The 72,089-nt window shown below is 42.3% G+C and overlaps 2 protein-coding genes across 2 annotated transcripts; one reads left to right on the forward strand and one right to left on the reverse strand.

The window, feature by feature from the left end:
- Window positions 1-21,879: 21,879 nt before the first annotated feature.
- On the reverse strand, window positions 21,880-23,830 carry LOC127001021 (uncharacterized). Its single transcript, XM_050865198.1, has 2 exons — window positions 23,370-23,830; window positions 21,880-23,286 (listed from the first exon to the last, which is right to left on the reverse strand). The coding sequence occupies exons 1-2, from the start codon at window positions 23,483-23,485 to the stop codon at window positions 22,053-22,055; spliced, it is 1,350 nt and encodes a 449-aa protein (XP_050721155.1). The 5' UTR covers window positions 23,486-23,830; the 3' UTR covers window positions 21,880-22,052.
- An 11,144-nt stretch (window positions 23,831-34,974) lies between these two features.
- Window positions 34,975-48,553, forward strand: LOC127000671 (gamma-butyrobetaine dioxygenase-like). Its single transcript, XM_050864653.1, has 7 exons — window positions 34,975-35,122; window positions 36,559-36,686; window positions 37,236-37,448; window positions 40,874-40,979; window positions 41,090-41,292; window positions 44,903-45,069; window positions 46,704-48,553. The coding sequence occupies exons 1-7, from the start codon at window positions 35,018-35,020 to the stop codon at window positions 46,856-46,858; spliced, it is 1,077 nt and encodes a 358-aa protein (XP_050720610.1). The 5' UTR covers window positions 34,975-35,017; the 3' UTR covers window positions 46,859-48,553.
- Window positions 48,554-72,089: the final 23,536 nt, after the last annotated feature.

Consider the following 72,089-nt stretch of genomic DNA (forward strand, 5'->3'; position numbering starts at 1 on the left):
ATTGGAACGGTGCGTTTTGCTTTGTATTGGAACGGTGCGTTTTGCTTTGTATTAGATCGGTGCGTTTTGCTTTGTATTAGATCGGTGCGTTTTGCTTTGTATTAGATCGGTGCGTTTTGCTTTGTATTAGAACGGTGCGTTTTGCTTTGTATTGATCGGTGCGTTTTGCTTTGTATTGGAGCGGTGCGTTTTGCTTTGTATTGGAACGGTGCGTTTTGCATTGTATTGGAGCGGTGCGTTTTGCTTTGTATTAACGGTGCTTTTGCTTTGTATTAGAAAGGTGTTTTGCTTTGTATTAGAAAGGTGCGTTTTTGGAATTAGAACTGGTGCGTTTTGCTTTGTATTCAAACTGTGCTTTTTCCGTGCTTTCACCCTGTGGTTGGAACTCTTTGCCTCTGCTTTGTCAACATCTGCGTTCCTTTTGTATTAGAACGGTGCCTTTTGCTTTGTATTAAGAAGGTGCGTCTCAAACTACCATCCTATGTTTTTGCTTTCTTGTATTAGAACGGTGCGTTTTGAATCAATCTCAACGGAAGATTTGCTTTGTATTAGACCTTCCACTTCTGACCTTCTATCTGATCGCCAGTATTAGAAGGTGCGTTTACTGGTGATTAGAACGGTGTTAACTGACTCTTGGTCATCGGTGCGTTTTGCTTTGTATTAGAAAGGTGCGTTTGCTATTGCGCTGTACATATCAAAAGCGTTTTGTTTTGATATTAGAAAGGTCTTAGCTTTCCAAACTACCCTCCTACGGTTTCTATCCTTTGTATTGAACTGTGCGTTATCTCCAGTTGCCTTTCTGACGGTGTTCTATTTCTTGCCGTGGTAGACGGTCACTGTTCTTCCCTAAATCTATTAACGGTGTGGTGTATTGACAGGGTTCTGTCCTTTCTCCCACTCTTTTTGTTGTTCATTGATGATCTTCTTCCAAACGAACTGTCCTATCCATTGGAACGCCGATGACTCCACTCTGCATTACTCAACTTCTTTTAATAGAAGACCCACCTTTCAACAGGAACTTAACGGTGCAAGGCTGGAGGCTGCAGAACGCTTAGCCTCAGACCTTACTATTATTTCCGATTGGGGCAAGAAGAACCTGGTTTCCTTCAACGCCTCAAAAACAGTTTCTCCACCTATCCACTCGACACAATCGTTTGCTTTGTATTAGAACGGTGCCCCTTTTCTTAGACAACACCCAGCTATCACCTTTCTCAACACTAAACATTCGGAACGGTGCGTCATTGTATCTCAACTGGAAACTTTATATCTCATCTCTTACTAAATCAGCTTCCTCGAACGGCTGGGCGTTCTGTACCGGTGCGTCTCCGCCAGTTCTTCTCGGTGCACAGTTGCTTTGTCCATTAGATCAGGCGTTTTGCTTGTATTAGATCGTATGATGCATGTATTGGGGGCTCCACTCACACAGCTCTTCTGGACAGAGTGGAGCGTTTTGGCTCTTCGTCTCATTTTGCCTCTTCATACTGATAGTCTTCTACCTTTGCTTTGTAAATTCCGCCGCAATGTTGCCTCTGCTTCTATCTTCCATCGATATTTCCACGCTGACTGCTCTTCTGAACTTGCTAACTGCATGATTAGAGCGGTGCGTTGTGACTTTCTACTCATGCTCATCCCTATTGTTTTGTTATTAGAGCGGAGTTAACCAGCATCTTCACTCTTTCATCCCTCACGCTGGTAAACTTGGAACAATCTTTTCATCTGTATTAGCCTACGACTTGAACTTTCAAGAGGATATTAGAGCGGTGTATTTGATCTTGCTTTAGAACGGTTTGTTTCTTTTTTAGCAGCGAGTGCGTTGTGCTTTTATTATTGTTTTTTTTTGTGTGCCCTTGAGCTGCCTCCTTTGTTGTAAAAAAAAAATGAGATTCATTAATAATGACAGGGAAGGAAAAATATAGGCCCTGTCATCGACAAAATTGAGCCTGCAGGAATTGCAGCCTGGTGCATCTATATGTTTTGTATTTCTGCATTTTGTATATTGTATTAAGACCGTGCGTTTTGTTGACATGTATGGGTATTAACGCTTTCTGTATCTACATGTAGAAGGAAAACGCAAAATTTGTTTCCTAGTAAATCAGAAATTACATACAGTTCGGCAACTTTTCCTCGTATTAGAGCGGTGCAGGCAGAGGAGGAGGTCTGGTATTCCGGCCGGTGCGTTTATATACCCACACTTATCATATACCTCTCAAAGGGTGCATATCTCATCATTTTATAAAGAAATGGGCCTCTACGAGCTCGCAAAGTTATATTTCAAGTTGAAAACGCGATTTATAAGCATTTATACGTCTGATAATATTGTTAGCGTTACTTGTATTAGCTCCGAGGCATTTTAGTTATTTAACAACAAATTTAACGTCACATTAAAGCGCAGTAAACGTTTGTAGATCCGCGCGGTAACCCGTTTGGTCATTGATTAAAGTTATGCAGCGCGAGCTTTTGAATCTCGATGTTCTCAAAACTACGAACTAAGGGCCCAAAACTACGCACTAAGCCTTTGTGGATCGGTGCCAGGTCTTTGTGTTCAGTATAGCCTGACTTACCTTGACACAGACTGCGAAATCACCTGGGTCCAGTTACAAACCTTCAAATCTCTTCTTATTGCTGCTTTTTACAGACCGCCTCTACTAATACAGACTATTTACAACCTTCAAATTTATCTTCACGTATACAGGCAAACAAACACATCTGGATCACGGGTGATTTAAAGCGGTGCGTTTTGACTGAACTGCAATATCCCGGTGCATTTGCTTTGATGCTGACGCCCCAACCCCATTATTTCCCCACACAAACACACGCCAACTACACGACACATTCATTGACATCATAAATACATTTTCACGTTTCACAAACAGTACCCAGCCAACACGAACACAAACTGTAACATTAGTTTGAAGGGTCCACGGTACCTTTGACCACAGCACACACTTGACCTTTTTCTCACCAACAACATTCTTAACATAACAAAAACTCAGGTTGTTCCAGGACTTAGTGACCACGACGTCATCGTTGACGAGACCTCCGACCGATTAGACATAAACAAAGACCCAGACAGATTTTCCTTTTTCAAGGGGCTTTAGACATGATCAAACAAGACCTAACTGGTTCGCTACTCGTCCCTCGCCATCAGCTGACAGACGGTACTATTCATCATTCACCAGTATACCAACTGGAACACCATGTCGGACGCTGAAACACACCATACACGGTTCTCCAATGGCGATGACACATACCGCAACAAAATCACTTTCTAGCAGGACCCAGCCAATTATCGACCCATCTCACTAACATCGATTCCATGTAATTTTTTCGAACACATAATACACAAACACATAATGAATCACCTTGACGCAAACAACATCCTTACTGACTCACAACACGGCTTTCGACCTAAACGCTCATATGAATCGTAACTCATTACTACATATCACGACATTACGAGGCTACTTGGCCGACGTGACATTAAACAAGTTGATACTATTGTTTTACATTTTGCCAAAGCCTTCGACAAAGTCCCGCACAAGAGACTGACGTTAAAATTGAAATACTACGGTATTTCAGGACCTAATCTTCACTGGATCACTGCATTTCTTACTAACAGAACTCAACGTGTTCTTCTTGACGGATCTTCATCTGACACTGTCCCTGTTTCTTCAGGCGTCGCACAAGGCACCGTTCTAGGCCCCCTTCTTTTCCTTCTGTACATTAACGATCTTCCACTGTCAACGCCTAACTCTTCCACTAGACTATTTGCCGATGATGGTTTACTGTTTAGAGCAGTAAAGACTACTGACGACTGCAGCCTACTACAAAACGACTTGGACGCCCTCGAGCGGTGGGAGCGCACCTGGCAGATACACTTCCGACCAGACAAATGCAAACTATTAAGATTCACCAGAGCGCACAACCCCATCCATCACACTTACACTCCCCACAATTCAGATTTAGAATCAGTTCACACACACAAGTACCTTGCTATCCATCTCTCAACTAACTTGAAATTCAACACCCACATAGACCATATCAGTGCCACAGCCAACAGAACACTGGGGTTCCTGAGGAGGAATTTACATAACTGCACACCTGACATTAAACACATAGCTTATGACACACTTGTGAGACCAACACTGGAATACTGCTCCACGATATGGGATCCTTACACACACAGAAACATTGATAGGTTAGAACAAATCAACACCAAGGCGGCTAGGTTCATTACAAACAATTCCACTCGAACGCCTGGAATCACAACACTGATCAAACAACAGATAAACATGGAACCTCTTCACATACGCAGACAAGCACACAGACTCACTTATGTACAAGATCACAAACACTCACATTGACATTGACCCACAAACATATTACACTAACACTGACGCATACAAGCACTCATACTTTCCACGCACCACACGTGACTGGAACAGCCTCCCTCAACATATTTTAGACTGCGGTACAATATACTCATTCAGAAAACAACACACTCACTTGTCACCACAACACACTAACACTAACAACTACACTTGATTCACTTCCCTCCCCTGCACACTCGGCTCCCCCGTCCCCCCAACAGCCAACACAAATATGCGTGTTATGCATCTGTACGGGTGCCCTGCGCATTATTGTCCAGATCCAGATCCAGACCTCACTATCCATGACTTTATCTAACCTCTTCTTGAATGTATCTATGGTTTGGCACCCACAACATCACTCTTCCTTATGGCTGTTTAATAGTTTATTATCCACAAATATTAGAGACATATTTCAGGAATATTGATAGGACGATGAAAGAAATGAGAAGGTTCTTGCCTAGGCCAATGTTTCCGTTAGGACTCCGTAGCATATATACATTATGACTAAGCCAGGACTAAAATATACCAAGAAATCTTACAATAAATGACTTAATTAGACTGAAGCCTAGCACTTTGTGGTAGTAAAAAGTAGTAAAAAAAGTCTAGCTTCAATTGTCGCTTAAGTCGCTGGACATTGTCCGTTCACGTGCAGTTCTGACTTAGTTTTGTTATGAATGTCGTTTCAGATTAATTTATAATAGTACAAAAGGCACATACTTATCAAAAAAGATATTATTGCATTAGTTTTTTATCGGTGCAACCTGTTACCTTACAACTCACAAAGGGTTTTGGTAGGAATGCGCATCAGAACAAGTTAAGAATTGGCCAATGAGCGCGCAGTACCATCAACCATGCAATGATACCACGTTCGTGAATCCACTCCTGAAGGAAAATCTCCGCCAGCTCTCGTGAAACCGACTATAGTTGGTGCTAGAGTCCTACCTCACCCCCACGTACTTTGTAAGTTTTTTTTATTGTTAGTAGAAGTAAACGAAACGCGTTTTTCTCAAAAAACAAAACTCTAACTTCAAATGAGTTGATGTCAAAAACTTGTCAACCAATTTTCCAGGTTTTTTTTTTTCAATAGAGAAAAGAAAGGAGAAAACAATTGGAGCCAGATTATTGTTCTTACTCAAAATCCGTTTTTTTAATTATAATCATCAAACAAAAACATAGTGCGCGAAAATAAATACCTAAAATCTAATTTCTGTCCAATCTATAAACTTTGACTCAGAAATGTAGTACAATACTTTAACTACTGTGTCAAGCAAAACGACGGTAGTTCATTTTCTTCATAGAACGGCTCATTTATAAACAGTAAGAAAAAAAAGCCAGAATGGCTTATAATAAAAAAAAACACTGACTTTTGGAGAAACAACACTTCGATCGAAAATAATGTATGTTCTAAACTCTATTGTCAAAATTTCAGCTTGATTTGGTAAGAAATAACCGAGATCTCTATTTTTCGCTAGTTGTTCGCTAGGTGGGTACCTTAAGAGGAAACGGAAAAGCATTACGAGGTTTGGAAGATATTTAAGAGGAAATGGAAGAGGATTACGAGTTCTAGAAGAGGCTTAAGAGGTTTACAAGAGGTTTATGAGGAGGATGAAGAGAATTAAGAGGTTTAGAAGAAGACTAACCTTTTAAAACGGGCAATAGAGTCTGGCACCAGTCTTTGCTTTCTAAACTGCCCTCTTTCGGATTCTATCCCTCTCTCTGTTCCTTTATCTCCAGTTTCCTTTCCGGCCGTTCTATCTCTGCGGTGGTGGACGGTCACTGCTCTTCCCCTAAAACTATCAACAGTGGCGTTCCACAGGGTTCTGTCCTATCACCAACTCTCTTCCTGTTATTCATCAATGATCTTCTTCCCATAACAAATTGTTCTGTCCACTCATACGCTGAAGACTCCACTCTGCATTATTCAACCTCTTTCAATAAAAGACCATCAACACAGGAAGTACACGACTCCAGACTAGTGGCTGCAGAACGCTTAACCTCAGACCTTGCTATCATTTCCGATTGGGGCAGAAGGAACCTGTGTCCTTCAATGCCTCAAAAACTCAATTTCTCCACCTATCAACTCGACACAATCTTCCAAACACCTATCCCCTATTTTTCGACAGCACTCAGTTGTCACCTTCTTCAACACTAAACATCCTCGGTCTATCCTTAACTCAAAATCTCAACTGGAAACTTCATATCTCCTGTCTTGCTAAATCAGCTTCCTCTAGGTTGGGCGTTCTGTATCGTCTCCGCCAGTTCTTCTCCCCCGCCCAGTTGCTATCCATATACAGGGGCCTTGTCCGCCCTCGTTTGGAGTATGCATCTCACGTGTGGGGGGGCTCCACTCACACAGCTCTTCTGGATAGAGTGGAGTCTAAGGCTCTTCGTCTCATCAGCTCTCCTCCTCCTACTGATAGCCTTCCACCTCTTAAATTCCGCCGCGATGTTGCCTCTCTTTCTATCTTCTATCCCTATTTTCACGCTGACTGCTCTTTTGAACTTGCTAACTGCATGCCTCCCCCCCTCCCGCGGCCCCGCTGCACATGACTTTCTACTCATACTCATCCCTACACTGTCCAAACCCATTATGCAAGAGTTAACCAACATCTTCACTCTTTCATCCCTCACCCTGGTAAACTCTGGAACAACCTTCCTTCATCTGTATTTCCTCCTGCCTACGACTTGAACTCTTTCATGAGGAGGGTATCAGGACACCTCTCCTCTCGAAATTGATCTTTCTTTCGGCCACCTCTTTTAATTCTTTTTTTGGGAGCAGCGAGTAGCGGGCTTTTTTTTATTATTTACTTTTTTTGTGTGCCCTTGAGCTGCCTTCTTTGTTGTAAAAAAAAAAAAAATCATAGAAATAATGATGATACGAAAAAAACTCTTAATATGTTAAAATTGAGGCCTTTCTAAGACACTTTTAGTTAAGTATTTTTTTTTTCATTTCGTGAACTCATCTGTTGCAAAGTATCATCGCTACCCGCCCGGCCTCCCTGTGACTACGCTATACCCGTCTGGACTTTACTGCCCTCTATGAGTATGGAAGTTTGCACTTTTTTTTTTTGCCCTCCGATATAATGTACTAAACACACTGATGATCTTCATTTGCCTGATTATGTCATGCATCTCAGATATATGAAAAACTTTTTTAATCCAATTTTTCCTTACAACATAAGAGGAAAATTTTAATGAAATATTAAGAAACATTGCTCTTTTTTTTTATGTTTAAAGCATGAAAACATATTATGTTTTCATGCTTTAAACATAAAAAAAAGAGCAATGAAAAGGAAATTACATATTCACATATTTCCTGTTCAATGAAATCCGAGACACTGTCGTTGTGAGGTGTACTGAAGAACCATTCTGATTTACTTGGCACTACTGCCACTGGACTTAGGAGGAGAAGGGTGTAGGACTTGCTGAACAACTTGTTGAGTGACTTGCTGATGGACTGTGTGCTCAGTAGTAACAAATGTACGGAAGTGGGGGTTGCCTCAGCGGGGGGGGGGTGTCGGAAGTGGGGGTTGGGGGGTCAGCGGGAGGGGTACGGAGAGGGTATCTGCCCCCTACCCCTTCCCCTCCCATCTCTTTCACCTTTTCACCCCCCCCCTCACCCCCCCCTACCCACCCACCCTCTCGGGCTAGCGTGCGGAGACATCTTGCGACAACAGGATGCGACAGGATTGCGCGGGCTCGGGGCGGGGCCAATGTAGTTTGGATGATTCACCTATGAATATTTCTTATGGCGAGCTACAACTACATGGCCATCATTGAGGGGTACAACACGTTTAAAGTAAGGACTTCGGACCAGCTTCAAAAACTTTTCGCGGTTGGTGACAAATATATTCACTATATTTGGCCGCGTTCATCAGGAATCGACCAAAAAATGCTGTTTGAAATACACTTGATTGCAGTTTTCTTGATAGGGCAAGTAGCACTTTTGAGGGCTTCTATGTTATCCTGAATGAAGTCCGCAAGAACGTGCTTTTGCTTAAACGTATAAATAGCATGCACTTTTTAACAACCCGGCCTAGTTGAATAAGTAGTTTAAGGAGGGGACAGAGCAAACAGCATTTTCTCCTGAGCAGCATGTGTTCCAATACCATTCGTGTGTGGCTGACGATATATCCCTATTGATGATATTGTGTCTTCTGATGATCAGCGGGAGGTCATCCGTTTTCTCAATGACTTCACGTGAGACAGCCTCAGTATCGCACAGAATGAGGTATCCAAAATCGCCATCGGTTGCTTAATTGACAATATCCAACCTCCCCTGGGTTTTCAAAATACCTCGCCAGTCTAGGAAGGAAAGTGCTTCTATCATGTTTTGAATTAAACAGAGGGTTCGTGTAGATGTTATTGGCGCGTACAAAACAACGCACAGCACTTGTGTAGCCCCCACGCACATTTGTTTGAATGCAATGATATATGTCTGGACTACTAAGCACCTCTAATTCCTGCTGTGTTTTTAACAGAAAAGAGTCATAGGCAAATCCTGGCAAGCCAACATAATTTACAATATCCAACCTCCACTGGGTTTTCAAAATACCTCTCCACTCTAGGAAGACATCACATAGAAGGCAACATCCTTTTTTACATAAAGCAACAAATAGTCCTTCAGGCTCCGACACCCAGCTACTTTCCAAACATTATGAGCATGTTTATAATCACTTTCGGAAAGTTCTGCTTCTTGAAGCGAGTTGAAAAGAATCTTCGCGGGATGGAAGACGTGTTTCAGAAAGTCGTTCCATCGAATCCATATAATCATAACAAAAAACCTGCTTTCCCTTGATCAATAATGGTAACGCAGGTGCTGGCACATCTTTCAACATATGTTATGTGTATATGGGTTCGCTCCCATTACTGATGAATTGGTTCGCTAAAGCCGAGAGTGAACCAGACATAAAAACAACGAGTCAATAAATATCAAGTCATTTATGATGACTTCATGGTATTTGTGAACTGAATGTTTTGGTCTTAGTTTGATTTTCAAGTCAGGTAGCGTTAATTCACGCAGGATTAACGACGTCGTAATCCGCATTATGTGCAATGAGAGTGAGCTGCAATTTGTGATTTTCATTTGAAGGTTGCATCTATTACAATAAGCTCCAATGTAATTGTTTCCTGATTTTTCATGGTCATGATGTTTTACTCCTTTACCTTTTAAAAAACCCGTATTTACAGAGAAGACAGTGAGTTTGTTCATTGTGACGTACCGTATCTTCATCGGTCATATTGATTTTATAGTAGCCTTTAGAAAATTTTAACTTCTTCCAGGAACGCTGCAACGTATGAATAAAATAGTTTACAGCATTACTTCCACAATAGGATCCGCTTTCTATTGTTTCTCCGTTTCTATTCACTATAATGTAAGCATACGCTATGGCAAAGTGATGTCTCTTTACACCCATTCGAAGAAGGCTTTACGAGAATACTCTCAAAGTCATAGAATGCTAAATAAGATGGCTCATATGCTTTAGCATGATTAATAAATTTCACAGTATATCCCGCGGGTGGGAATCTTAGTCTTGTGATCATCATTGGATGCTCAGCAAGCGTTGTCTTGTTCTCACAGGCACACAAATTTCCATGCAATTTTTCCATGCTGCATGGTTCTTTTTCGTTTCCCGCCGCAGGATAGTTTCCTTAAGCAGTTAATTAGAACACCAATGAGGGAAGAAAATACTTTGGATTTGTTGTTAACTAATAGAGAGGACATTGAGGTTGGGGGTTCATTAGGTAACAGTGATCATAAGGAAATTAGATTTAATATTAAATGGGAGGATAGAGTCAGCAGAAACAACACTTAATACCTGACTTTAGGAAGGCGGACTTCGAGGGTTTAAGAAAGCAGCTGCAAAGGCTTAAGAGAGTAAGATCAGAAGTAGCTGAGAGCTTAAACCATAGGGTTCGTTATGTTGGGAGTATAGAACGTGTAAGAGCTCCTTTTTCCTGGAGTTCACCATTGGAATACGCGTTCACCTGGGAGGCTCTCCAACAATGTTTGAGCGAAACTGTAGGGATTCAGGAGTATTTATACCCAAATCAAGAAGAAGATATCCATAAGGACGTGAATATACAGTATATATTTATATATATATATATATATATATATATATATATATATATATATATATATATATATATATATATATATATATATATATATATATATATATACAAACTGGTTTGCCTTCTCTTTTCCGAATATTTGTCTGCCCAGACAGTGAATTTGAGATAAATCTGACTTATTTAATAACACGAGGGAAGGAAAGGGAAGGGGAGAGAGGGAGGGAGGGGGGGAGGAGAGAGAAGAGGGAGGGAGAAAGGTATGATGGAAGGGAGAGTTGAGCGAAACTGTAGGGATTCAGGAGTATTTATACCCAAATCAACAAGAAGATATCCATAAGGACGTGAATATACAGCATATTTATATATATCTACAAACTGGTTTGCCTTCTCTTTTCCGAATATTTGTCTGCCCAGACAGTAAATTTGAGATAAATCTGACTTATTTAACCCTCTCGCGCACGATGACGCATTTCGTGTCATCAAGGGTAAAAGGTTCTGGGGGACGATGACGCGAAAGGCGCCATAAAAGTAAATAAAAAATGATTAGTGATTAAAAATTAAGTTTTCGATGAAAGTGCGATAAATTTGAAAGCATCAGTTGTTGGGATAAGTTTCTTAATAGTAACATATGGGAATATTTCTAAGGAACGTAGATGAGGAGCTTTGAGCGATTTTTATTTGTTAGGCTACTCTGACGAGAGAAAAAAAAAGAAGTTTTCTCGGTGTAACTCGGGAACTAATAGACGTATGAGGAATTTGAAGATACCATAAGAGTCCTCACTAAATTCCGCTTCGGAACATATATTCGGCTAAAAAAGTTGGCCCACAAAATTTCGAGCTAGCCGCGGATTTCTCAAGAATCAGAGGGGAATGGAACACACACACACACACACACACACACACACACTCACACACACACACACACACTCACACACACACACACACAGACACGCATGATCCTTTTTCACTTTATGCCTTTTCCCCCGTCTCTTCCGTACCACTTTCTCTCTCACATCGCTCTCTCTCCCTTCCCTTCGCTGACTCACTGAGGTATTTCTGGGTTGTCTTCGTTTTGAGCGCTATCTTGACCTAGGGAAAAAGGTAAACTCGATGCGGCAACGTCTAAGGTCATATGACACCGAAGAGCAGGCAGAAAATATAAAGAAATGTAAGTTGAGAAAAGAAATAAGAAGAAAGAAGTTAAGAAATGAGATATAAGACATTAATTAATGCAAAATCAGAAAAAAAAGACTTGGTGCTGCAGTGTTTAGGGTTAGATGGCACCAAATAACCGGATTAAAAAATATAAAAAAAAAAAAAAAAATATATATATATATATATATATATATATATATATATATATATATATATATATATATATATATCTATATATATATACATATATATAAGTTGAGGAAAGAAATGAGAAGAAACAAGTTAAGAAAAGAGGAATAAGAAGATAATGATACAATACACCTAGCAAAAACTTAAATAATTTATAGAGTCTTACGTTCAATGGCGATTTTTTATTTATTTTTCGGACTTGCATTAGAGAGTGCATTCATATTCCAGCCTGGTCATTAACCTAATGTCTTTAACGTTTTCCGTGATTATAATCTTGTGGTCATTCGAGCCCACGATCTTATCTTAACCCTTCAAGTACCCCATCTCCCGTCACCCCCCCTATCTGCTGGGCACCCCCACTCCCGTCACCCTTCCGCTTCCGTACGCTAGCCCGAGAGGGGGTGTGGGGTGGGGGGTAGGGGGGGGGGTGAGGGGGGGAAGGTGAAAGAGATGGGAGGGGGGGGTCCAGATACCCCCTCTTCCGTAACCCCCCCGCTGAATTCCCAACCCCCACTTCCGACACCCCCCCGCTGAGGCAACCCCCTCTTCCGTACATTTGTTACTACTTTTTCCCTTAAATGCATGTAAGGCCTCAAAGCAGTTCCTTGCGTTCGACAAACAGACCCACCTTACAGATGATGCACATCCAGCGGGTTCAGTGAACATCCTTCTTCCTGAAGCAGTGTTTGCAGGTCACAAAGATGTGCATGTGCCATTCCCTGGTGTCATACCGCTGGTTATTATGTGGCAGCAGGGTCTTCTGGACTCCCTTTGGAACTTGCCGATTCATGCTGCTGGGAGAGACGTGTCAGTTTTAGGGTTTTTATCTGATGCCAATCAGCTCCATGTACTAACGTCTTTCCCTCATAGGAAACTTATACAGATGGGTCAACATATCAGACTTGTCAATCTCCTCCATCTTCACATAGTACTCCTTGATGACACTGGGACAGGAGACCTCCACATTCTTCTGTTGCCTGTCATATCACAAGACGGGTTTCAGTGGCTCCACCCCAGCATCTGAAGAAAGGACAGTGACAATATTGTTGTCCTTCCATCTCATGGCAAAAATCCCATCTGTTGAGCAAAATTCATGTTTTCCCTCGTGATACAGCCTTCTCCATATTCTTGACAAACAGCAGTGGTGTATCCCCAATCCTCTTTGTTTTTGCAGTGCCCACGTATCTGTTGCCGTACTGTTCTCAGAGGTACTCCAAACCGATACATGTGAACCAGTTGTCTGTATAGAGGGTTGACACCTTTGGTTTCTTTTAGAGTCTTGGCAAGGGCGATGATAGTTTTGCCTGCTGACTTTGAAGTCAGTCTCCTCCTAGCTGAGTTCTATTGGATGGCTTGAGAAAGCTGTTTCCCCCAGTCCCTTTAAATCAGCCCTTTTAACCACTTCCGCTGTACTCACCAGACCCCGTAGTTGTGTGTTTTGTTGGAAATCAGTATAAATTTACCGCAACTCCAACGGTTTGTAACCCGAAAGGACACACACAGTCACACACCCAATGAGAAACATCCAGAGAGGAAACTCACCAGCTATGAGTGGAATAACCGGGCTAAACACACGACCTAATAGTGCTCCAACGGCCAATAAATGATAATCCTAGCAGCTGCTTAGTAATATCTTATTGTGATAAAAACTGCCGAAATACTTAGCTGGCATGCAGTTTAATATCCTCTTTCTATGGACTATTGTTGTCCCAAAATATCTTGAAGGGTGAGTGTATCCCTCGAGGTGATATAATTACACAGCGACCGATTAATGGTTGGAGCCGCGTGTGCTGAGGTGTTGAGTGGCGTGAGCTGGACGGCAAGAGAGCTCCCTGGGAGCCGCCCACGTCTGAAGGGATGTTTAGTTTTTCTCCCGACAGATGGCGCGGCTTCCGCCTCTGTTTCCAGCAGTTAATTTGTCCTTGCATATTTATTTAATTTAGTAAGGTAAACTACTTATTATTTTATGTGAGGAAACACTTCAAGATAGTAATTCCTTTCATTATTCGTTTAGTTACTCATTTAGGCAGTGATTAATAGGCGCACCTAACATCACCAAATGTGTGATACAAACTTGGCGGAGGGACTGTTTTTTGGGCGCCATTAAAGATAAGGGCTAAATAATAGCTTAGCCGGATATTTTATTTTTATTTATTAATGATCCACGAGACATCCTAGAGTTAAATCAAAGTATGTGCTTATCTTTGTATTCATTTATACACACACTGGTAATATTTCTGTGGAGTCTGATTCACTTATTAGAGTGAAATTCTAGTGTGATAAAAAGTCACAAATTCGTGTCACTAGTAAAAATGAAACTAGTAATTTAAGTTTTGCCACCATGAAATATACACAAATAGATAAATATGAAAGCTCACGAAGTCACAATAAGTGACATCACCTGCTTTGCGCAGTAAAAGTATACTATTTTAGGTATCTGATACCCGCAATATGACAGGCTGCTGCTGCCTTGGCCACAGATTATTGCCAGATTGTCATACTCAGCTGCTTATATATCCTGACTTCCTGCTCCTAAACTGTCTTCTGGGATCCAATAACGAAACTCATTTATAGTTGTTCGTTGAAAGAGTAAGATCCTGATGTTTCTTGGCAATAGCTAGGCGTCAAAAACAGGTAAATATTATGCTCTGAGTACGACAATCTGGCAACGGTAACTATACGTATTTTCATATTGAATTATTGAATGTTGTGTTGAAGAAAAATAATACTCATAATTCTAGTTAGTTTTTGGTTATAAGGATTCTTTATGAAATGCAAGTATAACATGACCTTCTTATACTAAGGAAACGTCCTGAATCCTGGATCGGCTATGGTGATGTTAGGTGCGCCTATTAAATTCGTCTCGATATAGGTTTCGAAGATCGAGGTTGGTAACCGCCTTCCTAGGTTTATTTTAACTCAGACGATGGACTCATAGCTGGTTCGAGCTTCGGCCCAATACTTGTGCCAGTAAGGAAATAGTTAATTGCCAATCTCCCTGCTATCATCACCTGATTCCTAACATTCCAATAATAATGGCACCACTATAAACAATTGCCTGCGCCATGACGGGCTCGGGCTGACCTTCAGGCCCCAATATAATAGCCCTCCGGCGCTATAGGACAGATGTAAAAAAAAAAAAAAAAAAAAAAATCCCCAGGGGAGATTGCGATTCCCCAAATCGCAATTAACTGACTCCAGGGTAATTATTTAATTTTATATATATTTTTATTTAAAGATAAGAAATGGGGACTAATTTAGTATGAGAAAAAGAGTGAAATGTAACTCGGGGGGTTGAGATCGTAGCACATCTCATCCAAATAGACCAGCCCTTACCCCATTTTCACCTTCTAGGAAGGTATAGCATTTTTTTTCTAATCATCCTCACCTTCTGGGAAGGTGTAGCTTATTTTTCCTATACATCCTCACCTTTTGGGAAGGTGTAGCATATTTTTCCTAAACATCCTCACCTTCTGGGAAGGTGTAGCATTTTACCTGATATTAAGTAACAACCCAAACTTAAGCCTAAGGCCCTCACCATAGTAAGTGAAGTACTGAAACAAACAAAACACAAGACATTTATTTTACAAGTTATCTAAATTATCCCTGAGCATCCTGTTGAACTTTTCTGTAGCCTTCCACTTGGGACTTGGCGCCCCGACGTCATCACCGCCGCTTTGGGTAGGGCCGGCATTATTGTGGGAGGCCCCTTCATTATTTACCAAATCTCTACCCGGATGAGTTAAAGTAAGCTCAAGCGGATAAAGATTACATATTGAATGAAATTCCACAGCACCATTACCTTGTTTGATTTTGACTGTTCTTACTTTATTATCCGACCCCTTTACTATTTGCAAGACAATGTCCATTAACCAGAAGGGTCTGGGTTTGTTCAATGCTATAATCAGTACGATATCTCCAACTTTAATTTAGTTGTCCTAGGTAGATTGATATAGGTTTCTACTATGTTCTCTTAAGCTAAGGAGATAACTCTCGTACCACAATTTTTTGAAGCTTTCTAAGACTTCTTCTCGCACTTCAAAGTTTTTTCTAAAAAGGGCTGGCTCTGGTCGTCGACCCACACTTCCTCATCACCCCTCAATATGAGAGATGAGTTCCCATGCAGTTTCAAGGAGTTAGGTGTTATAAACTCCAAGCTTTCAGAACTGGATCGGTAGGTCAAGGGTCTAGAATTTATGGCCAATTGGATGCCAGATAAGGATGTTAGCATCTTAAAATAGGACAACTTGGCCCTTCCAACTACTTTATACAAACAATTCTTGAGCATCCTTATTAACCTTTCCCAGGCAGAGCCTACCCATGCTGAATATAAGGGAATTTCTACATGCTTGATGTTAATTTTCTCCAGTTCTTCCTGAACTTCTTTAGACTGAAGAGAGTTTTCTAAGATGTTGCCACCTTTTAAGAAGGGGTTGGCATTATCACTATACAGGTAATGGGGAATAGAATAGAGGTTACAAAATCTATGGAAGGCTAACAGGAAATTCTTTGTAGACATGTCAGGTAATAATTCAAAGTGAACAGCTGCAATATTAAGACAAGTGAATACCAAAACATAGACCTTGACTGAATGATCACTAAGTTCATCCTTTACCCAGAAGTGGCCAGTATAATCTACCCCATGTTGAAAGGGTTCAATCAGGTTCATGTGATGCTTAGGCATATCTGTAAATTTTGGGTATTTAAATGCCAAGGCATTGTACTTCTTACATACATTGCAAGAGCTCAGTGTGCTCTTGACTGCCATCCTACCTTTAGTGATCCAGTACCCTTGCATCTTGTTATGACAGTCATTTATCATTAATGTAGTTAACCTGTGCTCTCTAGGGAGTAACACATGATGATGTATGTCATACTTGAAGTATTGACACTTACTTATCCTACCTCTGAATCTTATAATGCCTCTTTCATCTAGAAATAAGTTGAGGTTAGATACCAGAGGAGGGAGTTTCTTTCATTTTCATTATTTGGATTATTCAGAAAATTCAGTTCGTTCGGGAAATTCTCTGATTGGGCCACCTTTACCCAGTAGTCTAAGGCTTTCTTCTTTGGATCACAATCCTTGATTTTGCCTAGAAATTTATATAGGTAAGCAGTGCACTCTAGCATGCCCTCAAAAGAAGAATATTTATTTATATTTATTACTCCTGTATTTACCTTAGGAGGTTGTGAGGTACAAGCAGTGCATATTTTGTCTTTTTGGGCGGGTGCTATGCTCAACAAAGGATATTGAGGCCACAGTTGGAAATCATTTGTAAGACACTTCGGTCCCTTACCAGAACTTCATTTTATCTAAATAGTTACTGTAAGATAACCCTTTGGTTACTAAATCTGCTGGGTTGTCTTCATTATGTACACAGCGATATGCTACAGGTACCTTGAGCTTCTTTTTTATTTCAGACTTCAGGCCATCAGCTTCTAACACTATTTTTCTAGAATTTGGACTTTACTTTAGTGTCCTTAGTCAGAAGCCAATTCAGCACTATCTGAGCATCCACACAGATATTTATAAATTGAATTTGGATGTGTTGATAAGCCTCTAAAATGGTGGGTAAGCATTTGAAGGTTAATATCACACCTATAAGCTCTAGAGTGGGAATGCTGTGCTCATTTATTTTATTAAGTGGAGCTACTTTTGATTTAGAGTGTAGGTATGTACTTCTACCCTCTCCATCCAAAGCGTAGGCCACAAAGCCGTATGCTTCAGCAGAACTGTCACAAAAAAATATGTAGCCCGTATGAGGTTTGCTTATTTAGAGCTTGTCTAGGAAATGAGACTTCCGACAGCATCTCCAAGTCTCTACTTATTTGTTTTCATTTCACTACAGATCTCTTCAGGAAGGGGTTCGTCCCAACCTCCTTCTAATTTCCATATTTTTCTCATTAATAATTTTTCTCTTATTGTCACAGGAAGAGCAAAATTTAAAGGATCAAATAATTTTGATGTTTGAGAAAGGACTTGTCTTTTGGTGTTTTCTTGTGGATTTATTTTGCATTGAGCTATGTTTAGGGCATCCTGCTGAACATTATATCTGTACCCTAGCACTTTTTCTTCTTCGCTAGTATGTTCGACTAGTCTTCCATCATTTTCCATCTGATCTCTCAATTTAATTGAATTGGAGTTCCAAGAAGCCAGATGATATAATTCCTGCATTTATTTAGTTTAATTTCCCGTTACCAATAGATTATCCACATAGAAATTATTAGCCAATATTTTACTTAATTTATCAGGAAATGAACTCGCATGATGTTTCATTACATAATGCAGTCTTAAACCTGTAGGTGACTAATTTGTTTCCTCTTTTCCAAAAGAAACAAAACCTATTTTGGCCTTTTTTTAATCTGATCATCAAAAAGGCTTGTTTTACATCACAAAGCATGTCCAATTAATTAATTAAGTAATTGAAGAATGTTATTCATTAAAACAATTCCTGGGTAAGCAGCCTCATTAAGAGGTTTCTCTTTCTTGGTTTTTAAAGAACAATTGAACACAGTTCTTATTTTAGTTGTAACTTATTCTTTCATTTTGATAACATGTCTATGAGGGATCCAAATCTTTCGATTATACTAGGCAGGTTTTACCTCAATTTCCTCAATTATGCCATCAGCTAACTGTTGGTCAAATACAGCTTGATACTTTTCTAGAAAGCCCTTTCTCTTCAAGTAGTCCACAGTTATGTCCAGCACGTTAAGTGCAACAGAATGATTAGATGGAACAGAATCTATTTCGTCTGGATACCATGGCAACTCAACATTATAATGATCATCATTGAAAGAAATCCCATCTTGAATTTTTTTCATTTGTTCGCTTTCAAGGGACACTAAATCTAGATCAGGTTTTGATTCCAATGGACTCAAAGCTAAAGAGATGTTCAAGTCCATTGTCCACTTCTGTGTCCTATAGAAGGTGTTTTAATGGGTTGAAGTAAGATTTTATTGGGTCCAAAACTGCATTGAACATGGTTTTAGTTTTGTTGCACGAGTTCTTCTCATCCTTTATTGTCAGGAGACGCATAACAAACTGCTATTCTTCTGGACTCAAAAAGTTAAATACATTACTTATGGGTGCTACTTTATTGTGCATAACTAGACATCTACCTCCCAATTTTTCTTGCCAGGACACTGGTGACATAGACTGCAGTATATCAATGGCTAACAACATATCTACTTGGATAGTCTCATGGTTCTTGGCCTCATAGAAGTGTTCATCTAACAATCTTATATTATTTTGCTTGAATTTACATATGACTGCGTTCATCCCTGGAACGTAAAAAAATAATGTCCAAGGTCTTGTTCACCAATAAGGGAGCAAAGGTGGCACGATCTTCTAACTTGATCCCTGTAGACATTTGTTTAGAGATTTTAGTTTCTGCACCAATATAGGTGCCTACATCACAATCAAGAAAAAACAATTTATTCACATCTGGACAAGGGTCTTTGGCAGCGGTTTCCGAAATATAAGATCTTTGGCTTCCAGTATCAATGAGGCACCTCACTTTCCTACTCTTTTTGCCATTCTTTAAAGTTAAAGTCATTGTAGGTAGCAATTGGCAAGAGTCAAAACTTCTTTGTGCCGAGCACAAGCTTATATTTGTCTTAAGTTGAGGTTGGGACTTATCTTTCTTATCAGCCGAGGGACATAAACGAGTGATATGTTCCTTTACATGACAGACTCTGCATTGATATCTAAGTTTACCTTGTTTACCATTACAGTTATTTTCATCGTGCCCAGAACCAGCACACCTGGTGCACATAGAAAGTTCTCTTTGCCGGGCAATTTTAGCTTCATAATTGGTCAAATTTGAAAATTGGCCCAAAGAATGCCTGCCAGCCCCACATACCTTAGTAGTTAAGTTTGTGGAGATGGATTTGTAGTTCAGGAGTGTGCCTTTAGGTTCTTTATTCTCTCTGGATTTCATTTCTGGTTTAATGTCAGCAGATGAAGGTTTACTGTTTACTTTATTAAAGGTCTTAGGCTTGACATAACAAGTTTTAATCAAAGTAGTAATTATTTCTTGGGGAACAGCGTCCTTACTTATTTCTTGGGTAACATAATCCTTAATTTTTTCTTGGGGAACTGGATCCTCACCATTACTGTTAGTAGGTTTTGAAGCCATGATTATTAAAGTAGAGGTAAGCTCTAGATAAAAACAAACGATCTAAAGGGGTTTGATTAATATGGGTGAGTTTATTAAAAAGGCCAGAAATCCCATTGACAGTACAAGAAGGCGGTCCTGAACCAGCTAGTTGATCCACAATTACCACTGGCTATTCAACTGAATAATGCCCCGGGATGTTTGGGGTCAACTCCTTTAGTGCTGGTGTTCCAAGGCATATTTTAGGCCGCCCAAGACTGCATCCTTGTACTTGTCCAATTCAGTTCCTCGCAGGTGTACATCATCCTCGTAGTACTGAGGGTGGTTGAGGAAGTCTACCGATCCTAATTGGATGACTCTGTCTACTAGCCCCTGTCTTGTTAAGGCTTTTGTTGGTGAAGTTGCTCAGCACCTGCCTTCACCGGTTATATTCGGCAGCCTCAGTCACACCATGGTGGTTTCCAGCAGGTACGAAACGCGCCTCTATCTGTACTGAGAGCTTAAGGCAATCAGGTTTCACTGCAGCCCTGCGTAAGATATAAAAGGCTGCAGCGTGCTCCTTGATCTGGTTGTTAGACAGGGCGGAAGTGACAGTTTCCTCCCAAAACTACTATGATGACATCGGGGTCTACCTCTTGGATTCGGCTTACTTCAGTTGGATGTTCTAGGAAGAAACCGTAACCCTTGCCAGGATGGGCTATAAAGTGAAATTCTGCTGCTACCTTTTTTCCGTTAGCTAGGTCTAAAACCCGATCCCAACTCCCATATCGAGATAAATCCCGCACGTAGGAATGTCCAAACAGTAAGACTTTCATATTACTAATCACACTGCCTCTGAGGAGATGAGTGTACAAGCCTGTACTCCCTGCTAATCAAGCTGAATTTAGCAACGAGCAGTTGTCATGGTTATTGTGTATACTCTAGTCACCAGTAAGGGAATATTCCTTGGAATATATGTTGGACATCAGTATAAATTTACCGCAAATCCCCAAAGGACACAGACACCCTATGAGAAACATCCAGTGAGGAAACTCACCAGCTATTTGTGGAGTAACTGGGCTGAACACACGACCTAATAGTGCTCCAACGGTCAATAAATGATAAACCTAGCAGCTGCTTAGTAATATCTTATTGTGATAAAAACCGCCTACTATGAAATCCAGAGGCTGTGTTATATCGTTTTTCTGGAATATCTCGGTAACTATCTGTTGGATCACTATGATGCTTTGCCACAGTATGTTTCACACCCTCCGCTAATATTTGGCAGCATAGTTCATTATCAGAGGGGTGTGAGTAAGGCACATACTCTTGACACTTGAAGGGAACTCGCGAAATGACACGAAAGTAATCGGACAGGGCCACCGTGACGTCATTAGCACGTCATATCCCCAGGCCCCGCCCACCTCTCTCTCTCTCTCTCTCTCTCTCTCTCTCTCTCTCTCTCTCTCTCTCTCTCTCTCTCTCTCATGGAAATACCTACCACTGGTGCATGCTGTATTCCTGAAGTTGTTGTATAGATATGCGTTATATCGTACTGTATTGGTCATTTTATATTTGATAGTGATTTTACGTGGAAATAAAGGCGAGAGTAGGGTAAAGTGGAGGGTGATAACGAGCGTGAATGATGGCAGTCAGGTAGTTTGGTGATGTTGGGCATTTGGAACAGACCCGAGATCTCTCTCTCTCTCTCTCTCTCTCTCTCTCTCTCTCTCTCTCTCTCTCTCTCTCTCTCTCTTTTATGAAAACACCTACCACTGGGCCATTTATTATCCATAACAGAACTGACGTATGCGTAATGTGTTAATGTATTTGTCCTCTTGTTCGTTAAATGCTCATAACATAATTCATTGGCTGAAATCTTAGCCTAGAGTTGGAAATGGGTGCCCAAGCAGTAGGCTGATGGAGTTGTTTTATTATTATTATTATTATTGTTATTATTATTATTGTTATTATTATTGTTATTATTATTATTATTATTATTATTATTATTATTATTACTGTTATAACAATTTATAAATATTTCATAGGAAAGGGAAGTGGAGGTTGTAGCGAGGTTTACTTAATAGTTCATAGTAGACCATGGCAGGAAGCGAATATATGATGAGGTGGCAAGTCATGCAAACATGAGTAAATACATTTTATTTTACTCTCCGTCGCTTTCCAAAAATAAGTCATCCTCGTCATCACTGTCGAGGTTTATGATGACAGGATCTACGCTTTGGTGTATGTTGTCCGTGGACCAGTACTCCTCCTCAAAGCTCTGGGATCGCCGCACCGCACCCGCCCACACCTCTGGCGTGACAGAAAGCCTTGCCTCCTCCAGCCTGGCCTGCAGGTCCGCCCGGGTGAAACGGTGTAAGGACGAGCGCACGTGTCTTTTCATGTGCCCCCACACCTGCTCTATGGCGTTAAGCTCTGGATGAGCTGGTGGCAAGCGGACGACTTCGTGGCCCCACATGCGGATGGTGTTGTCGACGATGTATTGTGGCTGTGGTCGGTGTTGTTTGCATATGAGGAGGAGCTCAGGCCGTGTCGCGTGTGGTGGGAAGGGCACCCTGTATTGCTCCAGCCATTTAATAAGATCCCCTTTCTTGGTGGCGGTAGTGGGGCAGCGACTCTCCTCTGTCAGCTTGCTGTGATATGGTGCATTGTCCAGCACCAGTACTGACGGCTCAGCCAGCGATGGCAGGAGCTGTGATGTGAGCCAGCGAAGGAAGAGATCCCCGTTCACCTCGCCGTGGTAGTCACCGCTGGTTGTATTGGTGTGGAAGCAAAGGAACGTATTTTCCACAAAACCATCGGCTGTCCCAGCTGCGACCACCACAAAGCGCTCCCCTTCTCCGGGTGGCACCTGACGGCTGTACATGTCGCTAGTGGCAGGCTGGGTGCTGTCCACCCACTCCATGCTGTGGTGCATCCTGGTGGTGAACCACGTCTCATCCAGATACACCACCTGCCTCCCATCCTCCCGGTGCCGTCTGAGTGCCCGGAGAGCACTAAACCGTCGGCACACGACATACAGGGACTCCTTCCTCACATACATCTTCCGCTGTGATGTCCTATAGCGGAATCCCATGTTATGAAGGAGTCGCCACATCGACGTGAGCGAGGTTCCCTCCGGGATGATGCACGCCGTCTTCAGGTCCTCCGTCAGGGAAGCTATTGTTATAGCTTGTTTAGCGGCGAACTTTCCGTACACTTTGCGACGAATGGCACCGACAGTGAAACTGTCGAAGACTGGCGGTGTTGTGGGAGGTGTCGCAGTTGGCGTTGGTGGTGGTGTCCCAGGCTGACATTTCGTGCTGTGCTGCCGGTGCACCATCATCCGTACCGCCATTACGCTCATCCCGACTGCATCAGCGACCCTGTCATACACCCTGTTTGGCGATAAGTCAGTATTATAACACCTCTAGTGATGGCAATGAATGGGTTCAGTAATGTTGCCATAAACGATACATACCTATCCAAACGGACCCTCAGCCGGTTGTCTGCTTTCTCCATAGCATACAGGGAGAAAAGCCTCATTACAAATCCGTTCCTGCACCCACGGGGACAATGACGTATAACGTATGCCATATTGTGCAGCCATGGAGCCACCGTCGTGTACGCCAGAGTTTATTGGACTGTAACTGTAAGCCCGGGTCACAAAAAAGATATCTCGGGTCTGTTCCAAATGCTCGACATCATCAAACTACCTGACTGCCATCATTCACGCTCGTTATCACCCTCCACTTTACCCTACTCTCGCCTTTATTTCCACGTAAAATCACTATCAAATATAAAATGACAAATACAGTACGATATAACGCATATCTATGTAACTACTTCAGGAATACAGCATGCACCAGTAGTAGGTATTTCCATGTGTGTGTGTGTGTGTGTGTGTGTGTGTGTGTGTGTGTGTGTGTGTGTGTGTGTGTGTGTGTGTGTGTGTGTGTGTGTGTGTGTGTGTGTGTGTGAGTGTGTGTGTGTGTGAGTGAGTGAGTGAGTGAGTGAGTGAGTGAGTGTGTGAGTGGTGGTGGTGGAGGTGGTGAGTGGTGGTGGTGGTGGTGGAGTGAGGTGGTGGTGAGTGGAGGAGGTGGTGGAGTGAGGTGGTGGTGGTGAGTGGTGGTGGTGGTGGTGGTGGTGAGTGGTGGTGAGTGAGTGAGTGAGAGAGAGAGAGAGAGAGAGAGAGAGAGAGAGAGAGAGAGAGAGGTGGGCGGGGCCTGGGGATATGACGTGCTATTGACGTCACGGTGGCCCTGTCCGATTACTTTCGTGTCATATCGCGATTTCCCTTCATGTGTCAAGAGTATGTGCCTTACTCACACCCCTCTGATAATGAACTATGCTGCCAAATATTAGCGGAGGGTGTGAAACATACTGTGGCAAAGCATCATAGTGATCCAACAGAAAGTTACCGAGATATTCCAGAAAAACGATATAACACAGCCTCTGAAATCCATAGTAAGTACTTAGCTGGCGTGTAGTTTAATGTCCTCTTTCTAAGGAATATTGTTGTCCCAGAATATCTTGAAGGGTGAGTGTATCCCTCGAGGTGATATAATTACACAGCGACCGATTAATGGTTGGAGCCACGTGTGCTGAGGTGTTGAGTGGTCGTGAGCTGGACGGCAAGAGAGCTCCCTGGGAGCCGCCCGCGTCTGAAGGGATGTTTAGTTTTTCTTCCTACAGGTGGCGCAGCTTCCGCCTCTATTTCCAGCAGTTAATTTGTCCTTGCATATTTATTTAATTTAATAAGGTAAACTACTCATTATTTTATGTGAGGAAACACTTCAAGATAGTAATTCCTTTCATTATTTGTTTAGTTAGTCATTAGGCAGTGATTAATTAAATTCGTCTCGATATGGGTTTCGAAGATCGAGGTGGGTAACCACCATCCGAGGCTTATTTTAGCTCAGCCGATAGACCCATCGCTGGTTCGAGCTTCAGCCCGAGACTTGTGGCAGTAAGGGAATAGTTAATTGCCAATCCCCTTGCTATCATCTCCTAATTCCTAACAGTTTATCATTGTAAAGATTGATGAAGTAGCCTGGGTCGATGGTGTCATCATCTTCTATGATGTCTAGGTCATCATCATCCAGCTCGATGTCACTATCATATGGAGTAACCAAATTTGACCGAGTAGTATCAAATGTTGGGATTCGGTGAATTTACCGTAACCAACGTTTTAGTGTTTCTCGCAAGACACTGAACACCCCCAGGACAAACTCAACAAAACCACAACAAACTTCCCCGCAAGCGCCTCCCAGAGTTACAACGATAATTCTAACAGGCCTGATAGTAAAACCTAATTGTAATGACAGTAGGAGGGCACTTATCTTAGAAGGGTTTCAAAAGAGGTTGTCTCTCGAAGGCTCGTCCCAGAGGGTCTTGTGTTCCTCGAGTCAAAGTATAAAAAAGCACTGCCGCGAGTTAACGAAGGAGCTGCAAGCGCTGATTTGTTGACTGCTGTAGAGTAGATGATGGAGTGGACGAAAGCCAACCACGTGGGTCTGAAGAGGTATTTTGAATTACCCTCGCCAGATGCCGTGGCTTTCGATATTCTCTGTTTTCATCGTTTAAATTATCCTTGCTTCTTTAATTATAATTTCACAAGGGCAATTATTTATTATTTCATGAAAGGAAACACTGAACTATTGTTATTCCTTTCATGGTATATGTGGTTAGTCTTCAGGCAGTGGATAAGGTGATTCTGTTTCGGTCTGGGAGCCGGTGAGCGAAATATTTAAGTACCATCCAAGGCTTATTTGAGCTCAGACGATACTCATAGTTGGCTTAAACTCTCGGTCCGAGACTAGTTCCATAAGAGAAATAGTTAATTTGTCAAATCCCCTGGTTAACTGACCAAATTCCTAACACAAAACGATATAAGTTTGTTGGAAAGAAGACTAGAACTAAAGAAAATGGAGTTATTTATGGTCATCACCATCACATTTCACCATCATATTTGCACCATCATCATCTGAACTGTCTTATAAATACCAGATTCTTGATGAAAGTTGCGCAAAAATTATTATGTATAAGTAGGCTACGACAACAGCACATAAAGTATACTTAAATATCATTATCACCATCAGGAATACACTAAAAATCTTCACCATTCAGGACAAAATGGCACAGGGAGACATATCGTGCTCACAGGGAAAACTGGCCAGAGGCCAGCGCATGCAACCCACCTGGTGACCAACGATTTTCACCTATTTCCTCTAATTTTACACTAATTTCACACATATCAACATGAAACACAATCATTTAATTATGTTATGTTCAGTTTTCAAAAACTTACGCGGACATTACTGAAGATACAGGGTGGCGAAGCTGAGAGCATCTGACGCAAAATTTGACCACTTTGAATGCTGAGGTGATACTATTTCACTTAAAGGCTGGTCCCGACGCCATTGTATGAAGGAAAGTATTTTCCTTGGCTGAGTGGAGAGTAGAGGTATGCTCCTATATGCTTCTATAGGATTAAGAGGAAATGGAAGAGGATTACGAATTTTAAAAGTGAATTAAGAAGTTTACAAGAGGTTTCCGAAGAATAGGATGAGGATTAAGAGTAAAAGAAAGAGGAATAAGAAGTTTCGAAGAGTATTAAAAGGATTAAGCGAAAGAGGATTAGGAGGTATAAAAGAGAATTAAAAGGAAACAATTCCAACCATGAATCGTTAATCCTTTGTTTATATCAATTTTGCAATAGCTTTTCAAACATAGTAATAGTTAAATTATCATACCGTGGTATATCCATGGGTCCCGCTTGTTTTTACTATTATTATAATTACTATTATTATTTTCATTATTACTATTATTATTAACATTATCATTATTATTATCATTATTATTACTTTTATTATTATTATTATTATTATTATTATTATTATTATTATTATTATTATTATTATTATTATTACTATTATCATTATTATTGTTATTATTATTGTTATTATTATTAGTATTACTATTATTATTATTATTATTATTATTATTATTATTATTATTATTATTATTATTATGTAGCCTACTGAGGAGTAGGGTAGGAACATACCTACCGAAACAGGCGAAAGCTACTCCCAGTGAGGTATATATGGGAAGTGAGGAGGGTGCTGCAGCCCTCCAGAGAACTTTCCCATGTCCTTGTTATCCGTTTCTCCATTGTCTCATCAACACCAGATAGTAGTTCAGCATGCTCTCTAAAGGCAGATTCTCTCTCTTTCCAAACCACACTACATTCACACAACATACACATCTTTTCCCAAAATATAAAATTCAAAATGACGCACCAAAACACTGCCTCCAAGTCTCCGCCTGGGGGGACATCAAATTCCTCCAGTGAGGACTCCCCTTCTGGCTGCCGACTTAAGAGGTGTCTTGGTAACTCCTCAAACCTCTTTCTTGTCAATTTCTGCAACATTTGCGGTCTTCGTTCTAATTTTCATTCTGTGAAACACCATCTCTCCTCCTCTAAACCACACCTTCTCTTCCTCACCGAAACACAGGTTTCTGAGGCTACTGACAGCAATCTCTACTCTGTTCCCTCCTACTATCTCAATCCTAAATATCAATACAAAGCTCTTGCTCTTGCTCTCGTGCCCACGACCTTGACTCTTCAGAATTTTCCAACATCTGGCTAAGACTTCATTGTCATTCTATTACTAAATAAATATGTGCTGTATATCTCTCACCTAACTCTACTAACTATGCAAAATTCTTTGACTACTTGAACTCTAAAGTGGAGCGCATCTTGACCCACTCTCCCTTCGCTGAAATCTCCATCCTAGGAGATTTTAATGTTCACCACCGGCTTTGGCTTTCATCCTCTTTCACTGACCAGCCTGGTGAACAAGCCTACAACTTTGCTATCCTCAACGATCTAAAGCAGTTAGTTCAGCACCCCTACATGTATTTCCGACCGTCTTGGAGACAGACCCAGCATACTAGACATCTTCCTTACCTCTAACCCTTCTGCATACTCTGTCAAACTGTTCTCTCCGTTGGGCTCCTCCGATCACAACCTTATTTATGCATCCTGTCCTACAGAGGTGAGCGTGGTACTGAAAAATCAGTAGTGCGGTTGCGGTAGTGCAGTACTTTTTTCCGGAGTAATGCGGTTGCGGTAGTGCGGTCCCATTTTCTTCTTCCAGTGTGGTACGCGGTGTGCGGTACTGCGGTAGCGGTAGTAAAAAAAAAAAAAATACTCCAGTGCCTATCCTGGCTATCCAAACAAATGAAACATGCTTAAAATAGTACAATTGCCTTAATTTACAATAGATTTTCCCAAAATAAAAGCAATAATAAGTCAAACAGCTACAAATGCACTTTGGGATCAATTTATTTAATATTTATCATATTATATATATATATATATATATATATATATATATATATATATATATATATATATATATATATATATATATATATATATATATATATATATATATATATATATATATATATATATATATAATAGAAAAATATTCTCCAGTTTCCTAAGACCTCAGCACTCCTCCTCCTCTTCCTCCTTCTTGGGGAAGGGAAGGAGGGACTGGGGAGGAGGGGCTGGGGCAGAAAAGGATAGGGAGGGGGAGGGAAAGATATCTGTGTGGGACATGTCATTTTTTTTGTTGTCAGTACTGCAACTTTCCGTGGTAGGAGGGAGGGGACAGGGAAGGGGGAAGAGGAGAGATCAGCGTCATGTGAGAGAAGAGGAAGTGGGGGGTGGGAAGGAAGGAAGGAAGGAAGGAAGGAAGGGTGGTATGATCTTGAATAACAGCTGCAGTAGCCAGGGAGGAAAGGTAGGGAGGATATGGGGGAGTGAAGGGGAAGGGGAGGAGGTTAGGAAGGGGAGGAATTCTCCGGCGATTGAGCGAAAACGAAAGATAACTAATATAGGAAAGTCATGACGGAAACAGTGTGAAACATTATTCAAACTGTCAAACATATTAAAACAAAACACATCAACTGGTAATAGCGAGACATCGACCGTGGGAAAGCTCTAACCACTAGCATCTCAGGCCTCAGCGAAGCAACCACGTGGAAATTTGAATCGAGGAGAAAATAATAATAATAATAATAATAATAATAATAATAATAATAATAATAATAATAATAATAATAATAGTAATAATAACAATAATAATAAACTATTATTAATATTATTATTATTATTAGTGTGTAGACATTATGACAAGTGATGAAAGGTGGTGAAGGAAACACGGGCTAGGGAACGAGTGTTTACTCCTGACTAGTTTCGCCTTAATGGGCTTCTTCAGAGGAATAAGGATTATACATGGGTAAGCTGTCTTGTATACAAAAATGAGGGCTCCCCTGGAATGCTTGGAGGGTGTTGTCTGACTCGGACCTCACTATCCGCCACTCCCTCTCTGGTCCTTGACGGCCACATGTGCTGCTGCTTCCGCCCACACTACGTCGCCTGTTCGTTTTTTAAATTTTTTATTGAGAGTGATGAAAACAGATTCATAGGCCTTCTTGTGTTGTCTTAAGATGTTTTCTTTTAGAATTTTGGCCTCGTTCCACTTCGCCAGGTGACCTTTTTCGTCTACATGGTTTACTAAAGCACTTTTTTCCCGGTGGTGTTTAAGGTCAGCTTTGTGCTCTTTCAGTCTTGTTGCGAGACCCCTGCTGGTTTCCCCGTAATATTTGTTGTCGCAACCGCTGCAGGGGATCTCGTATACAATGCTCTTATTATTCCTGGTGACCTCGGCCTTCTTAATCACTAAGTCTTTTACCTTTTTGCCCGCGGTTGTCACAACTTGTATGGTTGTACCGAATAGAGTTCTCCTGAGGTTGTCTGTCAGGTCCGAGTGCGACACCACCAGGTATCTGGTGTTGTCATTTTGTTGTTTGCGGCGGATGATCTTGCGAGCTTTCTCTTCTGCGATGTAAAGAAGATCTTTGAGGTAGCCTAGCTTAGTGAAAGTTTTTCTTATATATTCTAATTCCTCCGAAAGGAATTCGGGGCTGCAGATTCGTAGCGCTCTCATAAGAACATAAGAACGCAGGAGTCTACAAAAGGCCGGTAGGCCTGTACGAGGCAGCTATTTTGGCCCTAAGCTCCCGTGTATCTAACCCCACCTAATATCGCTGTCCATGAATTTATCTAGTCTATTTTTGAATGTGACAATTGTATTGGCAGTCACCACATGACTGCTAAGCCTATTCCACTCATCCACCACCCTGTTAGTAAACCAATTTTTGCCTATGTCCCTGTTGAATCTGAATTTATTCAGTTTAAACCCATTACTTCGTGTCCTACCTGGTTCTCTTACCAACAAAACCTTATGAATGTCTCCCTTATTAAAGCCCTTCATCCATTTATAAACCTCGATCATGTCTCCACGCACCCTTCGCCTTTCTAGAGAATGCAAGTTTAACTGTTTGAGTCTTCCTTCGTATGGCAAGTTTCTCAACACCTGAATCATCTTAGTCATCCTCCTCTGCACCGATTCTAACATTTTGATATCCATTCTATAGTAAGGTGACCAGAACTGAACCGCATAGTCAAGATGAGGTCTAACTAATGCTAAATATAGTTTGAGGAAGACTTCGGGGCTTCTGTTGCTTACGCTCCTTGAAACAAATCCCAGTACCCTATTAGCTCGATTTCTAGCTTGAATGCATTGTGCCCTTGGACGGAGATCAGAGCTCACTAGGACCCCTAAATCCCTCTCGCACCCAGACCTACTTATGAGAGTGTCATTTAAGCAATAGTTATGTGAGGGGTTGTTCCTACCTACACTCAGAATACTGCACTTCCCTACATTGAACTCCATCTGCCATTTATCCGCCAAGTCATACAATCTGTTGAGTTCACCTTGGAGAATACTAGCGTCCTGATCCGACTCAATTACTCTACCGATCTTGGTATCATCTGCAAATTTACTAACATCACTACTAATTCCTGTATCTAAGTCATTGATATAAATAATAAACAAAAGTGGACCTAATACCGAACCTTGTGGGACCCCACTCGTAACACATCCCCAGTCAGATCTTTTACCATTGATTTGCACTCTTTGCTTCCTATTGCTAAGCCACGCCCTGATCCAGTTCAAAACTTTACCCTCTACTCCGTGAGCCTGTAATTTAAGCAACAGTCGTTGGTGAGGAACTTTGTCAAACGCTTTACTAAAATCAAGATAGATTACATCATAATTTTCATCTCTGTCAACCGCCTCAAATACTTTATTGTAGAAGGACAAGAGATTGGTGAGGCATGACCTACCTTTTGTGAACCCATGCTGCGAGTCGTGAATTAAGCTATGTTTCTCTAAATGCTCCCGAATGTTCCTGGCTATTATGGACTCCAGCATCTTCCCTATAACCGATGTTAAGCTAATTGGGCGATAGTTTGAAGCAACTGACCTGTCCCCCTTTTTGAAAATCGGCGTCACATTAGCTACTTTCCATAGGCTTGGCACATAGCCAGTATTTACCGACATCTTAAAGATGTCGGTTAGTGGGTCACTGAGTACATCACCTAATTCCTTTAATACCCTCAGAAATACCCCGTCAGGACCTGGCGACTTGTTCTTCTTAAGCTTATCTATCTCATCCTGAACTACTTGCTTGGTAATGATTATGTCCCTCAATTTATCGCCATCCCCGCCCTCGTACACCTGAACTCTTTCCGGTATAGTCGTTCGATCCTCCTGTGTGAATACTGAAAGGAAAGCCTATGATTACACCCCTTTTTGTTCTCTTGCTATGAGCGCTGAGGTAGTGTATGAAGTCGTTTTTATTGGTGGGTTTCCTGTACACTTTGAATTTTACGGTGCTTCCCGATCTTATTATCAGAGTGTCCGAGTGTGCTAACCACTGCACCACGAAGCCCCCTGCACAAACGAGAGGCAACACCAACATTAATAAGGTGGGTTTTAAAGAAAAATCACTTTGCTAAGCCACTTTTTGCATGTTTTTCCATTATTAAGTTCATAAAAAAATGAAAAAAATGGCCGGAAGCACGCGGGTTAAAGAAGAATGATTGAATCACTGATTCTGATGCCTGATACCGATTGACTGATTGACTCCGATTCCCTGTAAAAAAAAGAAATACATTCTGTGAACATGCCGCGCTGCAAATGTCGTCTTCGATAGTTTTCAAAGTACCGCAAAAAAGTACCGCAGGATTTTTTTTATTGCGGTCCGCGGTAGTGCGGTATTTTTAGAAATTTTGCGGTAGTGCGGTACTTTTTATATTATGTTGTACTACCGCGCTACCGCACTAAGTACCGCACTTGCCCACCTCTGTTGTCCTATCGCTCCTGTACAGCCTCTGGACCCACCGAAGAGGCGATGCTTCTGGCATTTTGCTTCCGCTCGGTGGGACGACCTGAGGATGTACTTCTATTTCCCGTGGAATGATTGCTGCTTCCTGGAGAAAGACCCCTCTGTTTGTGCCCAGCGCATCACAAAGGTGATTGTCTGTAGAATGGAGGCACACATTCCACGTACTTTCTCTACTCCTCATGCTAAAAAGCCTTGGCTTAATCATGCTTATTCTCGTGCTAACCAAGGTAGGGAGGCAGCTCACAAAAGGTACCAGAGCCTTCGCACTCCTGCTAACCATGATCTTATATTTCTGCCCGGAGTCGTTCCTAATCTATTCTTCGACTTACCAGAAACTCCATCATTAATAGAAAAAGCCAAAACCTTGGTTTTTCTAATTCTTCCCGGGACTTCTGGCGTCTAGGGAAAAACATCTCCTCCGACTTCACTTCATCTTTCCCTCCTCTCCTTATTCCTGACGGCAGCACCGCAGTCTCATCTATCTCTAAGGCTGAACTCTTCTCTCAAACTTCCTCTAAAAATTCCACTCAGGACAATTCTGGGCATATTCCTCCTACGCAACCCCCCTCTGACTCCTTTATGCCTGTTATTAAGATTCTTAAGAATGATGTTTTCTATGCCCTCTCTGGCCTCAATCCTCAAAAGGGATATGGACCTGATGGAATGCCTCCTGTTGTCCTTAAAAACTGTGCTTCCGTGCTGACACCCTACCTGGTCAAACTCTTTCGTCCTTCCTGCTGGAATTACGCCTTCTTACAGCCTGTGCCTAAGAAGGGTGACCGTTCCAATCCCTCAAACTATCGTCCTATAGCTTTAATTTCTTATCTATCGAAAGCTTTTGAATCAATCCTTAACCGGAAGATTCAAAAGCACCTTTCCACTTCTGATCTTCTATCTGATCGCCAGTATGGGTTCCGCAAGGGGCGTTCTACTGGTGATCTCTTTGCCTTCCTAACTTCCTAACATCCTCTCCTAGGTGTTTCGATGAAACATTTGCTATTGCGCTGGACATATCAAAAACCTTTGATAGGGTCTGGCACAAAGCATTGCTTTCCAAACTACCCTCCTATGGTTTCTATCCTTCTCTCTGTACCTTTATCTGCAGTTTCCTTTCTGACCGTTCTATTTTTACTGTGGTAGACGGTCACTGTTCTTCCCCTAAACCTATTAACAGTGGTGTCCCACAGGGTTCTGTCCTATCTCCCACTCTCTGTTGTTCATTAATGATATTCTTTACAAAACGAACTGTCCTGTCCATTCTTACGCCAATGCCTCCACTCTGCTTTACTCAACTTCTTTTAATAAAAGACCCACCCTACAGGAACTAAACTATTCCAGGCTGTAGGCTGCAGAACGCTTAGCCTCAGACCTTTCTATTATTTCCGACTGGGGTAAGAAGAACCTGGTTTCCTTCAACGCCTCAAAAACACAGTTTCTCCACCTATACACTCGGCACCAAACACCTATTCCCTATTCTTCAACAACACTCAGCTATCACCTTCTTCAACACTATACATTCTTAGTCTATTCTTAACTCAAAATCTCAACTGGAAACTTCATATCTCTTCTCCTACTAAATCAGCTTCCTCGAGGCTGGGCGTTCTGTACCGTCTCCGCCAGTTCTTCTCCCCCGCACAGATGTTTTCCATTTATTGGGGCCTTGTCCGCCCTCGTATGGAGTATGCACTCACGTGTGGGGGGGCTCCACTCACACAGCTCTCCTGGACAGAGTGAAGTCTAAGGCTCTTCATCTCATCAGCTCTCCTCCTCTTACTGATAGTCTTCTACCTCTTAAATTCCGCCGCCATGTTGCCTCTCTTTCAATACCTATCGATATTTCCACGCTGACTGCTTTTCTGAACTTGCTAACTGCATGCCCACCCCCTCCCGCGACCCCGCTGCACACGACTTTTTACTCATGCTCATCCCTATACTGTCCAAATCCCTTAAGCAAGAGCTAACCAGCACTTCTATTCTTTCATCCCCTTCACTGGTAAACTCTGGAACAGCCTTCATTCATCTGTATTTCCTCCTACCTATGATTTGACTCCTTTCAAGAAAAGTGTATCAAGACACCTCTCCAATCGAAATTGACCTCTCTTTTTGCCACTCTTTACTTTTATCTTTTATGGGAGCGGCGAGTATCGTTTCTTTTTGTACTCTTTGTATTGCCCTTGAGCCATGTCCTCTGATGTAAAAAAAATAATAATATTATTATTATTTTTATTATTATATTTATTATTATTATTATGGTTATTATTATTGTTATTATTACCATTATTATTACTGTTATTATTATTATTATTATTATTATTATTATTATTATTATTATTGTTATTGTTATTGTTATTGTTATTATTTTTATTATTACTACTACTACTCCTACTACTACTACTTCTCCTACTACTACTACTTCTCCTACTACTACTACTTCTACTACTATTATTATTATTATTATTATTATTATTATTATTATTATTATTATTATTATTATTATGTTATTGTTGTTGTTGTCATTATTATTATTATTATTATTATTATTATTATTATTATTATTATTATTATTATTATTATTATTATTTTGTTGTTGTTGTTGTCTTTGTTATTATTATTATTATTATTATTATTATTATTATTATTATTATTATTAGAGTTATCATTATTGATATTATGTGGTAGTAAATATTTGTCATAATTGTAGTTACTAACGGTTTCGCCACTGTCTCCATTCTCGGCACTCCCTTGGGTGCACAGATATCCTGGGCAACGGGAGGCGAGGAGGGGTACCCCTTAATATGGATGCGAGACAACTGCCAGTGCCCTGCTTGCTTTCATCCCACCGCCAAAAACCGCCTGCTGTCCATGGGGGCTCTGGCCATCGACGTCAGGCCCACCGCCGTACAGGTGTTCCTTGTCACTGTGCCGTGCTTTCGTTCTGACACACTTTTTTACAAGAAAATATGGGGACTAGTTTTGAGAGCCTCATCCAGTACAAATTTTCATATCCAATAAACTTCTTCGATAGTTAACCATATGGAGCTCAAAATCGTCATTAAGGCTGCACATTTCTAGAAACTAGTCAGTTAAATAATATAAGATAATGATGAATGAGTTATCTATGCCTTGTTCAAAGTCAGCAACAAAACGAAGGGGGATATTATGAGATACTTAAGAGATTTGGATTTTCTTTTGGGGAAAAAAGATCGGAAAATTTCTTGAAAGCTTCTTAAAAACAACCTACCTTAAAATGGCATCCCTGGATTCTCTTTATAAGACGGAATCAGAAAAAAAAACTTTGTCGGTGGACTCAACAGTCTGAGATGAGGTTAGTTTCCCGGTAGATTTGCGTCTAAGACGAATTGCTTATTGCTATCATTATTATTATCATTATCATTATTATCTGGTGGTACACGTATGGCCTTTCTATGGTCGCATGCGATATGAACAGACAGACATTTACTATGAAAACAAACTTGGGTTCATACTTCACAGTTCGTCAATGAACATCTAACACTCCGATACTCATACATTCCTCTGTGAGTTAACACCATGGGGTAATAAAAAATACAATATACTCTGACAATATGTATTCTTCATATTAGGTTTTACAAGTTTTTAAATTTATTATTGTACCAGAGCAATGCTCAACCTCTAAATCGTGATCGAAATTGAATTCAAACAGTGAGAGACATGCATGATTTATTCGTTTTTCATTATCTATTGTGCTAGTAGTGTTTTTTGTCAAAGTAGATAAAATTATTACAACTTTCTCTATGTCACAAGCATATTGATCTTTTCCAACAAAACCACGAATACCCATTCCACTAAAAGACTGATGTGCGGTTCACCTAGCTTTTTCCTCCCCTCGGTGAAGGTAAATACTGTACTGTTTATGAATAGACGTCATGGTCAGCCCTGTACACCTAAGTGAGATATTTACATCCTCTACATGCCCAAAAAACGAAAAGACTGAAGTTACTCTGAGACAACTTAGAGCATTGCTTACACCACTGGATATACCTTTAATTCAAAGGACTCCTGATTTATATTCGCCATACGTACGTTATCTTTCATAATAGAATGTATATAAAAAAAATTACAAATTATATCCTCAGTAAAATTTATCACTGGGTTCACACTTCTCCTTTTAATCGTATCTTTGGCATAACTTGTATATTAATATTATCAACCCAATTATTTTTTAATCGAAACGCCTGGCCTATGTATCTCTTGTCCCACTGAAAACTTTAACCATTAGGGATATGTTCCTAAATTATGCCATAAATTGTCAATTTATACTAGGCTTTACAAGCTTATGTTTTGATGATCTTTACGTTTAGGTGAGTAATGACGGACAGGAGGTGGAGGTGCGCTGGTCAGACGATCACGTAAGCTGCTTCACGGGAGCGTGGCTGCATGATCGAACCCTCGGCACATTCCAGAGGGAAAAGCAGTCAGAGAATTTCAGGTGACCATCGACTTCTGTCGTCTTTGTAATGCAATTTGTTTTGCTAAACTTCCCGTTTGATTAAAACACTATATTCACACGTCGACAACCAATTGTTTTGACATAATACTGGGTGAATTTTCAATCAAGGAAAATCAACTATTATTTCTAACTTAATTATTATTATTTTTCTTCGAAATTATAACTGTTTATCTCTATGTTTCATTTTATTTTAACGTTCACCTGTGCACTATAGATAATCTAGCCACGGCTACCATTTGGTTCTTTTCAATACCAAATCAAGCAAGATTCAGAAATTAGAAATCCGCTTAGAAATTTACTAGCGTGGTTTGGTATTTAACTTGACTTAGCTGATATTAGGCTGAAATTAAAGTAATCGGTATATTTAAGTATGAGCATATGATATTTGAGAGGAAAATATGTGGCAGTAAATCAACTTTCTTAAAATGAATATGTATTGAACTTTGTAAAGAAAAAACAAAAAGCAGAGATAAGTATCAAGGAATTTAGTTAGAAGAAAATACACATAATTGGCGATCGTGTTTCCAGACTCAAGATGAAGTTCTGGGGCAGCGAGAAGCAGGGGCAGTTGCGTCGGTTTTCCTTCCCTCTCCTCCGTAGTGACGACAAGAGCCTGTTGAACTTTCTGGAGGTGCTGGAGATGGAGGGCGTGGCAGTAATTAACGACATGCCATGCGAAACAGACCTCTTCAAGATGTTTACAAAAGAGAAAATTGGATACACGAGGCCAACCCAGTACGGGTGAGTTTCACCCATCATTTTTCGGTTATGTTTTGAAGACTGTCTTCACATCCTCATGAACAAAGCAAACCATTTGATAAAATACATTACAAACACACACACACACACACACACACACACACACACACACACACTGACGTTCGACCCCCGCTCAGGCCCAGATATTTCCGCTGACAAGAAGCGGTTACGGTCCTCCTTTCAGCATTTTTTTTTTTGCAGCAGAGGAAGCAGCTCAAGCGCAAAAAAACAAAAAGAGAAAAAAAGCCCGCTTATCACAAAACGCTTGAAACAGTTGGAGTCATTGGCAGGAAGAAATACAGACGAAGGAAGATTGTTCCAGAGTTTACCAGTGAAAGAGATGAAAGAATGAAGATGCTGGTTAACTCCTGCAGTATAGGGATGAGGTAGAGTAGAAAGTCCAGTGCAGCGGGGTCGCGGGAGGGAGGGAGGCATGCAATTAGCAAGCTCGGAAGAGCAGTCTTTATGAACATATCGATAGCAGATAGAAAGAGAAGCAATATGGCGGGGGAATTTAGGATATAAAAGACTGTTAGTAAGAGGAGGGGAGGTGATGAGACGGAGGACCATAGACTCCACTCTGGAGAACTGTGTGTTAATTCCCCCCACACATGAGATGCATGCTCCATGCGATGGCGGAAAAGGCCATTGTATTTGTTTAGCATCAAGGAGAGAAAAAAAAAAAAAAAAACTGGCGGAGACGTTACAGAACGCCTAACCCCAAGGAAGCTGATTTAGTGAGAGAGGAGATATGAGGTTTCCAGTTGAGATTTTGAGTTAAGGATAGACCGATGATGTTTATTGTAGAAGGTGACAGCTGAGCGTTTTCGAAGAAAGGATTTGTGTGTGGAAGATTGAGTCGAGGTGACAGGTAGAGCAATTAAGTTTTTTAAGGCGTTGAAGGACACCAATTTTTTTTTGCCCCAATGGAAAATTATAGTAAGGCCTGAGGTTAAGCGTTTTACGGGCTCCAGACTAGAATAATCTAGTCCCTGTTGGGAGGGTCTTCTGTCTAAAGATGTTGAGTAATGCAGTGTAGAGTCATCGGCTTAAAGAGTGGATATGACAGTTTATTTTTAAGCCCCTTCACCAGTTGACTCACTCAATGATGCTCTGACTGACATCTTTCAGAGGAGAGTACCTCATAAAATTCTTAAAACAAGACTTAGGGACAAAGCCTGGTTTAATGATTAATGCAGAAGAGCCCTTCGGGACAAGCAATCTGCTTATAATATGTGGTCTAGGTATAGGACTCGATTTTGCTGGAATAACTGTGTCCGAGGACATGTTAATGCTCAGAGATTGTATGAAAGTACTGAGGCTGATTATAATACGCATCGTAAAGATGTACTTACTGGCACAACTCAGCCTCATTCCTGGTGGTCTGCTTTGAAATCCTCTTTTTGGGGTTGACTCCTCAATTCCGCTTTTATGTAAATGTGATGGCTCAGTCACTTATGATTCTTCTACTAAAGCCAGTCTTCTTGCTTCTGTTTTTGATGCTAAGCAGAGTGATATTGTGGTTAACTTACCAGATTTCTGTTTTCCATCTCCTTGACTTAATTCTTTTGCATTTAGGTCCTCTGAAGTCAAGGGACTCCTTGATGAATTAGATCCTTATGGTGGTTCTGATCCATGTGGGTTCTTCCCTCTTTTCTTCAAAAACACTAGTCATTTATTAGCCCCTAAACTTACTGTCTTTTTAAGAAAACTTATTCGCCAGGGCTGCTTCCCAGTTTGCTGGCGTACAACCAATATCATTCCAATTCCTAAGGGCATAATTCCCTCAGCGTTTGCTGGCCAAACGTCTTATGATATTTTTTGAGGGTAATAAGATACTTCCTATATGTTAGTTTGGTTTTCGTAAGGGTTTTGGCACATGTGACGCTCCTATGACTATTACTCATGATATTCAGTGTTATTTAGATGATGGACAAGAGTCTAGAGTGATTTCCTTGGACTTCAGTTCTGCCTTTGATACTGTTAATCATAAAGCACTTCTATTTAAATTACAATCCGTGGGTGTAGGCAGTTCGTTTTTAAGCATTTTAACTGACTTTTTGACTGATCGTAGTCAAAGAGTTGCAATTGATTGTGCTTTGAGCTCGTTTAGCCCTGTTAGGTCAGGCGTTCCCCAAAGCAGTGTATTGGTTCCCCTGCTTTTTATCTTTTTTATTAGTGATATGTGGAATGGTATTTCATAAAAAAATAACTGCTTATGCCGATGATACTAGCCTCTATGTACCTCTATCTTCCCCCCAACATAGAATAATTGTTGCCGAGGCTCTCCAAGAGGACAATAATAAAATCATGTCCTGGTTCAATCAATGGGGGATGAAATTAAACCCGTCTAAAACCCAGAGTCTAATTATTGGTAGATCTAGGACCCGCCAGCCTGCTCATCCTCCTATTATTATTAATGTTACACCTATTAGAGATTGCACTTCCTTAAAATTGCTTTGTGTTACTTTTGACTCTAAATTAACTTCTGAGAAACACTTACGGCAGTTGGTGGCATCAATTTCCCCCCAAAACAGGGTTGCTTCGTAAATGCAAAAAGATATATCAGGATGATTCAATTATTTTACGGAGTTTTCACTCATTCATCCTCCCTTCCTTTGAATATTGCTCCCCTGTATGGCTTTCAGCTGCCAAATCCTATCTTTATCTTTTGGAGGGGGATTTCAACACTATTAGATTCCTACTACCCAATCTTAATATTACTTTAGAGCATCGACGGTTGGCAGAAAGTTTGACATATCTATATAAAACTATTAGTACTAGTGTCTGTGAAGGAAACGAAACTGCAGGGGCCCAAGGCTGTTCCGGGCTAAAGCCGTGTCCACACTATCGAGCATGCTCGACGGGCAAACAGTAATACCAGATCACAATAGGTAGTGAGAATGAGGGTTGATGACGTCAGAAGCGGGAAAACCACAGGCAGGGATCTGGCAACAAACAGTGCTACCAGATGTAGTTTTACCCAGAAGCTGATCCTGCTCATTGGACTGCCTCTGTAAGACAATCCTGAGTGGAGAGTAGGCCAATTGAATACCCACAGAGTTCGTGACTGGAACAAGTCGATAGTTCCTGCAGGAGGGTGACACACAAGGCGATTACTACTCCTCTGTGTCCTCTCGGCACCACAAACACACTGCACTCACTGTATGTCATCATGATTGAACTTAATGTCACAAAAAAGTTCCTTTCGATGTTGGGTTTCTGCTAAAAAGGAGGGGAAGGGGTAGGTCAGCTGATTGGCCCCGGGACTGCTCTTCGGAGCGCCGTGACCCATGTCTGATCTTGTTTGGTTTGTGTGCGTGTGTGTGTGTGTGTGTGTGTGTGTGTGTGTGTGTTTAGATGTTTTGTCACACAAGTAAGTGCTTTTTTTCCTTACCTTTCTTCAGAATAACGTTTAGTGTCCGCTCCAAGAAGACCGCGAGTAATGTAGCCTACACGAGCAGTGCTCTGGACATGCACAACGACATGGTCTACCTAGAGGAGAAGCCGGGGGTGGGTATGCTGCTTTAATCGTTGATATAAGAGTATCACCTTCATGAATATATTTTCTTATTTGAAAACACTTCCCTTTCTTCATTATCTCAGTCACTGCAATCCAACAGATTCAGATAATGCACTGCATCTCACAAACAAAAGGACGAGGCGGTGATCATCTACTTGTAGATTCCTTCCACGCGGCCAACCAGATGCGAGAGAAGCACCCGGAGTTGTTTCGTGTCTTAACCAACACAGTCGTCACTTTTACAGATGTGGGATTCGATTTCGTTGGCCATTTCCACGCAACAGCCCGACGTACAATAATCCAGTTAGTAAAGCATGCTCTGTTACTCGCTTTCCATTATATATAGAAATTCAAAATTAAGTATTCATTTATATGAAAGATTGAGAAGCAGTTCAAAAACAGTAACAAAGCTGTCCATCTACTAACAATCACACTTCAATTTTCATGCTATCTGTTTTTCTGAAATTAATTTTAGTCCAAACCTGGATGCTGCATATATCTATGCAACAATATCTCCCGTCCAAATATTCTATATTCTTCAGTTTTCCAAAATCTAGCTAATACTCTTTGTCTTTCTACTACGAAAAACTTATGCAACGTTTATTTATCAGCTACGTATATCTACGAACTACATTTTTTTTTTTGTATATTTGAACTTCAAAGTGGTGCTTATCTTAACTTGCTGTCCCTTCTTAGGAGATTTCAATGTGCATCACTACATTTAGTTTTCATTCTTATTTACTGACCAGCCTGCTTCTTTACACTCCTTAAATGGTCTAGAGCAGTGGTTGAGCACCCTCCACGTATCCTTGACGATATTGGAGACACAACACTTGAAATCACTTTCTAACTTATACACCTTTAGCATATTTTGTCAACTATACCCTCGTTTAGGCTAACTGATCAAAATCAATCAAAAAGGGCATGTACCGGAGAGCGTGTATCCTCACCCACCCTACGGTACCAAAGAGGCTTCTGTAATAGACATGAATCAGAACGTTCCTAATTCACTCGATCTAATCACACACGTGATAATCGGAGTGATGGGTGATTTAGGAAGGAGATGGAGATGAGATAATAGTCGCTGCCATTCAAATTATATAACCCCAACTAGGAATCCACCTAAGCATCAAAAGAACGTAATGAAAGTTCTATGATCATGCGTCAGGTTGCATTGTGTTGTGTATGGAAAGAGCGCTGTTAAGTATGCAACCTCGATTACAGAACTAACTATGGTTCTTGGGTTGATAGATAAATCTTTCCCCAATGTGTGGCAACCATTAAATTCTCTTAAAATCAGAGAGAGCGAGGGAAGCTGGTGCATCGGTGACAGAAGGTCTTGCTTATTATTAGGCCTGCTGGGTGGGAGATACAAGGTGTATATAGTAAATACACGGGTTTTGTATATTTGAACCGCAACAACTTGTAATGTGATCTTTTTTTTTTTTTAAGAGCAAGGGAGGCAGTTCTAGGTGGAAATAAAAAGCACGCTTAACGCAGTTCCAGCAAATAAAAAAATAACAAGAGACCAAAATAGAGGTTAACTTCGGGTGAAGAAGTGTCTTGATACTCTCCACTTGAAAGAGTTAAAGTCGTAGGCAGGAGAAAACACAGTTGAAAGAAGGCTGTTTCAGAATTTACAAGCGAAACGGATAGATAATGAAGATGCTTGTTAATTCTTGCATATGGGACTGGAATAGATTAGAGATGAGCAAGAGTGGAAAATCATATGCAACGGAGCCGCGGGAAAGGGGGACGCATGCAGTTTGCAAGTTCTGAACAGAAGTCAGAATTAAATTATCGATAGAAAATAGAGATGCAACACTCGACATAAATTAGTAGGTGAGCAGACACACCAACCTCTGATTAGGACTGGTTTGGAGGGGGGGTTTCACCCTCTTCCCCACACAAAAAAGCGTTTAAAAAAAAAATAATAAAATCAGTGTAGCGGCATAAGCCTCGATCACGATGCAGTCTTGTTGAAGGTCCCGACCGTGCGGCAGGCTTCGCGATGCATCCGCATCGGGCGAGCCTGCCATCAGTGGCAAGTATTGGGAAAAGTATCTGGGATCCCTGCATCTCGAAGGAGGAAGGTCCCCATATCCCCTCTTTTGTTTTTTGGGGTGGCCGAGGAGGTGCAGAAGCGGCGCCTGCCAAGAACCAAGCCCGGAGTTAACCTTCAAAGGGCAATTTCAGGTAGGACTAAAGCTCTTCTTAAGAGAGAAATGGAGAGGTATGTCAGGGGTCTTGCTGAGAAACTCGAGGGCCATTTCGATGCGAATGAGCTCCGACCTTGCTTACCGAGTACTGTAGAAACTCTGCTTCGAATCTCCCTCTCTAGTGTGCGCTATTCGAACAGCTGATGAGTACTTCGTGTCGGATATGGATGGGCAGAGGGATCATTTGTCTGAGTACTTTGAGCAGTTGTACACGGCCGACCCTTCAAATGCTTAAACTCCAGTTGCTGGGTTGCAGGTGGTGAGTGCTAATCCATCCATCAACAAACGTCCGCCCTTGCTTGGCGAGGTCAAAGAAGCTGTGATAAAGCTGAGAGGTGGAAAGACACATGGTATCTGTAACATCAGGACGGATATGCTCAAAAGCTGGAGGTGAGGTCATTATCAGCGGGTTGCATGTAGTCTTGAGGCCTCCCGGCGTATGCCTCTATTAATTGATTGAGTGATAAAAAATAGAGGGTGTAGGGAGAAAGAGACAAATTAGATAGCGGCAAAACTACGTTAAATATAATCCTGAAGCACCGAGGCAAAGGTCGTGCCAGGACTAGAATACATGAGAAGTGCAGAAGTCACTCTCATAAACCAGTTCAATATATTTCACTTCCCCATCCTCCTTCCACCCACCGCCGGACCCAACCTTGGGAGGCAGAATGTTGGAGCTGAATATCACCCAACAGCCCCAGGTGTATTGGGGGAGCATTCGAGGCCACTTCCACCGTCCATTGTTACGTAAGTGGGACCATTGAGGTTGCCCACAGTGACAGTTCCTTCCTAGGTAAAGCATAGCCAGCTGATTGATCCGGCGAGACCACACTGGATCACCATTCCTACCCCAACCCTCTAGTATAGGAGCGTGTGACTCACCAAGGGGAACCAGACCCTGCTCAGCGGTGGCCTCAACTCCCAAATGAGAGGGCACGAGGAACATAAGGGACGCCAAAAATGGCAAACACATAGGGAGGCAGTAGCCCTTCCTTCCCTTGGAGGTAAACCGATTGGCTCATACGGCTTCACTGGCAGGTCTCTTCCACAGATGATAATGACGAATCTCTTGTTCTACGAAGCAAATCTGTAGGTTTGTTTACCAGGCTGGCCAGTGAAACAGGTTGAAAACTAAAGCTAGTAATGATATTGAAACCTCCTAAGTCAGATATTTCATTAAAGGGAGAGTCAGTCAAGATGTCCTCCACCTTAGAACTCTAATAGATAAATAAATTCCCACATTTGGTAGAATTAGACAAGAGATAAACAGCACAAATCCATGTTGCAAAACAAATATCAGTTATATCCCAATAAGGTAATGGAAAATCTGAAAAATCTAGACAGGAACTGTCTGTCATATGACTCTGCAGTGATATTTATTCTACCGATTATTTTCCATAGAGCATATCGCTGATGAAGTATATTGGCTTAATCACTCATCTTGCAATAAAAACTAAGCTTGACTAAGTAATGTAAAGAAAACACTTAACTCATGGCAATGGACAACCTGCTACGTGAGCTGTCTGGCTGACGTCTCGTATTTGTTTGAGTGTGTGTGTGTGTGTGTGTGTGTGTGTGTGTGTGTGTGTGAGGACAGTAAGAATCTAATACCATAGTTATTATAGATATCTTCAACGTATAAGAGGATCTGTTGCCTATCCTAATACGTGGATGCGTGGGTGTTCCCATTACAGGTGTGACGACAATGGTAATGTCATAGGTACGAACATAAGCAACCACTCCCGAGACTCACACTTCGCCGTGACCCCAGAGGAGACAGTGACTTGGTACAAGGCCTATCTTATCTTCTGGGACTTGCTGAATGATCCCAAGAATTACATCACGAACAAACTGCAAGACGGTGAGATATTTGGCTATTGAAGATTTAATCTATGATGATATGACAGGTTGCATAACGAGGCGGAGTTAGTGAGGTACAGAATATAATTAAACAGGGTTGTTTGATTTAAATCAAGTTGAGTAAAATCATTGATTTAAATCAAGATTTAAATCAAATTATTTTTTAAATCATTGATTTAAATCAGTATTTAAATCAAATTATTTTTTTTAATCATTGATTTAAATTCAGATTTACATTATTTGATTTTTTTAATGTCATTGATTTAAATCTTGATTTTATTGCAGGGCAACAACATAGAATGGAAAAATAAACAAAGAAAACACTCTCTAATTTTTATAATATATTTTCCCCGTCAATTTTTTTCTGAGCTGCAATATATATATCTTCAATCAGCCACACATTGTCCGACTAGTGCCCTGGGGCAGAACAAGACATTTTCCTGAGCTGGTTGGTTTATTATATATATCTTCCATCAGCCACACATGGTCCGTCCAGTGTCCTGGAGCAGAACAAGACATAGGCCGCCTTTCTAACCTTATTTTACTGAGGCAGAGTGATGGTTTCAAAAGTATTTTACATCATGAACCACATGTTCTTTTATGTTGCCAATTTCCAAATCATGAGCTAATACATTTAGAATGTGTGCAGTGCAATCATGGGTTAGCAACTTAGGTTCATTTGTTGTAATTGTTTTCTCATCATTTTGACATTGGCTGCACTAGATGCTTAAACTTGTCCTCATACAGCAAGTTGCTCACCCCTTGGATATTTATTTTATGCCTCCATGGTCTAGTGGTCAGCATGCCCAGCTACGAATCCACGGTCCCGGGTTCAAATCCCGACCTGGGCAGTCAGCGTGCCGCTCATCCAGCTGTTCATTCTCCCTTTCGGGCTTACCGATAAATGGGTATCTGGGAACACCTGGGGAAAGTAAACTGTAGTAACCAGGATGTCACGCTGACCCTATCCCGGTAATGGGTTCTCCCACCACAGTCTCAAGGGCCAATGCACTTCGGCCACGCTCAGCAATAGCGTATGTCCCTATCTTTACACTTTTTGTTGGTCCTAGTCAATTAGTGGCGCAGGCAACTGTTTTATAGTGCCACCATCTTGCTTGACTAAGCCTTCCCCCTTCGAGCTTCACTTGATCCACTTTAGAGTTTCGCTAGAGTGCGGGTTGATAGGCGATCATCAGGACACCACGTGGGTAGTCTTCGACCCCTCCAAATACTCAAATGAACTAAAGGAAAGCTATTAAAAGGGACAATAAATACCACATACAGGAAGTACCAGTAAAGGAAATATTGTATATACGAGTATATACCTCTAATTTTCAAAGAATCAGCACACATACATACATGGATCATCCACAACCGTTTCTTATACTTTCATTTGAAGTTGCTGTCTTTTTTCTTTGTGTAATTTTAGTCAGGACATGTTAAGAGGCTAGACAGAATCGTGGTGTGGTGCTGTCCAGTGACTGGCTGCAATAAAACAAGATGGCGGTTAAATAGCTCTAGTTACTGAAAATAAGTGATGTCAAACATCGAAACACTGAACAGTGTACATGAATATATTAAATGTTTCCATTGAAATTTAAGTATGATTTAAGCAAGTTTTGTCTACTTTGGCAGGTGAAATGATTGTACTAGACAACTACCGGGTGCTGCATGGACGAACTGCCTACCAGGAGAGCGAGGGCGAGCGGCACATTGTCTCCGGTTACTGGGACTGGGATACGGTCAAGTCCAGGAGAAGGGTCCTGCGGGCAGCACTTTCCAACTCATGAAGGAGTAATAGAACTTGCAAGGCACCCGAAGGGGGAGGTCTGCACAACCCGTGCTGGAGTAGGATTTGTGATTTTGCCATCGGAAATGAGTCCTGGAACGGGTGTGCTTCACAATGACCCTTAGTGAAGTAAACACCACCGTGGCTTCGGGTACAAGTGATAAATCAAAACTGAACTACGTATGTGTGTCATCCGATGCTCCTTTATATCTTACATCGTCTTAAATTTGTTAAGGAATCAATACTGAAATTTAGCTCATTAAAAGAAGATGCGATGTACCAAGCAAAATTTTATGTTTTCTTGCCTATTTACTTTTTGACTGAAACTTGAATACTATGTACGTCCCCTTTTCCGAGTTACTCCTTCATTCCATATTGACTTCATCTCAGACAGGATCTAACTCCATCACGAACGATTTTTACGAAAGAAAATTAAATATTGCACACACACACACACACACACACACACACACACACACACACACACACACACACACGGGGAGTAAGACACTTCTGGTGGTGTATATTTGGTGTTTGCTACAAGCCTGCCACGGACCCTCCCGTGTCCTCACTTTCCATTTTCAGTTTGTCTAATTAACATCAGAGAGTAGTTCAGCATGCTCTCTAAAGACAATTTATCTTACTTTCCACGCCAAATTACATACGCGCAACACACACACCATTACCTAGAAGTTTATCTAAGTTTATCATTTCATGTAATAACCAGGACTCGGAGTGCCCATCTGGGGTGACCATAAAATTTATGTCAGGCTCTACTTTCTGTGACAGACTAGAGAGGTGGAATGATAGTTCTAACTTTTCATTTACTCCTATGACATTTTGCGGTCTTCTCTGAGGCAAACTATCTCCTCTAAACCTCACCTGTTCCTAACCAAAACATAGGTTCTGAGGTTGCTGACAGCAATCTCTACTCTGTTCTTTCATATTATTTCCATCGTCAATATCAATCCAAAGTTGAATGATGCTTTTAAGTACGCAATGAGAATACTCGCTCTCGTGCCCACACCCTAGATTCTTTAGAACGTTCCAACTGACTAAGCTGACTGGGTGGCTATGAGTACATTGTCATTCTGTTACTAAATGCGTATTTACTAACTGCCAAAATTAAAAGATCTGACTATGAATTCCAAAAAGGAACTCATTTTGGCACACTCTCCCTTCGCTGAGGTCTCCATCGTTAATTTCAATGTTCACCAACATTGGATTACATCCTCTTGCACTGACTAGCCTGGTAAACAAGCCTACAACTTTGCTCTACTCAGTTATCTAGAACAGGTGACTTAGCACCCTACACGTATGCCTGACCGCCGTAGAGACCAGGGATGGGGTGAATACAAGAACTGTGTATTCGAATAGGAATACGAATACATTGAAATACTGATAATTCGAATACAAATACGAATACTTCATGAGTATTCGTGAATGCATTCATGAATACTTTACGTTGAAAATAACTTTTTCATGCAGGTAGCTCGGCAATAAGCCTAATATGGTACTAAAGTTATTCAATAGTAAAACGACGTCACGAACTTATAACTGATGCCAGTATTCTGTACATGTTTATCACACCTAGACATATTTGTTTTCCAAAATTTTCAAGTAGCCTATATATCTAAGCTGTACTGAAACAACAAAATACCTATATCAAATTATAATACATGTAATATCCAACTTTAATACATGTAATGTCCAGGGATTTCAGAGGGGGGAGGGGGGAGGAAACAAAATAGAGACTAAATCCAACAATGAGCCTGGAGTAACACACCCCCTACCACTGGCAAGAGGCAACTGACGGCCGCCGCCCGCCACTGCAGTGTTGCCACCTCAAAAAAGTAAAATTCCCACAAACTGAAATTGAATTTCCACAAAAATTTCCACAAATTGAAATTATATAAAGCTTAAGTATAGCATCAAATAGTATTTTAGATATAAATACAAGCCGAAATGACTGGCAGGATCTTTGGATCTCACATATCAGGTAGGGTCAGGTAGAACAGGTAGTCAGGTACGTGTGAAGTAACCTTTGAAAGGATGAAGATTAAGAAATGGGGATTATATGACATGACCCTTAGGTGTTAATTGAGGGGCAAGGCTACTTAGGTCATTAGAGGCAGCAAACTGATAGTTCTCGACCTGATGGGTCACTCAGGGTGCGGCTGTAATTAGCCAGGTGTCTGTCTGAGTGGCCAGGGGTGAGCCGGTCATACTGTGTGTGTGTGTGTGTGTGTGTGTGTGTGTGTGTGTGTGTTTAAAAGAGGATGGGAGTGCAGGGTGGGTATGCGGGTTCTTTATAAAATATTCTGCAGGTGTGGGGAAGGGTGTGGGGCGGGTGTGGGCACAATGCTGCGGATGCGGGGCAGGTGCAGGTCACACCTAAAAAAATCTTGCGGGTGTGGGCACATTGCTGCGGGTGCGGGACAAAATTAAGTGCCCGCGCAGACCTCTGATGTCCACATCACAAAATGTAAATTGAAAATTCTCATGTAACTGCATTTTAAAGGCAAATATAGAAATTTATGCACAGGATAACATTGGAAATTTTTATGAAAAATTATTGTTGCAGAGAAATTACGTACAGTCACGATTAAAAGTTGGGTGCAGCTCGTAAATCTTTAGCTGCTATTATAAACCATTGGTCCGACAGAAGTAGGAATAATTGCATTAGCTGCTTCAGATTCACTAGTACTAGGTTACCTGCATTTTGTCATTACTAATCTATAGTGATTCAGCTAGAAGTGAGTTGCAAGTGGTAGTAGTTAAAACTACGAGAAATAATTAGAAGCGGTATGAAGAGTATTTCGAAAAACCCTTAATGATTCAGCTGCCTACGTGGCAATTGCCGACACGGCAACCGGAGTTGATGTCAGAGGCTGAAAAACTCAGCCGCTGGATCTTTGCTTACCAGACGTCAGACAAGAAGCATCTTCTCCGCGACTAGTAGAATTCATATTATTTGAGATACACCCGTGAAAACCCAGGCTGTTCGCCACCAGTACCCAGACCAAGTCCGCGGACCCGCACCAACTTACCCACACGGAACCGACCACATCATTCTACCACAAGCCGCTTCCATGTTTACCTCTCCCGACTCTGAAATCCGACAGCTTTGATTTTTTGGTGACTACCCATTACTTTCCATACTGAATATATTTAATTACGACACTACTCTCTGATGACAAATTTGGACTCCGCAAGGGCGTTCTACTGTTGATACTGGTTTCCTCATAATCCTCTGGTCATGCTCTCTTAGCCGTTTCGATAACACTTTTGGTGTTGCCTAAAGCCGCGGTTACAATTGTCACTGCTACCCCTGGGCTGGGCGATTTTGGCTGGGCTGGGCACCCAGCCCAGCCAAAACCGCCCAGCCCAGGGTAAATTTGAGTGGACGCGCTGGATCGTTGTTCTCCCAGTGGTATGGCTGGGCGCACCGTGCAAAGTTGCCAGATTGTCTTACTCAGCCTCTTATATTTACCGACCCAAAAACTGTCTCGTGGACCCCAAGAAGAGGATTCACTTATAATTATCGTTAAAATAGTTAATTCCTGATGTTTGTAGGCAATAGTTAGGCGTCAGAAACTGGTCAATACTATGCTCTGAGTACGACAATCTGGCAACGGTGGGGCGCAGCAGAGGTAGTGAGATACTGTAGTATTCAAGCATACAACTAAAACCAAATTATCCTATATAATAGAATATATAAATATTATAATATTATATAATGAAATTATTAGTTTTCCTGTATAAATAATGATCACTAACGGCACACAAATCAATAAAACACAGCACCTTCACGCTCGCTTGACTTGGAAACCAGATGTAAACAAACACTGGCCTTCGTCAAGCCAACGCCAACGAAGTCACCATGGTATCCCTAGAAAAATCAATTTCATGGCCACAAGAGGCCATATATAGCCTCTTGGAGGGCCTCAACAATATTGGCGCAGTCCTCCTCGCTTCTCATATCCATGGTTGTCGTGCTTTGTTTACATCTGGGCTGAGCAGGCTTCTGTGTGACCACTTGCGTTGTAAACCAGACTTACGGCTGGCTTCCAGCCCAGGCAAAATCGTCCAGCCCAGGGGTAAAACAGTGACTAGTGTAACCATAGCTTTAGACATCACGGACATTTTTTACAACACCTGGCACAAATCATTGTTTTCTAAACTACCCTCTTACGGATTATATGCCTCTCATCCAGCTGTTCACCCTTTCTTTCGGGCTGGTCGATTTAATATTATGGGTACCTTGAGAAACCTGTGGTAACTTGGATGTCAAACTGGCCCTGTGTCTCAAGATAGTGGGTTCTTATCCACCACAGGCTCAACGCCAGTGGTACGGAGATGATCACTGCTGCCACGTGCAGGTATACTGTTTATTTGTTTCTTACCTCTGTTCCAGTTTCTCTTCAGGCCGATCAATTCTGTGGTAGCCGTCATTGTTCTTCCCCTGAACTGATCAAAAGTGGTGTTCCTCAGGACTTTGTTCAATCTCCCACTCTTTCCATTGTTCATTAAAATGATCGTTCCATGACAAACTTCTTTTTATGAACTCCAATGGCGATGACTGTACAGTACTCAGCATCTCTTAACAGAGGACCTTCCTAATATAAATTACAGGACTCGAGGTTATACGCTGTGAAAGGCTCTGACCTTGTTATCGTTTCTCCATGGAGCACTGAAAATGTTATGTTGTATAATGTCACAAAAACTCAATATCATCACATGTCAACTCGAAATAATCTTCTAAATACTTATCACCTCTTTTTCGATAATACTCTGCTGTCTCCTCCATTAAACATTCTTGGCTTATCCTTAACTAAAAAATCTGAACTGGAAACTTTATATCTCATCTCTTGCTAAATCAGTTTCCTCGAGATTGTGTGTTCTGAATCACCTTTACCAATTTTCTTCCCCTTCTTATATTTTCCATATACAAACTGCTTGTCCGCCTTCGTACTGAGTATGCATCTCATGTGTGTGTGTGGGCGGGCTGGGGTTTCACACACAGCCCTTTTTAACACTGTAGTCAAACAGCTGCCCCATAAATCCAACCCTTTGACTGTCGAACATCTTCGTGTACTCTAAACGCTAAGAGGGTCTTCGTGCGGTGGGTGGGAGGGACGATGTGAGAAGGCGAAATTGTTGGCGTTTGTCAAGTGTCCCGCACACCACATCTTGTCTTTGTCTTCGTATATTTCATGGATCAATCGAATGTTATACTTTGAAATAAAATAAAAATATTTCTTACTGCCAGAAAGTGTATTTTATCAAATATTTAACGGCAAACTCTGCTTAGGTAAATGTTCCTATACTTTGCGAAGAACTATTGTTTCTAATTTAATTGTAAGCCAGTCATAAAAAAACAAGTCTTTCACAAACTATACAAACATTTATCTATTAAAGAAAAGCTCGCTAACATAAATATATGTAAAGCTCCTGCCTTATCAACTTCCTTTCTCTTACTATCAGACATCTACTTCTAAATTACCGCTGCAGTGTTGCGTTTTTCTAGCTTCCATCAATATTTTCATACCGATATCTCTTCTGAACTTGCTAACTGCATTCCTTCGCTCCTCCAGCGATCGTGATGTACACTACGTTCTACTCCTATTTTTTTACAGTAAAGGAACCAGCTGAGGGGAAAAATAAAGAAAGCAATAATGAAAAAAAGCCTGCAAATCGCTGCTCCTACAAAAAGATGTAAAGAAAAGTGGCCAAAAGAGGTAAATTTCGGAAGGAGAGGTGTCCTGATACATTCCTCTTAAAAGAGCTCAAGTCGTAAGCAGGAGGAAATACAGATGAAGGAAGATTGCTCCCTACACGTATTCCCGACCGTCTTGGCGACAGACCCAACATTCCAGAACATTTCCTTACCTCAAACCCTTCTGTTTTCTCTGTCAAACTGTTCTCTCCGTTGGGCTCCTCCGATCACAACCTCGATGGGACGACCTAAGGATGTACTTTTCCGACTTCCCGTGGAATGATTATTTCTTCCAGGAGAGAGACCCCTCTGTGTGTGCTCAGCGCATCACAGAGGTGATTGTCTCTGGAATGGAGGCATCCATTCCACGTACTTTCTCTACTCCTCATGCTAAAAAGTCTTGTTTTAATCACGCTTGTTCTCGTGCTGTCAAAGATAGAGGGGCAGCTCACAAAAGGTACCAGAGCCTTCGAAGTAATGCTAACCATGAACTTTACATTTCTGCCCGGAATCGTGCCAAATCTATTCTCCGACTTACCAAAAACTCTTTCATCAATAGAAAATGCCAAAACCTTGCTTTCTCTAAGTCCCCCCGTGACTTCTGGCATCTAGCTAAAAACATCTCCAACTTCACTTCTTCATCTTTCCCTCTTCTCCTCAGTCCTGACGGCAACACTGCCGTATCGTCTATCTCTAAGACTGAACTCTTCTCTCAAACATTTTCTAAAAACTCCACTCTGGACGATTCTGGGCATATTCCTCCTACTCATCCCTCCTCTGACTCTTTTATGCCTGTTATAAAGATTCTTCAAAATGATGTTTTCTATGCCCTCTCTGGCCTCAATCCTCAGAAGGCTTATGGACCTGATGGAGTGCCTCCTCTTGTCATTAAAATCTGTGCTTCCGTGCTGACACCCTGCCTGTCAACATCTACCTTTCCTTCCTGCTGAAAGTATGCCTCCATACAGCCTGTGCCTAAGAAGGGTGACTATTCCAATCCCTCAAACTACCGTCCTATAGCTTTACTTTCTTGTCTATCTACAGCTTTTGAATCAATCCTTAACCGGAAGATTCAAAAGCACCTTTCCACTTCTGACGTTCTATCTGATCACCAGTAACAAGGGGCGTTCTACTGTCGATCTCCTTGCCTTCCTAACTGACTCTTGGTCATCCTCTCTCAGACGTTTCGGTGAAACCTTTGCTATTGCGCTGGACATATCAAAAGCTTTTGATAGGGTCTGGCACAAATATTTGCTTTCCAAACTACCCTCCTATGGTTTCTATCCTTCTCTCTGTACCTTTATCTTCAGTTTCCTTTCTGACCGTTCTATTTCTGCTGTGGTAGACGGTCACTGTTCTTCCCCTAAACCTATTAACAGTGGTGTCCCACACGGTTCTGTCCTATCTCCCACTCTCTTTGTTGTTCATTGATGATCTTCTTTCCAAAACGAACTGTCCTATCCATTCTTACGCCGATGACGCCACTCTACATTACTCAACTTCTTTCAATAGAAGATCCACCCTAGAGGAACTTAACGATTCAAGATTGGAGGCAACAGAACGCATAGCCTCAGACCTTACTATTATTTCTGATTGGGGCAAGAGGAACCTGGTGTCCTTCAACGCCTCAAAAACAGTTTCTCCACCTATCCACTCGAAACACTCTTCCAAACAACTATCCCCTATTCTTTGACAACACTCAGCTATCACCTTCTTCAACACTAAACATCCTCGGTCTATCCTTAACTCAAAATCTCAACTGGAAACTTCATATATCTTCTCTTACTAAGTCAGCTTCCTCGAGGCTGGGCGTTCTGTACCGTCTCCGCCAGTTCTTCTCTTCCGCACAGTTGCTATCCATTTACAGGGGCCTTGTCCGCCCTCGTATGGAGTATGCATCTCATGTGTGGGGGGGCTCCACTCACACAGCTCTCCTTGACAGAATGGAGTCAAAGGCTCTTCGTCTCACCAGCTCTCCTCCTCATACTGATAGTCTTTTACCTTCTTAAATTCCGCCGCCATGTTGCCTCTCTTTCTATCTTCTATCGATATTTTCATGCTGACTGCTCTTCTGAACTTGCTAACTGCATGCCTCCCCCCCTCCCGCGGCCCCGTTGCACACGACTTTCTAATCATGCTCATCCCTATACTGTCGAAATCCCTTATGCAAGAGTCAACCAGCATCTTCACTCTTTCATCCCTCACGCTGGTAAACTCTGGAACAATCTTCCTTCATCTGTATTTTCTCCTGCTTACGACTTGAACTCTTTCAAGAGGAGGGTATCAGGACACCTCTACTCCCGAAATTGACCTCTCTTTTTGGCTTCTCCTTTGACCTCTATTCAGGAGCAGTAAGTAGCGGGCTTTTTTTTATATTTTTCTTTACGCCCTTGAACTGTCTCCTTTTCTGTAAAAAAAAAAAAAAAGTCTACCAGTATGAGGGATGAAAGAGTGAAGATGCTGGTTAACTGTTGCATGAGGGATTTGGACAGTATAGAGATAAGCTTGAGCAGAAAGAAAGTCGTGTGCAGCGGGGCCGCAGGAGTAGGTGAGGCATGCAGTGAGCAAGTTCAGAAAAGCATTCAGCGTGAAAATATCAGAAGGAGATAGAAAGAGAGGCAGCATGGCGGCGGAATTAAAGAGGTAGAAGACTGTCAGTAACAGGAGAGGAGTTGATGAGACGGAGAGACTTTGACTCTTCTCTGTCCAAGACTGTGAGTATGAAGCCCCCCCACACGTGAGAAGCGGACTCCATACGAGGACGGACAGTACCCTTGTATATGGATAGCAACTGTGCGAGAGAAAAGAGCTGGTGAAGACGATACAGAACGTCCAACCTCGAGGAAGCTGATTTAGTGAGAGAAGAGATGTGAAGATTCCAGTTAAGATTTTTGAGTTAAAGGATTGACCGAGAATGTTTAGTGTAGAAGAAGGTGACAGCTGAGTGTTGTCGAAAAATAAGGGATATATGTTTAGAATATTGTCGAGTTGATAGTGAAGAAATTAATTTTTTGAGGCCTTAAAGGACACCAGGTTCCTTCTGCCCAATTGGAAATGATAGCAAGGTCTGAAGTTAAGCGTTCTGCAGCCTCAGGCTTCGAGTCTTGTTGCTCTCTTAACTGACTCTTGGTCATCCTCTCTTAGCCGTTTCGGTGAAACTTTTTCAGTTGCGCTAGACATATCGAAAGCTTTTGATAGAGTCTGGCACAAGTCTTTGCTTTCTAAACAGCCCTCGTTTGGATTATATCCCACTCTCTGTTCCTTTATCTCCAGTTCCTTTTCCGGACGTTCTATCTCTGCTGTGGTAGACGGTCACTGTTCTTCCCCTAAGCCTATCAACAGTGGTCTCCACAGGGCTCTGTTCGATCACCCACTCTCTTCCTGTTATTCATCAATGATCTAATTTCTATAACATACTGTCCTATCCACTCATACGCTGACGACTCCACTCTGCATTATTCAACTTCTTTCAACAGAAGACCCTCTCAACAGGAATTACAAGACTCCAGACTGGAGGCTGCAGAACGCTTAACCTCAGACCTTGCTATCATTTCCGATTGGGGTAAAAGGAACCTTGTATCCTTCAATGCCTCAAAAACCCAATGTCTCTATTTATCAACTCGACACAATCTTCCAAACACCTATCCCCTATTCTTCGACAACACTCAGCTATCACCTTCTTCAACTCTAAATATCCTCTGTTTATCCTTAGCTCAAATCTCAACTGAAACTTCACATCTCCTCTCTTACTAAATCAGCTTCCTAGAGGTTGGGCGTTCTATATCGTCTCCGCCAGTTTTTCTCCCCCGCACAGATGCTTTCCATATATAAATGCCTTCTCCGCCCTCGTATGGAGTATGCATCTCATGTGTGTGTGTTGGGGGGGGGGGGGGGGGTCCACTCACACAGCTCTTCTGGACAGAGTGGAGTCTAAGGCTCTTCGTCTCATCAGCCCTCCTCCTCTTACTAACAGCCTTCTACCTCTTAAATTCCGCCGCCATGTTGCATCTCTTGCTATCTTCTATCGATATTTTCATGCTGACTGCTCCTCTGAACTTGTTAACTGCATGCCTCCCCCCTCCCGCGGCTCCGCTGCACACGACTTTCTAATCATGCTCATCCCTATACTGTCCAAACCCCTTATGCAAGAGTTAACCAGCATCTCTATTCTTTCATCCCCTTCACTGGTAAAGTCTGTAACAGTCTTCCTTCGTCTGTATTTCCTCCTACCTATCACTTAACCTCTTTCAAGAAGAGCGTATCAAGACACCTCTCCATCCGAAATTGACCTCTCTTTTGGCCACTCTATACCTATCACTATATGAGAGCAACAGTTAACGGGCTTTTTTTTTTTTTTTACATATTTTTGTTGCTCTTGGGTTGGTCTGTGCTGTAAAAAAAAATCCTGTTGGGAGGGTCTTCTGTTGAAAGAAGTTAAATAATGGAAAGTAGTCACCGGCGTACAAATAGATAGGACAGTTTTTTTGTGGGAAGATCATTGATGAATATCAGAAAAAGAATAAGAGATAGGACAGAGCCCTGCGGGACACCACTGTTGATAGGTTTAGAGGAAGAACAGTGACGTGTACTACAGCAGAGATAGAACGCCCGGAAAGAAAACTGGAGATAAAGGTACAGAGGGAAGGATAGAACCCGTAAGAGGGAAGTATAGAATGGAAAGAGTTGTGCCAGACTCTGTCGAAAACTTTCGATATGTAAAGTGCAACTGAAAAAGTTTCACCTAAACGGCTAAGACAGGATGACTAGGAGGCAGTTATGAAAGCTAGAAAATCACAAGTAGAACGCCCCTTGCAGAACCCATACTGACAATCAGATAGAAGGTCACAAGTGAATAGATGCTTATGGATCTTTTAAGGATTGTTTCAAAAGAAATACAGGAAAGTGAAGGTATAGAACAATAGTTTGAGGGATTGGAACGGTCATCCTGCTTAGGCACAGGCCGTATGTAGGCGTACTTCAAGCAGGAAGGAAAAGTAGTTGTTGATAGGCAGAGATGAAAGAGTTTGAACCGGCAGCGTGTCAGCACGTAAGCACAGTTTTTAAAGACAATAGGAGACACTCCATTACACATTTTTCCCAAAATTTAAAATTCAAAATGCCACACAAAAACGAACTGCCTCGGAGTCCCCGCCTGGGGGGGAAAAACCATAAATTCCCCCAGGGAGGACTCCCCTTCTGGCTGCCGACTTGAGAGGTGTCCTGATAACTCCTGAAACCTCCTCCTTATCAATTTCTGCAATCTCTACTATGTTCCCTCCTACTATCTCTATTCTAAATTTTAATCCAAAGCTGGATGTTGCGCCTACGTGCGCAACGACATCACTTGCTCTCGTGCCCACAACCTTGACTCATTTGATTTTTTTACCATCTGGCTAAGACTTCATTGTCATTTTATTACTAAATACATATGTGCTGTCTATCTCTCACCTGACTCTACTAACTTTGTAAAATTCTTTAACTACTTGAAATCTAAAGTGAAGCACATCTTGACTCACTCTCCCTTCGCTGAAATCTCCATCTTGGGAGATTTTAATGTTCACCAACAGCTTTAGCTTTCATCCTCTTTCACAGACCAGCCTGGTAAAGAAGCCTACAATTTTGCTCTCCTCAACGATCTAGACTCTAGATCGTTGAGGAGAGCTGAACCAATTGCTCTAGATTCTAGAGCAATTGGTTCAGCACCCTACACGTATTCCCGACCGTCTTGGAGACAGGCCCAACATACAAGACCTCTTCCTTACCTCTAACCCTTCTGCTTACTCTGTCAAACTGTTCTCTCCGTTGGACTCCTCCAATCACGACCTTATTTCTGTATCCTGTCCTATCGCTCCTGTACATCTTATGGACCCACCGAAGAGGCGAAGTTTTTGGCATTTTGCTTCAGCTCGGTGGGACGACCTGAGGATGTATTTTTCCGATTTCCCGTGGAATGATTACTGCGTCCTGGAGAAAGACCCCTCTGTGTGTGCCCAGCGCATCACAGAGGTGATTGTCTCTGGAATGGAGGCATACATTCCACGTTTTTTCTCTACTCCTCATGCTAAAAAGCCTTTGTTTAATCATGCTTGTTCTCGTGCTATTAAAGATAGAGAGGCAGCTCACAAAAGGTACCAGAGCCTTCGCACACCTGCTAACCATGATCTTTGTATTTCTGCCCGGAACCGTGCCAAATCTATTATTCAGCTTACTAAAAGCTCTTTCATAAATAGAAAATGTCAAAACCTTGCTTTTTCTAACTCTTCCCGTGACTTCTGGCACCTAGTCAAAAATATATCCTCCAATTTTACTTCTTCCTCTTTCCCTCCTCTACTTAACCCTGACGGCAGCACCGCCGTCTCATCTATCACTAAGGCTGAACTCTTTGCTCAAACTTTCTGCAAGAACTCCACCCTGGACAATTCTGGGTATATTTCTCCTACTCATCCCCCCTCTGACTCCTTTATCCCTGGTATTAAGATTCTCCATAATGATGTTTTCTATGCCCTCTAGCCTCAACTCTCAGAAGGCTTATGGACCTGATGGAGTGCCTCCTATTGTCCTTAAAAACTGTGCTTCCGTGCTGATACCCTGCCTGGTCAAACTCTTTCATCTCTGCCTATCAACATCTACCTTTCCTTTCTGCTGGAAGTACGCCTTCGCACAGCCTGTGCCTAAAAAGGGTGACCGTTCCAATCCCTCAAACTACCGCCCTATAGCTTTACTTTCCTGTCTATGTAAAGCTTTTGAATCAATCCTTATCCGGAAGATTCAACAGCACCTTTCCACTTCTAACCTTCTTTCTGATCCCCAGTATGGGTTCTGCAAGGGGCGTTCTACTGGCGATCTTCTTGCTCTTTTTACTAACTCTAGGTCATCCTCTCTTAGCCGTTTCGGTGAAACTATCTCTGTTGCGCTAGACATATCGAAAGCCTTTGATAGAGTCTGGCACAAGTCTTTGCTTTCTAAACTGCCCTCTTTCTGATTCTATCCCTTTCTCTGTTCTTTTATCTACAGTTTCCTTTCCGGCCGTTCTATCTCTGCGGTGGTAGACGGTTTTTCCCCTAAACCTATGAACAGTGGTGTTCCACAGGGCTCTGTCCTGTCACCCACTCTCTTGCTGTTGTTTATCAATGATCTTCTTTCCATAACAAACTGTCCTGTCCACTTATTCGCCGATGATTCCACTCTGCATTATTCAACTTCTTTCAATAGAAGACCCTCTCAACAGGAAGTACATGACTCCAGACTGGAGGCTGCAGAACGTTTAACCTCAGATCTTGCTATCATTTGCGATTGGGGTAAAAGGAACCTTGTGTCCTTCAATGCCTAAAAACCTCTATTTCTCCACCTATCAACTCGACATAATCTTCCAAACACCAATCCCCTATTCTTCGACAACATTCAGTTGTCACTTTCTTCAACACGAAATATCCGCGATCTATCCTTAACCCTAAATCTTAACCGGAAACTTCACATCTCTTCTCTCACTAAATCAGCTTCCTCGAGGTTGGGCGTTCTGTATCGTCTCCGCCAGTTCTTCTCCCCCACACAGTTGCTATCCATATGCAGGGGCCTTGTTCGCCCTTGTATGGACTATGCATCTCATGTGGAGAGGCTACACTCACACAGCTCTATTGGACAGAGTGGAGTCTAAGGCTCTTCGTCTCATCAGCTCTCCTCCTCATACTGAAAGTCTTCTACCTTTTAAATTCCGTCGCGATGTTGCCTCTCTTTCTATCTTCTATCGATATTTTCACGGTGACTGTTCTTCTGAACTTACTAACTGCATACCTCCTCCCCTCCCGCGGCCTCACCTCACACGACTTTCTAATCAAGCTCATCCCTATACTGTCCAAACCCCTTATGCAAGTGTTAAGCAGCATCTTCACTCTTTCATCCCTCACGCTAGTAAACTCTGGAACAATCTTCCTGCATCTGTATTTCCTCCTGCCTACGACTTCAACTCTTTCAAGAGGTGGGTATCAGGACACCTCTCCTCCCGAAATTGACCCCTCTTTTTGGCCACTCCTCTGTTCTCTATTCAGGAGCACAAAGTACCGGGCTTTTTTTTCATTACTTTTTTTTTTTTACGCCCTTGAACTGTCTCCTTTTCTTTAAAAAAAAAAAAATGTGTGCCTCCATTCCAGAGACAACCAACTCAGTGATACGCTAGGCACACATAGAAGGGTCTCTTTCCTGGAAGCAGTAATCATTCCACGGGAAATCGGAAATGTACATCCTCATGTCGTCCCACCGAGCTGAAGCGAAATTCCAGAAGCACCGCTTTGTCGGTGGGTCCAGAGGGTGGAGCGAAGCGAGAGGACAGAATACTGACATAATGTTGTGACCGTGATCGAAGGAGCCCACCAGAAAGAACAGTTATAAAGAGTAAGCTGAGTGATTAGAACTTAGGGAAAGGTCTAGAGTGTTGGGCATGTTTCCAAGGCTTTCGGAATACGAGAAGGGTTCTGAACTAACTGCTCTAGATCACTGAGGAGAGCAAAGTTGTAAGCTTGTTCACCAGCCTGGTCAGGAAAAAAATATAGCCGAAGCTGGTGGTGAACATAGAAATCTCCTAGGATGGAGATTTCAGCGAAGGTAGAGTGAGTCAAGATGTGCTCCACTTTGGACTCCAAGTAGTCAAATAATTTTACATAATTGGTAGAGTTAGGTGAGAGATAAACAGCACAGATGTACTTAGTAATAGAGTGACAATGAAGTTTTAGCTAGATGAACCAAATGGTGGATAATTCTGAAGAATCATGATCATGATCACGAGAGCAAGTGAAGTCGTTGCGTACGTAGACGCAACATCCAGCTTTGGAATGAGAGTTAGGATAGAGATAGTAGGAGGGAACAGAGTAGAGATTGCTGTCTGTAGCCCCCGAGACCTGGGTTTGGGTGAGGAAAAAAAGGTGGGGTTTAGAGGAGGAGTGATGGTGTTCCACAGAAGCTAAATTAAAACGAAGACCACAAATGATGCAAAATTTAATCAAGAGAAAGTTCGGAGAGCTATCAGGACACTTCTCAGTTCGGAAAACAAAATAGGAGTCCGCTCTGGGGGTATTTGTGGTACCCCCCTCTTCCAGACGGGGACTCCGGTGCTGTTATTTCGTTGGCAATTGTGAAAAAAATATTTAGCATCCCTATGCTATCCAGGTAATTATTTAACCAGTGTTTATCCTTTCATCCGTTTCACTGGTAAAGTCTGGAACAGCCTCCTTCTGTCTTTATTTCCTCCTGCCTACGACAGGAACTTATTCAAGAGGGGAGTATCATGACTCCATCCGAAATTGGCACTTCGGGCCTCTCAATTCCGTTTGCTTCCTTTTACTCCTCTCCATCTTTCTCATCTAATCCCCCTAATCCTTTCCCTATTCCACCTCCTTTTCTCTCTCTCTCTCTCTCTCTCTCTCTCTCTCTCTCTATAGATATAGATATATATATATATATATATATATATATATATATATATATATATATATATATATATATATATATATATATATATATATATATTTTTTTTTCAATGGACCTTATACACCTTTACGTTGTTACTTTTATGTGTGTGTGTGTGTGTGTGTGTGTGTGAGAGAGAGAGAGAGAGAGAGAGAGAGAGAGAGAGAGAGAGAGAGAGAGAGAGAGAGAGAGAGAGACTAGGCTATTTGCGACATAACCCAGACACGCAGACGACTGGAGCTTTGATATCTGTCCTCATGCCAATCCTTAATGCCAATCGTCAGCGTGTGGGGGGTCTCGTCTATGATGCCAAGCCGTAAGGGTAGTCCACAAATGATTGTCCTCACAGAATCGTGACGCTAGTCCTCTGCGTTTATTTAAAAAAAAAAAAAATTAGGCACTTAAACCCATTGTAGCAACACCTAATATTGACCTATTGCCGCGGATTTGGCCGAGGTTGATTCAGTTTGTTTGTTAACCGATATAGCCCCTATTTAACGTGAAAATGGTAATTTATTCTTCAATTTTGGGCGAGAGGGACGTTTTTGCTGAGGGGGGAGTATTGTAGCGGGTAGAATCCATGCAATTTCGTGCAATTTGCACGGGTGGCCGCTAGCAATAATAATAATAATAATAATAATAATAATAATAATAATAATAATAATAATAATAACAACATCAATGAGAATAAGGTATCAAAATCTATGATAATATTGATAATCTTGTAAGTAACAACAATATTTTTTGACTTAATTAAAGTAATAACAAAGTTGTTGCTGTCATCATTATCGTTCTTATTATTATATTTTGGTATTCATTTTATTGTGAATAGCTCTGTTATAATAATTTTTATTATTAACTCTATTATAGAGATTATTATTACTTTTATTATTATTATTATTATTATTATTATTATTATTATTATTATTATTATTATTGTTAATATTATAATCATTATTATTATTATTATTATTATTATTATTATTATTATTATTATTATTATTACTATTATTATTATTATTATTATTATTATTATTATTATTATTATTATGACTATTATTATTATTATTACTATTATTATTATTAACAATACGAATATTATTATGATTATTAATATAATACACACACACACACACACACACACACACACAATAATACACACACACAATAATAATAATTATTATTATTATTATTATTATTATTATTATTATTATTATTATTAGTAGTAGTAGTAGTAGTAGTAGTAGTAGTAGTAGTAGTAATATTATTATTATTATTATTATTATTATTATTATTATTATTATTATTATTATTATTATTATTATTATCAGTATTATTACCTCCGTCAACGAAGTTGGGAGGAGGTTGTATTTTCGGTCCAGTCAGTATGTTTATTTATTTGTTTGTTTCTTCGTGAGCAGTCTCCTGTGCACAATTTTGCTTCGTGTCCATCCAAAATAGAACCCATTAAATTGTTTATGTCAAAGGTCAGATTGGCCATAACTTCGGTTCTCAATCATCGTAGAGACCTTAGACTTGGTTCATATTTTAGCTCATGGAAAGACGCACCTTGCATGGACTTGATCTTGACCTCTGGCCTTGACCTCTAAATGTTTGCCCAAGATCAAAGTTTCCAAAATAATAGAATTTCATCAAATTTTGAAACAAAGGCTTCCATATGATGCGTGTCCATCCATAATACAAACATCAATTTTCTTATGTCAAAGGTCAAAGTCGCACAAAAGGTCAGATTGGCCATAACTTCGGTTCTCGTCATCGTAGAGACTTCAGACTTGGTTCATATTTTAGCTCATGGAAAGAAGCACATTGCATGACCTTGACCTTGACCTTTGACCTGACATCGAAAAGTTCGCCCAAGGTCAAAGTTTCCAAAAAAAAAAAAAATAGAATTTCATCAAATTCCAAAACAAATGCTTCCATATGATGCACAGGATCACAGTTAATGCCTATACCAATTTTCATGACGATCTTTGGCGGAGGTGTGCACTCTCCGTGTGCTATGCGTCAAGTTAGTATTTTTATTATAATTATCATCATCATTATTATTATTATTATTATTATTATTATTATTATTATTAGCAGTAGTAATAGTAGTAGTAGTAGTAGTAGTAGTAATAGTAGAAGTAGTAGTGTGTGTGTGTGTGTTGGGGGGGCGTGTGTGTGTGTGTGTGTGTGTGTGTGTGTGTGTGTGTGTGTGTGTGTGTGTGTGTGTGTGTGTGTGTGTGTGTCTCTCTCTCTCTCTCTCTCTCTCTCTCTCTCTCTCTCTCTCTCTCTCTCTCTCTCTCTCTCTCTCTCTCTCTCTCTCTCTATTAAAACATAATATTTCTGTACAAAAAGGAGGCTCAAAACTTCACTTTTTAGATATAACTATTTGAAGAGCCTGTTTATGGGACAAAATTAATCGTAGACTGTTCCACACACATACAAACATACAAGTACAAAATACAAAATTGAATAAAACATATAAAATAATTTATACTATTGTCAGTTTGTCACTTTACATTTGTACCACTAGCGCACTCGGGTGTCCCTCACGCCACCTGTGAGCAGTCAGCTTCACCTGCTGCATGGTGATGTTTTCCACTTGAGGTGTGGCTGCCATGAACATGTTCCACAGGCGTGCGGTCCTGGCCGTATAGGTGCGCTGGTGCTGCCTCGATTGGGATCGAGGCACCTCCACAAGATGGTCACTGGATAGTGCACTCCAGGTAAACTCTGGGCAGCGCGTGGAGGAAGCCTCAATGTGCTGATATGGGGAAACCCATGCACCTGGGCTTTGTGGCACACCACCAGTGCTGAGACGTTCCGGCGGTGTTCCAGCGACGTCACGGTGGCAGACGACTCCTCCAGGTGCTCGCTGGCCTCCACCACACGCATGCAGTGCTCGTCTCTGCACTGCATCGAGCCTCAGCATGTGGGTGGCAGCACTCGACATCCAGCACAGGGTACCGTATTCTAGATACGATCGTGTCTGTGCCTTGTAGAGAGTGAGGATGCCCCATGGGTCGTGGGATCCTGCTATTCTTCGCAGGGCAGAGACTTGTATGGGGGCCTGGCGCGCAACAGCTCGCACGTGCTGGTCGAAGCGCAAGCTTTGGTCCACAGACACTCCCTTGCTCTCTCTCTCTCTCTCTCTCTCTCACACACACACACACACACACACACACACACACACAGACACACACTTGTTCTGACCCTCACGGGTCAAGACGTGTCACATGGCGCTCCCCGATAGCAGCCACAGGGTCAGCCTGTTGACCCTTTTCCTTTTCCTTCGCTCCCCATTCCCCTGCCCCTTCCCATTTATTCAAGGAACTCATTATTCCAAAGAACACTTGTGAAATGTTGTGAAATTATTCAGACATACAGTGAGTGCAGCGTGTTAGTGGTGCTGGAAGGGTAGTGAGAGCTGTGTCACCAACGCCTCGTCATCCACCGCGTCCCCGCCGACACGCTCAAGCTCCAAATGACGCCATCTCTGTCACCCAGCAGCAGGGAAAGGTCAGTTCAGGTGACGGGCAGTGTGGCAGCCTCGTCACTCAGGTTTGGAGCAAGATGCACGGCCCCTTCGTCAACGCTGTGCATTGGCTCCTTGAAACGGATACAACAACCAACCGATCAGCAACCACCACCTGTGTCTCGCCGGCCTAGGAGCTTACGGCCGTAGTATTAGTCTTCCCCTTTCCCTCCCCGTCCACATTCCCATACGCGGGTCTAGGGTAAGTATAAGTCGCCCCGTCCCCTTCCCGTCCCCGGGGCGCATATTTACGAAAGCTAAGTCTATATACGCCAAGTCAAGTCATAGGCAGGTTTGTGGGAGGAGACAGGGCTGAGGCGTGGTTAATGCGTGACACTGCTTGGAGCCAAACTAGAGAATGTAGAAACTGGGATTTAGAGAAAACGAAGAAAGGTGGACTAATTTTAATCACTCACCTCAACATGCCCTCCCTCACACCCCACACCGCCGTTTGTAGGCATTGGAATTACAGGCACGCAATAGCACAATAAAAAGACATATTTTTTCGTCAGTGGCTTGCCCGAACGCGCTGTGAAAGAAGTCGAGAATGCACATTCAGAGTGCACATACGGCCCCAACTTAAGTCACCCCTGAACTGGCGGTCATTTTTTTTTTTTTAGCTCCAAGTAACGTCATCCCACTGCTCCGCCCCAAAACCGCCTCCTGCGCGTACCGGTCGCAGTTTTGAAGCAGAGTGACTTGACTTGGTATATATAGACTTGGTACGAAAGGTTGTTAGGATTTTGTCGCGCGGAGCCTAGCTCCACCCCCTGCAGTAACATCACGCGTTGATATATCCTGATTGGCTGCTGCCTCCCTCCTTCCCCTCTCTGCCCCCCCGCCATGCCGCTCCCATTGCCTCGCTCTCTCTCGTTCTTTCCCTCCCTCCTCCCGCATATAGAGGTTTTGCAGTGACGTCACGAAATAGCGTCGTCTGCACCTTGTGCGTCGTCTGCAAACCCGCTGGTGGTCACCTCCCCAGCAGAGTGAGCAGATACACCACGTGTGCCCCATCCCTAAATCACTACCGGCTGGCAAATGGCAGGACCTTCAGCATAATTTGTGTTAAGTGATTACGCGAGATCGCTTGAGAATGCTGCGAAGCTAAATACATCGAAAAAAATCAGTGCTTTTGGAGGAGGAGATTGGTCGACTGGCTGTCTAGCTGGCTGGCTGGCTATCTGGTTGACTGGTGGGTTGACTGGTTGCCTGGTGGGTTGATTGGCTGGCTGATTGGTAAAGTGACTGTCTGTCTAACTGACCGACTGGATGGCTGGCTGGTTGACTGGATGTCTGACTGCATGGGTGGTTGACTGACTGGCTGATTGGTTGGCTTTTTGGCTGGTTGACTGGCTGATTGGTTGGTTGGCTGACTGTCTGGCTGGACGGTTGACTGGCTGTCCCTCTGCCTGGCCGATCTGTTGCTGACCAGTAATGCCCAGGTAGGCAGCACAGGCAGGCAAGCAGGTGAGGGCAAGTGACGACAGGTGAAGGCAGGTGACGGCAAGTCACCTTACATTACGCACTCTTGGTCACTTCCCTGCGTACACTTATATACTCCACCCAGCACTGAGCTCTGTCCCTCTGTTCACTTTGCCTCCACTGAATTTCCTTTCCTATTTTTTTCCCCTGCTTGAGCGCCGACATGCGTGTTTACCTCCGCCAGCTCATGTAAATCCCTTTCCAGAGTAATCCCCCGCCACACAATAAGCTAGGGGCCCCGGGGCAATACCTAAATGAGTGTTACCTCATGTAATAATCTGATCAGTCTTGCCTGTAATATTTACCTCTGACAAAATGAGCACTGCAGAGTCTAGATGAAGCAGACGGCCGCCAGTTTTCCCTCCTCACAGCTGCTATCCTCTTTCCCCGCTCTTCTGGATTCGCAGGAAATCCATAAAATGACACAGCATCTCTCCCGTGTCGGTTAGACCATCCAACTGCACAGCATACGTATCCCATGATGAACACACAGAGCACTTGTGCAGCCGCCACCAAGGTTTGCTTTCATAAGTGACCACCGCCAATGACCACCAAGATGGCCGTGCAGGCCCGCGCTACTCCCACACCCCCACTGATGACGTCAGCTGCAAAACCTCTATATTGTGCTTTGTATTTTTTTTCTGTTATTCAACAGGTAGCTCTTCTTCGTCTTTTTCCTTTTCCTATGACCTTCTCTCTCTCTCTCTCTCTCTCTCTCTCTCTCTCTCTCTCTCTCTCTCTCTCTCTCTGTTTTTTTTCGCTTTTGTGTTTGTTTATGTGTATGTATGTGTGTGTGTGTCTATCTGTGTATGTCTACCTTTCTGTATGTGTATGACTGTCTGTCTGTTTATGTCTCTTTAGGTCAGGTTCATTGACAGGTAGTTTTGTTCAAGGGATAAGGAAAATAGGCTTCGAGTGTGCTTTCCCGGGGCAGGCATCCAGCACGTATCTGACAGTCTATCGTCTTCTCCAGTTTCGGTGGTAATGACATCGGTAAAGTGGGTAGCGAAGAGATATTTCGGCGCTTCAGGGAATCGTTCGCTAAAGTGAGAGACTTCGGGGGGGATACCGGCCGTTTGTGGTGTTTTGCCAAGGAGGGGGCTAGGTGAGGGATGGCTTTCCAGAGCCTTAGCAATAAACAGCAGGCTGGCGGCCCACTGTAAGCGAAATGGTTTGCTTTTCCTTGATAATTGGGACCTCTTCTACAATAAAGGCACCTTGTATGATAAGGATGGCGTACACCTGTCACACCCTACAGGATTTTTTAGAGCAGGCGAGGGGGGAGGGCCTGTCATCAGTGGCTATGCATCGCAGACTGGGACTAAGGGGCGCAGGAGTGATCGAAAGGATATAAGAAAGGATGGGCTAACGTCATATTACACCAACAGTAGGAGTCTCAGGAACAATATAGATCTACTGAGGGGGAAAGCATGTGTCGAGAAATTCGACATTATAGCTATCACGGAAACGTGGGTGGATACTGCAAACAAAAACTTAATGTCGGAGTATGAAATATATGGTTATCAGATGTTTCAAAAAGATAGAAAGGGAAGTAGGGGAGGGGGGTGGCACTTTATGTTAAAGACACACTTAAATGTTCCGCTAACAACTCTGTTCAAACAAATGGCGGCTCAGAATCAGTTTGGGTGGACGTCCACAAAGGGAAAAACAAACTAATTCTAGGGGTTCTTTACATGCCACCCAACCTAAAAAGGTGATCAGCGAGCTAGATGTTGGGGGAGTATTAGGTGGCATTGATCACAAGGAAATTAGGTTTAAATTAGACTGGGCGGTGACCCATGAACTCAAACCTGTGTTGGTGCCTAACTTTAGAAGAGGTGATTATGAGAGGCTCAGAAGACACCTTGAGGAGGTAAATTGGGGAACCCTAGGGCTGGATGAGGGCCAGATCTCAGGGCTGGAACCGAAAAGACAGGGGAACTATGTAGAAATGACCTACAATAATTTAGTTAGAGTAATTGCAGAGGGTCAGAGACAGCATATCCCTTACCAAGCACGTAGGAAGGAAAATAACGATCCCAAATGGATGACCCGCAGACTCAAGCATGAGATAGGCTTGAAGAGAGGAATTTATAGGAAAATAAAGAACGGAGAAATCCACCTCAGGGGTAGGTACGTTGAGCTAGCCAGGTCGGTGAAGAAGAACGCCCGCTTTGCAAAAATAAATTATGAGATTAGGGTAGCTAACGAGGCCAAGAGCTATCCCAAGGGCTTCTTCAAATTGCACAGAACGAAAACAAGGGACAGAATTGGACCGTTGAGAATGGAGAAGATATGAGTGAAATGATGAATGACTATTTCCTCTCAGTTTTCACGCAGGAAAATCTAACAACCATTCCGGAGAGAGTTCAGGTATATGAGGGCGAAGAGAACGACAAGTTGAGGGATGTGATCATCACTAGGCAAGTAGTTCAGGATGAGATTGGTAGGTTGAAGAAAAACAAATCGCCGGGCCCAGACGAAGTATTCCTAAGAGTTCTGAAAGAGTGCAAGGAAGTCCTTAGTGGCCCTATTACCGATATCTTTAAGATGTCGGTAAATTCTGGGTATGTGCCCAATCAATGGAAAGTAGCTAATGTGACGCCGATTTTCAAAAAGGGAGACAAGTCAGCCACCTCGAATTATCGCCCTATTAGCTTAACATTAGTTGTAGGAAAGGTGTTGGAGTTGGAGCATTCGGGACCATCTAGAAAAGCATAATTTAATTCATGATTCATAGCATGGGCTCACAAAGGGTAGGTCTTGCCTTTCTAACCTGTTGTCCTTCTACACTAAAGTAATCGAGGGGGTTGACCGAGATGAAAACTATGACATATTATATCTAGATTTCAGAGAGAGGCAGAGAGGCAGAGACAGAGGCACACAGAGAGACGCAGAGACAGTGGCAGAGAGAGGCAAAGTGAGGCAGAGAGGCAGAGACAGAGAGGCGGAGACAGAGGCAGAGAGAGAGGCAAAGACAGAGGCAGAGAGGCAGAGACAGAGGGAGAGAGAGAGAGACAGAGACAGATGCAGAGAGAGAGAGGCAGAAACAGATGCAAAGAGAGAGAGAGGCAGAGACAGATGCAGAGAGAGGCAGAGACAGAGGGATATAGAGAGGCAGAGACAGATGCAGAGATAGAGGCAGAGACAGACTTAGAGAGAGAGAGGCAGAGACAGACGTAGAGAGAGAGAGGCAGAGACAGATGCAGCGAGAGAGGAAGAGACAGATGCAGAGAGAGAGGCAGAGACAGAGACAGAGAGAGAGGCAAAGACAGAGGTAGAGAGGCAGAAACAGAGGCAGAGACATAGGCAGAGACAAAGGCAGGGAGAAAGGTAGAGACAGAGGCAGAGAGAGAGAGAGGCAGAGACAGAGGCAGAAAGAGAGGCAGAGACAGAGACAGCGAGAGGCAGAGACAAAAGAGGAGAGAGAGGCAGAGAGAGGCAGAAAGAGAGGCAGAAACAGGCAGAGAGATGCAGAGACAAAGGCAGAGAGAGAGAGAGAGAGGTAGAGACAAAGGCAGAGACAAATCAGAGAGAGGCAGAGACAAAGGCAGAGAGAGAGACAGAGACAGAGGCAGATAGAGGCAGAGCTAGACAGAGGCAGAGAGAGGCAAAGACAAAGGCAGAAAGAAGGTCGAGACAGAGGCAGATAGAGGCAGAGAGAGGCAGAGACAGAGGCAGAGACAGAGACAGAGACAAAGGCAGAGAGAGAGAGGCAGAGACAGAGGCAGAGAGAGGCAGAGATGTAGCAGTCACCGCTCGAATCGCGTGTTCCTTCCCCTCAGTGACACATAAGAAAATGGTGCACTGCAGAGAAAGACTTTAAAATTCTGTGTTTTCATGTTCATCGTCAGTACTTGTCTCTGTCCGCGTCGTGTCTTCAATGTTTATCTTTCTTGTACTCGTTTACCTTTGACTGTCCGTCTATGTCCTTTTGTTGTCCACCGTTACACATTGTTATACACATACACCAACACTTAAATGTTAACCTAAACAAACAACATTCACACAAACGCATACCCACACAAACACTTTTTCTTTGTGTTGTGTTTGTCTCAATGACTTGTTGTATTTTTGTCCAATAAAGTAACCCTGGCGGATATGACTTTCTCTATCCGTGAACCGATTAGCACTTAGAACACTCGCTACCACCAACAATTGACCCTGCAGTGTTGCTAAGGTTCTAGGTGGCATAAAACCAGTGCCGCTCAAGGGTACTCTCTCCCAGAGGGTGGACCTGAGTCAGAAGTATCTGTCTCATTCGTCCTACCCTCTCCTGGGGCAATAAATCTCACTTCCGCTTGGGGTTCGTGGGATTGAGGCACGGGTCGGGAGGAATATTACGCCGTGGGCGTAGTTGCCACCTACAGGGTTTCTCCCCCGCCCTCCCCCAGGCACCCTCTGTGCTCCTTCCCCAGGCACCCTCTGCGCCCCTTCCCCAGGCACCCTCTGTGCCCCCTCCAGGCACCCTCTGTGCGCCTCTTCCAGGAACCCTCTGTGCGCTTCTTCCAGGCACCCTCTGTGCGCCTCTTCCAGGAACCCTCTGTGCACCTTCTCCAGGCACCTTCAGCGCCTCCTCCAGGCTTCCTTAGTGCCCCCTGGTGCTCCTCCCAGCCCTCACCCACCCACCCACCCATCTCCCCCTTGCCTTTCCGCTGGTACGGCGACTGAGACACGCACACCGTGTGACACTACACAGACTCAGTGAACACTCAAACACAATGCGACACATTACTGAGACACACAGTGCCACACACTCAGTGTATACGCCACCACACGCCATACAGACTCAGTGTACACGCAGACACAGTGTGACACCCCACTGGGATTACTAGCTGCCCCCTGGATTAATCACCGCCTCCTGGATCTACCACCGCCCTCTTGGATTATCCTACACTTGTGGATCTATGTGTACAGTGCAGTGTGTCCATCAACAGTTCAGTGCAGCGAGTCCCCAGCAACAGTTAGTGTCACAGTGTTACCCACTAAGTGTACAGTGTTTCTTTACAGTGCTTTCTTGGACACTGGTTCACT

Source organism: Eriocheir sinensis, chromosome 19 (assembly GCF_024679095.1).
Source record: "Eriocheir sinensis breed Jianghai 21 chromosome 19, ASM2467909v1, whole genome shotgun sequence".
Taxonomy (NCBI): domain Eukaryota; kingdom Metazoa; phylum Arthropoda; class Malacostraca; order Decapoda; family Varunidae; genus Eriocheir; species Eriocheir sinensis.

Excerpts from the sequence above, each read along its gene's own strand:
- LOC127000671 (XM_050864653.1), top strand. The coding sequence starts at position 35,018 with ATGCGAGACAACTGCCAGTGCCCTGCTTGCTTTCATCCCACCGCCAAA. Across the intron at positions 35,123-36,558 it reads TCAGGCCCACCGCCGTACAG|GTGAGTAATGACGGACAGGA; the intron begins GTGTTCCTTGTC and ends CTTTACGTTTAG. Across the intron at positions 37,449-40,873 it reads ACGAGGCCAACCCAGTACGG|AATAACGTTTAGTGTCCGCT; the intron begins GTGAGTTTCACC and ends ACCTTTCTTCAG.
- LOC127001021 (XM_050865198.1), bottom strand. The coding sequence starts at position 23,485 with ATGGCATACGTTATACGTCATTGTCCCCGTGGGTGCAGGAACGGATTT. Across the intron at positions 23,287-23,369 it reads CTGAGGGTCCGTTTGGATAG|GGTGTATGACAGGGTCGCTG; the intron begins GTATGTATCGTT and ends ATCGCCAAACAG.